The sequence below is a fragment of the Protopterus annectens genome, chromosome 2.part2 (assembly GCF_019279795.1).
Source record: "Protopterus annectens isolate FY-2018-M chromosome 2.part2, PAN1.0, whole genome shotgun sequence".
Classification (NCBI taxonomy): Eukaryota; Metazoa; Chordata; order Ceratodontiformes; family Protopteridae; genus Protopterus; species Protopterus annectens.
In genome coordinates, this window is record NC_056730.1 from 1,023,066,796 (window position 1) to 1,023,138,884 (window position 72,089).

Genomic DNA, 72,089 nt, shown 5'->3' on the forward strand with positions numbered 1-72,089 from the left:
GTGCTATATGTTCCCTCTTTGCCAAGGCATGGGCATACTGGGCATGCCTCCGTCTGCCTACTGGGGCTAGCAGAGGGTGTTCATGGTCTGAGTACCACTGTGCCTGTGGGTCCCTTGGCAATGGTGGTGGGCTGTGAGGGCCTTCACCATTCTGTCCCTGCTGCAGCTGTTTCCACAGGATCCTATGGTGTAGCACTGCACATACTATGAATATGTGGGCACACGTTCCTGGAGAGTACTGCAAGGCTCCACCAGATATGTCCAAGCAACATAATCATGATTTCAGCATCCCAAACACGTGCTCTATGATGATTCTGGTTTCTGCGTGTGCCTCATTATGGCGTTCTTGCATGGCTGTGTGTGCATTTCTGATGGGAGTTATCATCCACAGTTCAAGTGCATAGCCAGCATCCCCAACCAGGTGGCCATATGGGATGCCCCCCCTGGCAAATACCTGATACAGCTGTGAGGCATGCCAGATGTGGGAGTTGTGATAGCTTTCAGGGCTGCCAGCACACACATCTATGATAATGCCCTGGGCATTGCACACAACCTGGCAGTTGATGGAGGGGACTCCCTTGCGGTTTATGTAGCACCTACCCTGCTCACCGGGTGGTGACTTGATGTGTATGTGCATGCAGTCTATTGCACCCAGTACCTCTGGGTAGTCTGCCACACGGTGGAAGAGACGCATATTGCTGGCCAACTCCTCCTGCGTTTGGGGGAAGTATATGTGCTCATTGGCATGTGGTAACATGGCATCCAGGAACTAGTGGAGTACCCTGGATGCTGATGCCTGTGAGATCCCCATGATATCCCTAGTTGGCCTTTGGAAGGTACCTGTGGCTAGTATTCTCAAGCTTACACATACCTTCGTGTCCACTGGGATGGGTCTCCCTCTGTTACTTCTGGCTCTGAGGCGTGGCCGGCACTGCTCAACAAGTTGCTGTATGATGTCCCTGTCCACCCTGTAATGCTCTATCTCCAGATCATGTAGCTCCTGGTAGGTTACGCTGGGTCTGAACAATCGTCTCCTCCTCCGGTGCCTGAGATTGTTGCCAGCATCATCCTCCACACCACCGTCAGTCTCCAACACATGCTGGTGAATCAAAGTTATGGCAGCCCCTAACAAGTACATAGTAAAAGTTCCCCATCTGTATATACGGATGGTGCAGAGTGTCTGGTAATACACAAGTGTGTGTGTGGGGCATTCACACTTTATACTATTGTGCTATGGATGCTGCTGGTGTAATTGGGTGTGTATGTGCAATTCCAGCTGCAGGGTATCTTAATTATGGGTTTTACAGGGGTACAGCTATTGTGGGGCCTTTGGTGTTGACTTACGCTTGTCTGCCATGATTCATCTATTGCCCTTTACTTCTATTTTCAACCCGATTTACCTCCCATTGTCAGGCATGCATCCAGCTGCCGCCTTTCTTGTTTTGTGTTTCCACAACCCAGGATTGTGTTGGGAAATGTGTTATGTAGCTGATCTACTGCAAGTCTGCTTTGTTCTGCTGTGACAGTTCTCTTTTCTTTGCTGTATGGCACCTCCTCTTTCCTTTTCTGCAGGTAGCTGCTAGCAGCCTTGTTAGCTGTTGTCTATGGCCCACTGTGAGTTTCTAGGTATTAATTACTCATTTGTACTCCAATTACCATGCTGCAGCATTTCCTTATTGTCTTCCCGTATCCTTCCTGTTTCAGCTATGGTGCATGCCGTGCACAGCCGTTTACCAGGTTTCATGCACGTTTTCATCCACATTCACATGAACTTTCGGTTACCTTGTGTGCTATCAGCTAAGCAAATCGATGGCTACTTCCACACCCCTATCCTGCGGCTTTGCTTAGCAACATGGATTAGCAATGATCCAATGTGCTTACAGCTACGGTGGCGTGCCTATCTTTTGATGTCATGTTTACCTCCAGGCCACTCCTTAGTGCTGTAACGCTACGCCGTGTGGTACATCCTTATGCTGATGGCTTGTTTGCAATTCAGTATTACTTGACTCATTTGCATGGCATTGACTGCTAATTCCTAGTTACCGCACGGAACACTGTCACAGACCCTTAGCAACCCTTGCGCCATGGTTGTGGTGTAGCATGCGTGTCATTGACTATTATGGGGATATCATGAATTGTGTTACATTACAGTTTTATGACATCTAAATATATTCTCCTTGTGATCCCGTTTGTGCACCAATGTACTGTGGTTTTTACTTTGCGTTGGTGTGGCCATGAAATTAAATGTTATTTTTTATATGTTGTGCATGTTGTTTTCTGCCATTGGCTATATATTTAGCCATTAGCATATATTAACATTATAATACGTAAGTTTGGTCCACTTTTATGGCTCCAATTTTATGTTTGACAAAATGTAAACCATTTTTTTTTGGTTTATATTTCTACATGCTTACGCTACACCTGCACAACTTCATGAATCGCTATATACCTTCATTTGCATGCTACACTGCTGCCTATGGGGTAATTAGCATACATGCGCCAGGAGCTGTGCAGCTCTGGCATAAGCTGGTAGTGCATGTAGAAACAGCTCTTACCTGAATCGCTCGACAGCCATATTTGGCGCTAGATCACCAATGCTACTCCGGTGCATGGCACAAGCTTCATGAATCCCAGGGTATGAATAGTGTGCACAATATATATAAGACATTTTTAAAATAAAAGAAGGTAGTGAAGGCCCAGATATGATAGGGTATGAAATGTATAACAATTTAAGGGATTTGCAAAAAAATTAAAGATTTTGAATGAATGGTTAAATGAAAGTTTTATGTGTAAAGAATTATGCAGCAGACTACTTAAATTTATTTGGAAGAAAGAAGAAGAGAATTAAAAAAACTGGAGACCAATAGTATTGAATAATAATGATTATAAAATTTTTGATGAAAATAATACAAAAGAGATTTGAAACTAAAATGGAAAATATATGGAAGATATTATATATATATATATATATATATATATATATATATATATATATATATATATATATAGATAGATAGTATAAAGGGGAGGGTTGTCAGGAATTATTAATGATAGAGAAATTGTGGGTGATATTATGAACAGAAAAGAAGAAGTGAAAATCATGATAGGAGACCTTAATAATGCAGTTCATGCAATTGGACATGAAATCCTATGGAAAATAATGAAATAATATAGTGTAAGTGTGAAAGCTAGGAAATTATGTATGCCAGTGTATAGTAATAATAAAGTAAAAATACTTGTCAATGGCTGGTTAAGCCAAGTGGTACATATGAAGAATGGTATAAGATAGGGGTGTCCAATGAGCTGTATACACTTTGCATTAGTTATGAATGTGATGGTATGTGAAATAAATTACTAAATTAATATGGTGGGGTACATAACACCTGGAGGGTTAAGAATTTCAGTTCTGTTAACATACGCAGATGACATTATAATAATTACAGGACACAACATTTGGATACAAGAAGTAATATGCACATATGAGTGTCTGGAGATAAGGATGGCTTTAAATAAAGAAAAAAGTAAAGGTTTAGCTGATGTAGTAAAGATTGGGGGTATATATTTTACAATAAATGAAATTTCTATTATTAGGTATAATATTTTGGAATAAAGATACAAGTAGAATTCAATGGGGAAAAAAAACAATAGAAGAAATAAAACAAATGTCTTTTACAGAGAACATATAAATTATCATTCAGAAAAAGGCATATTTGATAAACTCCGTACTGATGGGAAATAGCATATTTAGCAAGTGCATTTATTTTGCCAACAGTATTTGAAAAGGAATTACTGCAGATATGTTTTCATTTTTATGGGGTTCTAGATTAAACCTAGTAAAAAGAGGTGTTTTGTATGTAAATAAAGAGGAAGGAGGTTTAGGGTTAATTAACCCAGTGGTATACACTGCTTCATTAAATTTGTACAAAGTGTTAAAGTGGATAATTGAAAAAGATGAGACATTAGTAGTAAAATTGTATAAATATAATTATGATAAATTCTGGGGTATGATAAAAAAGAGAAAAAGAATGCATAAATTATGAAATAAAATGTTACAAAGAAAAAATATTTTTGTGGAAAATAAAAACTAGTGATATAGTAAAAGATATAAAAGTACATTATAAGAATGAAATGATGTACATTATAAGAATGAAATGATGACACATTACTATGTCAAACCATGGAAAAATCCAACAGTTAAAAAAAAATTAAAGCTATAAAAATGAGCAGCAAACAGTGTAATCAGAAAGTAGAATGTCAAGATTTTTTGTGTTGACTGGTAACAGATAACTTCCAAGTAAAAAGGAAATATGCCATATAAGAAGAAAAGTGATAGAAGTAGTTCACATTGTCATGAAGAAGAAACTACAGAACATGTTTTTAAAATGTAGAAGAAGAAGAAAAGTTATGAGGAAAAGTATGTAATGAAGATTTTTTGAAGATAGAAAAGAAATGGATAAAATAAACATGGATATGATTAAATATGGATATTATAAGAATAGAAGTAAAAAAGGAATAGATAAAATATTATTTTATGTTATTTGGGTTATATGGAATAAAAGAATAAATGAAATTATGTTAAATGGTAAATGGATTTTAGCAACATTACTAAGTAAAATAAGATGGTGGTTATGGAAAAAGGAGAGGTAGTCTAAGCGGATGAAAACTAGTATGATATATTAACAGATCTCTGAACACTTGTAGATATTTGGAAATAGGTAAATAGTTTGTAAATAAAAGTTATTTTATAGATAAAGAAAGGACCCCTACTATTTTTGATAGGTGCCATGTGATCTTTTATATCCACCTGAGTTACAGCAACTCATGCAGAAGGGGCCTCAAGTTTAACATCTCAACCAAAGGATAGCACACTCAGAAGTATAACACTACAGTGTCAACAACTGATCTTGCTGGTCTGGGAATAGAACCCAGAGCCCTCTGCACCAAATATGAATATGCTACCTTTTGCACCACTGACACTGACATGAGATATATTCTTACCACTATTTTCAGTGCTTCAGAAATCAGGTCAGCCATGATTATAAAGCAGGTATGATTTAAAGCAGACAAAAATTCAGGAGATGTGAGCAAATTCAATCTTCCAACTAATAGATGCAGATAATATAGAGTTATTATCTTTAGTATTTAAATTAATATATTTATAAAAGTGTTTCTTTCATACAGTTTGTAAACCTGTTAATCCTGGGGTCAGATATCATGACAAAACATAAGAACTTGGGCACACCACTTACATAGTCACACATCTGAAATTCTGAATTAGCATCTGGGCTAACACTATCATTAATCTTCATCTGTATGTTGATTACTATGCCAGATCTGCAATAGTCAAAGCTGACAAAATTATATATCACTTCCTAGAAAAAAAATAATTAAATCCTGTCACATCTCAAAGTCTGATATGCAATAACTTTTATAAAGAAAACCATTTCCATATTCTGAAAGTTCTATATTTCGGTTACTTTAAGCATATCTGTGGTTTGGGTGAAGGAAAGCCATCTAATGTTTAGTAAAACATAACACTTACATAAACATATATTGTGTTGGGTTTGCCATCACAATGTAACAGCTGCAGTGTGTATCAACGGATATTCGAAATTAAGTCTGCACAGGTTTGTATGTGCGAAAAAAAAAACATGCAGAATGCACAACAGTGGATGGTAGTGTGCATTCGCTGTTGTGAGTTCAGCATGTTGGATGGAGATCACACTATAGTGGGAATTGGGAATTGTACCCTTTCCCGCACTGTAGTGCGATCCTGAAGTTTGTATATATAAGTTGCAGGGGGTGTGGGGAAACATGGGGGCTTGTCCTGCAAAATGTGTGTTGTATGTCACCAGATGTGGTGGTATGCTCAAAAAATGTTGACAATTCGAAATCGAATGTCAAGTAAAGAACACCATGGTTGTGGTGAGGGTGGGAACATCACAAACCCATGGACATCAGGTTGGTTGACAGTGAGAATTGAGTCAGCACCCACTGGACCGTCATCACTGTCACCTCACTGTGCTGATGGCTGCAGTGTCTGATATCTGCTCCTGTGTTATTTAATACAATGGTGGAGAGCAGTGTCTCCATCCAGTGTAGGTGTGCAGCAACCGTGTAGTGCACAATCTTGCACACCAACTGTGGCAGTTCATCTCGGGTGATAAACTCACCACCTTCAACACTGCTCCTGGAGGGAACCACTGGTCTATCCTGTGAGGTAGAACTACCTGAGGGGCCAGGTATTGCAGGGGCAGCAGTGGGGGTGTTACCAGTTTGTGCAGTAGATGTGTTGGGCAGTGATGCTGTAGCTGGTGGAGTGGAGGTAGGAGGATCCCGTGGGACAGGCCTACCCCACTGTGCTGTGAGAAAAATAAAAAATAAAAAAAAAGAGAAAAGGGTTGGATGAAAGGGAAAATGGGAGAACATTAGCAACTTCATATGTGACATATAAAGCATTGACACAATTATTTGACTCTATTCTGTTACCTTTGCTTTTAAGACTACCGACTCCTAGCAAATACCTTGTTTACTGTAAAGCTACTAAGCTCCTAACAGAGGCACAATATATTACAGATTGCAGCAAGCAATCCTTGATGTGTGCATATATTGCACATATGAGTGATCCAATTATACTGATAACAGTTTATAGCAGGCAAGTGGTGGTGCCACTGCTTTAGAGCTCTGACATTGCATTGCAATACTTATGAAAACTTAACAGTGTTGTATATTGGGAAGTGTAGATCTTGAAGGCACAACCTATGACTACTCTGTAATAGTGAACTGTTGTTTTGGCCTCCAGACTAATGCATACATACTTGCCTATTACAGATGAGAAATGAATGCTTAATTTGATACAACTATATAATAAACCAATAAAGGCATCTTTAATTTTAATGCTAAAATAACACTGCTGTTCGGATGAACAAACACCACATGCTTCTCACATCCATGCCAATCTAGTGGCATGGGTTTGCACATTCAGTTCTCGATCTGTGACTGCTGTGGAAAAAAAAAAAAACAGAACAGGACACCATTAACCATACCAGTCCTGACTATTAACTCTTACAAGTAGTCTCTGTAAGTAATAAGTACACATTTGTGGGGTGTCCGCAGTCTTACATTCCTTGATCCAATGGTTGAGGGTATCTATGTTCCTCATCCTGATGTCTCTGTAGTGATTCCTACAATGTTCACCAGTGTGGGGGATACTTGTAGCACTGGTCAGAGCCTGGGCCAGACAATTCCATGCCTCTGCCTTGTACTCCGAGCCATGATAGTCCCTCTGCAAAAGCCTGAACCAATGTTCATTGACTAGGAGTCCAACAAACACTTTGGACTCCTGGACATCCCATCAGAGCACAGAATCTCATAACCTCTCCAGGAACACCTTTCATGCCTACTACAGATAAAGACCAATGTAGAATGATTTTTTCCTGCCAATTGCAGGTATTGTGCTTACCGGGAATGCGCACTTTCTGATTTTGCAACACTTAAAAGTGTTGAGCATCACTTACCATCACGCAAACACATTGTGCGAGAGTGCTCAATGCTGGGAAATGTGTTTGCATGATGGCCAATAGTAGTAATTGAATGTATCCCGTGTATGTTTGTGGCTGTCTGAATGTACACTGATATCAAGGCATGACCTGTTATTTGTATATGTATTCTATTTAATATATTTGGAATTAGAGCACTTAGTGATCACACAACCTTACTTGCAAATATACAGCAATGTTCTACCTTTTTGTGTTTCTTGGCCATTCATCAATTATCTGGCTAGTACTCAGCATGCAGTGTTTAAGCCAGTCTATATCATTTACCTTAAAATGTGTGAGGATACTAACAGGGAATACTAAGATATGCAGTTGCCATCAAAGTAAGGGAAGGTTGGATGGCACAAACAAGCATACACTGCTCTTTTCCGGGGTGGGGAGCAAAGGTGGGTTCCTGTCATAGCACATGAAAGCGTATAATGTTCTTTCCAGGGGGCTGGACCCAGGCTAAGCTGCTATTATAGCATAAACAAGGATATGCTGCTCTTGTTACTAGTCTTGCTTTGCATCTTGCCTGACTGATCTTGTGAAGGTGATGAAGCCATTAACTGCTATGTGTCTCATTACTTTCTAACTTGTCTCTGTTATGATTTCCCATTACAAACATATGGTGCTAAACTGAGGGCATGCAGTGATCATCAGTATTTTGTGAAGGTATCAAAGTGTAAGCCTTTGATGCCTGAGGCCTACTACTTGCCAATGGGCACATACAAGTCAAATAACTCTCTCTGCTGTCACATGTTACATTAATTTTGGTATATATCCCATCTTCTATTTGCTTACTGTACCAAGTGAAGAAATACAAGGACATGCCATAATATTAATATACAATACAGTACACATACAGGACTTACCTTGTAAATGTAGCAGCTGCCATAGTGTTAATTCAGGGCTGACCATGGTGCAAGCAGTACACAGAAAATACATGGGGAGGTAAAGCCTGTGTTTCTGAGTTGAGGTTGGCAGAGGTCACAGAGTTCCTGTATTGTATCCCTGTCTACCCTGTAGCACGCTGCAATGTCCATGTCATGTATGTTGTGATAAATTAAATGTGGCCTGAAAACTCTTCTCCATCTCAGCCTAGGCCTATTGGCAGCAGCAGCAGCATTGCTTGCAGCTTGTAGCACATACAAATGGAGTTAAGCAGCAGCAGATCCTAACATTATGTGGTGTAGACTTTCTGTATCTGTACTCCACTACTTTTGAAATCCACAGGAAAAACTAGCATGGTGTCTACATGGTTGCTTTATAACTTGTTGAATAGCTCTATCAGATTGGTTGATTAGCATGCAATTTAGCTGCTTATGCTGTAATTAGCATCTCTGAAACACACCATAGACAGATGCAATCCATTAATAATCTACTTCATTGTAAAAAGGCGCATGCCTAGCTAGCCAAACTGATGATGAGGTACTTGCTACATGTTCAGAAAAGCAATATATTTCCAACTCTATCTTTACAGAGGAGTATTGAACTCCAGCAGGAATGCTGTCATTTTGTTCCCTACATAATGCATATGCTAGAATATATTGATGAATAATGTGAAGCAAAGCCTTTTACACTGTTATCTGTATGCATTAATTAGAAGTGTACTGATGGTATGGTAGTAAGCTGTGTGATACATATGTACAAATGTCTCAGGGACAGGTCCTTTGAATGCATGTTTAGCATTTCAAATGTATTTTATTAACAAAATGGTTCATGTGCCTGTTCCGCTGTGAGTGAGAGGAGCAAAGAAAAGTTACTGTTATGTCACAAACTAGAATGGACTGTTATTTTGGGGGAAGCACAGTTGAGTTACGGCTATGGCACATGCAAGGATATGTTGCTCTTGTTACTCTCCTTGTTTTGCATCCTGTCTGTTGTTGGTATTTCACATCTGTAGAAAGTTTTATGTTTCTCCAGTGGGTACTACTGACTGCATACCTTAACTGTTTTATCTGGTAACAGTTAATTTGTAGTTATGGGATACTTGTGTATTATCATTCTGTTGTCTTTTAGGACAGAAAATGTCATTGAGGTGCAGACCCCCCTTCAGTGAGGCAGAGAATACTATAATTGTTGATGTGTTCTGTCAACATGGGGCTTATCTTCTTGGAAGGGGTCACCCCAATATGCTAGCGAGGATGAGACTATGGCAACAGATTGTTACCAACATTAATTCTGTGGGTGGCCACAGCTGGACTTATGACTAGGTGCACCACAGCACCACTGACATGGTTACCTCTGCACGGAGGCTTGCAGCGGTAGCTGCTGTTGCCCAAGACCAGAGGGTAACTGGGGGTGGGCCTGCTACAGAACCAGCTCTCACCCCCAATGAAGAATTCCTGGCAAACCTACAACAGGACAACTCACAGCTGTGTGGCCCACAACATGTCATTAATGTGGGACTTGCTCCTTCTCAGTGCCAGGAAGAGCTTCCAGGTAGACTGTTATATTACCAGTCAAACACTGTTGTATAGTAAAACAATTGAAATAAAAGTTAGTTCTGTGTCACATTTATTTATTTTTTGTAAGGGGGGTTTGAAGATTAGTACAATGATAAGCTCAGTTTGGAGTTGTCAGCCATGATCTTGTCGAATGCAAATATCATGCAGATATAGAGGAGTACATGTAGTACCCCATGTTTTACTGTTAAATGTGATGATGTTGCCCTTACCATTTGCTTAAGTTATTTCAGGACCGTCAGGAATCCAGTGATGTATGCCTCCTGCAGATGGTATGCCAAATAAAGTTATTCCAGTACTGCAGATCAGTTTATAGAAATATCATAATGTGTCATTTTAGGCCTATTGTATGTATTGCTGCACTGTCTGTAATAGTGGCAGCACTGTTAGTTGTTTAGCATATATTGCACAATAGTAGTGCAGGTATTAATGTATGCCTCTGTTTCTCCTTTTTTATCACAGGTGATCATAACAGTGGAAGTGTGGGCCCTGTGCCACCTGATGTCAGTTTCTCATCAGACACTGATGATGATGGTGGTGAAACTGAGGCACAGTCAGGAGGTGCAGAGGTTGAATCTGACACAGAGGGTGACATTCAGCCACCCCCTTCTTTTTCTCTGGACATAGCTAGTAGGCCTATGCCTACCCAGTCCACTGAGCCCACAGATATAGGACAGGTGGAGGGCAAGGACATTAAGCAGGAAAGTGTGGCTGTTGTGGCTTCAGTGCCTATTGAGTCTGGCCATAGCCAAAATGTTGGTAAGGTGCCACACCAGAGGGTTGATAGGGGTGATCCAAGGGGGGGCTGCTGCAGATGCCTGTTCCCATGTCACTCAACATATGTTTATCACCATCATGGAGGCACAGGTACATTCAGAAGGTGTTCCAGACAAATGTTCAAGGTTGTGGATGTTGCACATTCTGACATGCATGACTGCCTCCACTGTGTCACCGATTCACTGGATTGGATGAATGACATGTTGGAATGAGGGGTGTCTGTGATGGACCAAGGGGGTGTCTGTCATGGAACGAGCATGGTCTGTGATGGAGCGTCTGCTGGGAGGGGAATGGTGTCCTCCTGGATGTAGGTCAGCCACTATATCTGCCGATAGCCTAGTGGCCATGCCCAATTACAATCATAGTGGCAGTACTTCTAATGGTCCATCGATGAGTGTGCTGTCCACATCCAGACATGGCAGGCCATGGGGTCATGGTCCTTGGCATTCCCATGAAGGGAGCACATCCATGAGACATCAGTCATGCTCAGGTAGCAGCACTGCATCTGACCTTGGGTGTTGATGTGCCAGTGCAGCTGCTGGCAGAGCCAGTTCTCATGGTTAGGGGTGACAACAATGAACTGCTGCATTCTACCATGCATGGCTCACACCTGTCCAGCATACCAACATGTAGAGCTAGCACTGATCTTGGCTGTGTTCATGCAGACTCTTACACAACAGTTTCACATGGAGGACCCCTACAGAAACACACACACAGCCTGGCTGCTTCCCTTTCTCCCTCACACATACTGACTGACCTTTTGTGTTATCCTAGGCCTCCTGCTCCCCCAAGTACCCTGTGCAAGTGATAACTGTGCAATATTCCTGTTTTTTTCTCTTTTGGATTCAGGGATACAAACGCTTTATGTCTGATGCATGGGGAATGTAGCTATATTAGTGCCTACTATATCTGCATTTGTGTTGTTGAACTGATAATTGTACCTGTCACTTATATTTATCTTGCCAAATGATACAGTGGATACTATCATCATGTCAGTACAGTCTAGTGTATTCTCTTGTAAAGGTTGTGAAATCAGGAACTGCAATGTGTATCCTTACTTTATAACTTTTCTCTTTAATGTTTTACAGTACACATGTATGGTGCACATTATAAGACACACCATCACATTCAGATCTCAGGATTATATGACAGCTCTGTAGTCAAACTCATCAGAACAGTAATGCAAGATAATGCTCTCTTTTGCATGAACCTCACCAGACACATGCAGCAGATGGACAGACCACAGGGCTTTTTCATCAGGATACCACAGTGCCTACTAGCCATGACATGCTGTACATTGGTAGATTAAAAGACATGTCACTATCATCTGTCTAGTATTGCATTAAATTGTAACTGTTATTCTAAGCCTCTTACTTTTGGTTTAAGTACTTGGGCTTCAGGACAGTTGTCTAACATTAAGAAGGTTTGTAGTCTACACTCTTGTGGGATGAGATGGTAGCCTCTGTCCTTCTGAGCTGGGAATTGCTGGTTGGATGCTTACTGTGCCTGTTGTTCTAACTGTCTTTGTTATGGTTTAAGCACTTGACCTCCAAACCAGTTATTTTATATTAGGAAGCTTTGTGATGTAGACTCCTGTGGCAGAAGAGGATAGTCTACACCCTTCTACTCTGGGAAATGCTGTTTGAAGGCTTATCGTGTCTGTTATTCTGAAAGTGTCTTAGTTCTGGTTTAAGCACTGTAGTTCCAGACCACTTATTTCACACTAGGAAGGTTTGTTGTCTACACTCTTGTTTGAGTATTCTACTGAATTGCTGCTTTATTTAAACTGTTTTTCTGCTGTTGTGATTGCAATTGTCTGCACTTTGAATTTCTAATATTTCTGCATTTTATAGCGTAGGCTTGATTCATGCTTGATGAATCTAGACTTTGCTATGTTATGAGTACTAAAACCAGCCATCTTACATTAAGAAGGCCCTCTGCACCATTGTGGCAGAAGTTTGCAGCCAAGGACCCATCCAATTTGAGGATTGCTGGAATAAGGCTTAGTCTTGGCCTTTCCCTTTGTTTACTTTTTTTTTAAATTCATTTAACTTCACTTGAATTCCAGCATTGTGTTGGGCCAAGTTTGCACTCAGTTTACTGGAACTGCTCAGAGCTTGCAGTGCTAGCCTGCAAGCAACTCAGTTGTGCATTGTGAAACACTGACATGTTTTTGTACCCCTAGCCCTCAATAGAATAGACACTCTTTATTAGTCTTACAGCAAAACCTGGTCCATCTAGCCTACTCCCCACTAGTTACTACAATATAGACCTTCCATAATGGATGGACAGTTTTCTACCATTTCACCAGGCAGCCTGATTGACATGGGCATCCTGAGGCAATGTAGCAATTGCCTCATGTATACTGAAAACCAGTTACTGCTAAAACTAATACAACATGTGAGAGCTGTATCTGTACTATGAATTTGTAATCAATTATCTCACATTACAACAAACCAGATATCAAACATGTTGTCAGCACACACACTTCACCTCTTGCACATAACATGCTCACAACACATAAACCCACATTTGTGGAGGTACTCACTAGAAACCTACTTAAAGATCAGAGACCTCCCAAGCAGAAACCTACTGCACAGACTGCAGACTCAACAGAATCCACTACACATAATAATATACACAACACTGTCTCAGCCAATAAGCCCCTAAGGCAAAACACCAAAACCAAATGTCTTGGTCATATGTGAATCCATAGTGAGACACACAGATTTCCCACTCACCAGGCTGAACAAGGAGAAGGTCATGTCAGCTGCCTGTCAGGTGCCAGGGTCTGTCAGATCATGCACGTACTCAAGTCTCTCAAAAAGAAGTACCGTTATGACTCTGCCATAGTCTGTGTTGCAGGGAATGACTGGAAACATACCTCACTGTACTATATGAACATGGTGACTATATGAACATGACTAATCTCTCAGATTGTCTGTCCCAGGCAGGTATGTGTCTAGGCCTAAGCAGCATTCCACCTTCACCCAGGGTGATGCCGCAATATAAACAAAACATGACAGACTTCAACAATTGATTTAGCTTCTGTTGTAAATCCAGGGTGATCCAGTGATCCAGTATCTGTCAGTCTGGGAAGATATGGTCGACAGACCATGCTACTTTGCCTCAGATGGTCTACAGTTGTCACTTCTTGGCTTTCGGTTACTGGCAAAGGTACTTGCCTCCCCCATAGTGGCCTTTTTAGGCAATGTCAGAACAACTACAGTGGATATAAAAAGTGTACACACCCCTGTTAAAATGCCAGGTTTATGTGATATAAAAAAATAGACCACAATAAATCATTTCAAAAATGTTCCCACCTTTAGTGTGACCTATAACCTGTAGAATTCAATTAAAAAACAAACAAATCTGTTAGGGAAAAAAATATAAAAAATAAAAACGTACAATAAGCTGGTTGCAGAAGTGTGCACACCCTTAAAATAATACTTTGTTGAAGCACCTTTTGATTTAATTACAGCATTCAGTCTTCCTGGGTACACACCTGCCATCAAATAAAGAGACTCTGATTAACCCCAAATAAAGTTCAGCTGTCCTAGTAGGATTTTCCTGACATTTAATCAGTTGCCTGCTACAGCAAAAGCCACGGTTCACTGAGAGCTTACAAAGCATCAGAGGGATCTCATTGTTCAAAGGTATCAGTCAAAAGAAGTGTACAAAAGAATTCCACAGCATTGGATATACCATGGAACACAGTGAAGACAGTCATCAAAAAGTGGAGAAAATATGGGACAACAGTGACGTTGTAAAGAACTATATGTCCCTCCAAAAGTGATGAAAAGACAAGAAGAAAACTGGTCAGGGAGACTGCCAAGAGAGCTATAGCAACACTGAAGGAGCTACAGGAATTTCTGGCAAGTACTGGTTGTGTACTACATGTGACAACAATCTCCCATATTCTCCATATGTCTGGACTATGGGGTAAAGTTGCAACACAGAAGCCTTTTCTTACATAGAAAAACATCCAGACCCAGCTAAAATTTGCAAAACAATACATCAAGTCTCCCAAAAGCATGTGGGAAAATGTGTTATGGTCTGATGAGACCAAGGTTGAACTTTTGGGCTACAATTCCAAAAAGGTACGATTGGTGCAAAAACAACACTTCGCATCACCAAAACAACACCATTCCCATGGGTGAAGCATGGTAGTGGCAGTATCATGCTTTGGGTTGCTTTTCTTCAGCTGGAACTGGGGCTTTAGTCAAGGTGGAGGGAATTATGAACCATTCCAAATACCAGTCACTTTTGGCCCAAAACCTTCAGGTGTCTGCTAGAAAGCTGAAGATGAAAAGGAATTTCACTTTTCAACACGACAATGACCCCAAGCATACATCCAAATCAACAAAAGAATGGCTTCACCAGAAGAAAATGAAAGTTGTGGAATGCCCCAGCCAGAGCCCAGACCTAAATCCAATAGAAAGTCTGTGGGGTGACCTGAAGAGGGCTGTTCACAAGAGATGCCCTTGCAATCTGACAGATTTGGAGCACTTTTTCAAGAAAGAGTGGGCAAATATTGCCAAGTCAAGATGTGCCATGCTGAGAGGCTTCCACCCAAGAAGACAATGCTGTAATTAAATCAAAAGGTGCTTCAACAAAGTATTAGTTTAAGGGTGTGCACGCTTATGTAATCAGCTTGTTGTACATTTTTTATTTTGTATATTTTTCCCTAACAGATTTGTTTGTTTTTTAATTGAATTGTACAGGTTATAGGTCACATTAAAGGTGGGAAAAATTTTGAAATGATTTACTGTGGTGTCATTTTTTTATATCACAAAAATCTGGCATTTTAACAGAGGTGTGTACAGTTTTTATATCCACTGTAAATTTCCAATGTGTAAAATACACTAGAGACAAACTGAAGGTTATGCTGCTTAATGCAAGAAGTGTAAATCAGAAACTGCACTCACTGAAAGCACTTCTTACCTTGGAGGATGCCTTTGTCTGTGCAGTCACAGAGACATGGTTCAAGCCCCCCCAGCCATGCAAGGCTACAATGCCTTTTGCATGTTAGGACATCAAAATGAGCATGAAAGAATCAAAGGCAGAGGTCATCTTCATTAAAGACGGGTCAAACAGTACGACTTCGTAGAGCTACTCAAAGTCCAATTAGCTGTAGGTAAAACCCCCCTTCCATATCATTGTTAGCTATAGCCCCCACCCCATAAACCATGAGAACCTACTTGAGTTACTTACGATACAGCCAGACACCTTGGTCATGTGTAATTTCAAATATCCTTCCATCAATTGGGAGTCATATGTGATCAAAAACATGCTTGCCCTAAGGATCCTGGACTTTGTTAATACACATGCTCTGTAACAGATAGTCTCTGCACCTGCACAAGGGCCTCAAATGCCAAAGACTTTGTACTCAGCAACATAGGTGGTATCTGCACTAACCCCTGTTTGGTAACCTCCCTGATCAGGTTGGATCAGAATTCAGACTTGTTCAAATTAGTGATCATACCTGAACCCCCCCCCCCCCCTTCAAGAGCAGAAAGGATGAAATATTTCTCCAAAGGAAACTATAGCCTCCTAAGATATGCCATAAATATTTGCAACCCTCCTGCTACCACTGTCAACAATAACTGCTATACAGAGTTGTATACAAAAGGCCTGTATAAACACCTACACAAATGTATAGAGTCGGCTGAACCTGAATGGATCAAAACAAGGTCCTCATAGAAAAACAAGCCACCCTGGTGGTCACCAAGCATAAATAGATTATACAAGTGGAAGAAATTAATGTCTGAAAATAAGAGGGAACTGTCTCAACAGGGGAATGGCACACTCCACAGCTTGAACAAGCAAATTAGTTATCTTGTGTAGTCCTCTAAAGCCAAGTACAAAGCTAAACTAGCATCCCTAGCTGGAGATAATCAGGAGGCATTCCTTAGCTATGTTAGAAATCTAAAAGCGAAGGGCCAGCTTTGTGCTGAACTACTAGTGGATGCTACCAGTCATACTGACCGTGAAGACATTGTCAACCTGCTAGCAGACAGATTTTGGGCAAACTTCATCCCCCCTGTCCCTACCAGACATACACCAAAGTATACCTGTAACCAGTCCGCTACCTGGTATCTCCAAAGAGCAACAAATAACTGCACACTCCATGACCAAAAACACAGCCTCTATGGGACCGATTAACATCCCAAGCCACCTACTAAATGGTGTGAAACATAACCTAGTGGAACCAGTTGTCACTCTCTTCAACCACAATGTAAGTACTGGCTTTGTCCCAGTAGAGTGGAACATAGCAACATTAATTCTCTTACACATAAGGTGTCCGTTAACCAACCCTGGGAACTATAGACCCATAAGCCTAACCAGCCTTATCTGCCAGGCCATGGAGAGAATAGTCATGGACCTTCTCAACAAAGACATAGGTGACCTTCAAACTCTTGACCCAACACAGTGTGGCTTTGCTTATTAAGCCTGGTGGATTTCTGCAAGAAAGTCACCAAAGCCCTGGATGAAGGCAAAACACTACATACAGCCTATCTTGACTTAGTCAAGGCTTTTGACACAGTTCTACACTCAGACATCACTGAGGAATTCACACAGCTGGGAATTAACCAATATGTCACTAGATGGGTAGCCCACTGGATCACTGACAAAACACATACAGTCAAAGTTGGGGAGTCTACCTCTAACAGCAGACCAGTTACCACTGTTGTAACATACGAATCTGTGCTGGGACCCCTACTATTTGGAATATATTTCTCTGAAGTTCAGGGGAAAAGTGATGGCCTGTGGCTTACCATGTCACTGATGACTGCAAACTGTGCGCAATCATTGAGTCCCTCAATGATGTTGACATGCTACCAAAAAGCCTAACACAGACAAATGATTGGTTCCAAAGCTACAGAGTCAACATAAACACAAAATAATGCATTATCGTCCCTTTCATCAAAGGGGAACTCCCTGCATATTACAATATTAACAGTACCTCCCTTAGCTGAAACTCTGTGGTGAGATATTTGGAAATATAGGTTGATACCAGACTTAACTTTGATCACCATATGTCCACAGTGGTAAGGAATGCCTTCTATATTGCACATCTAATAAGTAAGGGCATTACATTCAGAGCTGAGGATGTTACAGCTCCCCTGTACTCATCCCTCATCAGATCACTAAAAGAGTACAATGCTCCATTCTTCATGTACCTCACCAGACACCTGAGAGGTTTCTCACCAAGACAATACGGGGCCTGCAACAGATGACTTCCATGGAAAGACTGAAGACCTTTTCACTGTACTTTGTATCTTATAGGCTGGTGAGAGGTGACTTGTGCCTGGCATACAGAGCAGTCTCAGACCCTGCCATAATGGAAATGCTGCACATCCACACATCACATGGGGCAATACTCACTCACTCTAGGAGTCTTAACCTCGCATGTGACATTAACAGGACATGCTGGAGAGACAGACATGTTTCCCAGAGATTGCCACTTCTCTGGAGCAAACTCCCAATTTATGTAAAACAGAGCTCCTTAATGACCCTATTTAAGTGTAACTTAGACAACCAGATGGGAAGCCATAAATTTACTATGGGTGTCACCCATGTCCCTCTTGGATTAGGGCAGCTGGTGTTGAACATACACTTGTGCTGGAAATATAGACCATGCAAGTTGTTCAATAATGAATAATGATATAACATGGTTAGGCTTATAAAGGCCCTAGGGCCAATAGACTAGTAAACTCCTATGAACCTAAAGTGACATCTGCCTGGGCTCCAGACCAGTGTCTGATCCTGCCCTGGTGGGATAGTTGCATATGCAATAATCTGATATAGCTGATTACACCAGCATTTTCTGTTGAGCATATGATGGTACATCAGCATTGTCTATTGAGCATATGGTGATAACACTGTCCCACATGCTGATGTAAAAGGCTCTCTGTAATGTCAAGTAACAGCTCACTCACACACACACACACACACACCCACACACACCCACACACACCCACACACACCCACACACACCCACACACACACGCACACACACACACACACACACACACACACACACACACACACACACACACACACACACACACACACACACACACACACACACACACACACACACACACACACACACACACACACACACACACACACCTCTGACTGCAGTGAGAATAGACCCCCTACCTATCTAAGTGCACTGACTGCAGAACACAGTACTATATGCAACCACCACAGCACAAGCTTGACTTTATATATCTGCAGGTCAACTTATGGTGAATGACATCAGCAGGTCATATGGGAGACAAGTTGAGAAGTCTGCATGAAATGGATGTGTAAGCTTGTGCAAGTATCAAAAGACTAGCAAGCCATGCCATTGGAGAAGTAACTGCAGGATAGCACATCTATTCTGCTGAGTAGAGATGCACACACAGCCAGTTGAATGCAGTGAGAACAAAACCTCTACATATCTAAGTACACAGGCTATGTAACACAGTACTTTATGCAAGCACCACAGCACAAGTCTGACTTTTACATGTCTGCAGGTCAACGTATAGTTGGTTAACATCAGCAGTGCATGTTGGAGAGAAGAAGGTGGGAGGCCTGCCTGAAATGGATGTATAGGCAGGTGCAAGTATCAAAATACAGTCAGTTTACAGGACTGGGCTAGTAACTGCAGGATACACACTTGCCCTTCTCATTAGCAGACACACACACACACACACATACACAGTTGACTGCTGTGAGAACAGAACCCTTACCTATCTAAGTGCACAGACTATAGAACACAGTACTTTACGCAAGTGTCATGGAACAAGTCTGATTTTTACATAGCTGCAGGTTAACATATGGTAAATGACATCAGCAGGCTATGTGGGGAACAACAGGTTGGGAGGACTGCATAGGCACATAGATTCATATGTTCATATGAGACCAGTAGCTTAACTGTAGAGTGTGTCCTAAGTGTGTAGAAGCCTAGCTGTGTAAAAACACAAGTACCCTTTTTGAGCATAGTAGGATGTTTGAGTTTAGCGGAGCAAGGTTGCCAGAACCACAGACTGGCCCTGTCCATGAGGGAGTACACAACATTATATGTTACACTTTGTAGTGTGGTTGATATATGTGTGTAAAAAATACTGAGCCCCCAGGGTTGTACTGGTTGGGTGGGGGCAACATATGTTTGCATTGTGAATATATGATGTCCACTTAGAATATACCCTGAATTTGTAATGTTTCCACGTTTAGTTTTATGTCATACAAAGGAAAAAAATGGACAATAAATACCAATAAGAAAGCATCATATATACAGTGCACTAGCACAATGAGCAGCAGATTTGCACATTGGTAAACAAAGTGTACATGCATGCAAGTTATGCCTGTTTGCATGTTGGTAAGTGATGTGCAAATGCAAGCCGCATTGCTAACTTAAGTAAAAATAATAATATATGGCATATAGTGTATTCAAACCCAGGACCATGTGTATGCCAATCCTATGCTTACACCTGTTGCCACAAGAATGTTGAGGCAACAATTGTCTATGTTGCACTTCATTGCTGTAAACTGCAATATCACAGTAGTAAAACAATGGCTACACACGCTGTTCTAGAACTCAGTACCATCTGTACTCCAGGCCAGGTTTTCACAATGGCCAGTAGTATTAATTGAATGTATCCAGTTACTATTTTTGGTAGTCTGCTTCATAGGTGGTCTCCCACGCTTTGCACAAACCAGATAAACCTAGCCATTATCCTCTTACGCTATTTGTGCTATGAGGCACATCACACAAAATGTGCAATGAAAAATGAGAGGAATAGGAAAGAAAACCTTATTAATGGACACATATAAGTAAAATAAGTATTTGCTGTCACATATTAAGGTACTTTCTCTACAAATTCACCACAATTTACTTCATTACTGCACCAAGTTAAGATATACAAGGGTATGTCATAATATTATTACAGAATGTATTCTAGGTTTAGGATTTCCCTTGCAAATGCAAAAGTTGAGACAATTTTATTTCAGGGCTAGAATTTCCTTGTGTCTACTCCCATGATATTGATGTATGCAGGGACAAAACAGAATGTAGGCTATATGGATGCTTTATAGCTTGTTGAATAGCTCCACTGTACTGAAAATCATGTGTATGCTGTAATTAGCATCTATGAAAAACATCTGCTACTTTATTAACTATATGAACTTCATTGGTGCCCATTAGTACATGATGCATACCTATGCACCGCTGCATGCACTGACGCTGCATGCACCAACACTGAAATAAGGTGAACACAAGGGATCTTATTACTTTTGTCTGTGCCTGTGATATATGGCAAACATGCAACTCAAAAAGTAAATGAAAAGTTTCAGACCCCGTAGTAGAACCCAGGACCATCTATACTCTAGTCCTACAAATACACATGCTGCCATAGGAATAATTATGTGATAAGCACCAAGAAACCTATCATTCATTGCTCCATTTCCCATGGTCACAGTAAACACTGCACTGCACAAACAAGGGCAAAAATGAGAAAATACATTTTAACTTAAAGCAGACAGATATGATACATTTTAACAAACAATAGAGGATGACACAGAACTTGTGAATTTTGCATTGCTTACATGCACTTTTACATTTCACAGACCTACATGTACACCTCTGTAAGTGTAACCTGATACACCCTCCTGATGTCATCATTTACTGTTGCCATGTATTCAACATGAACACTGTGGAAGTGCCTACAAGACGTGAACATCCCTATATGGTTGCACGTTTTTGGGATTTAGCAATTCTAATGAGTTTTGACCTCATTTGCATCTTCACCATGCTGACAGCCCTGAATCTGCATGGTTGGTAACCACGTACGCAGGGAAACTGAAGGGGAGCCCAATGTTGTACAGTCATGGGAAGGTATTACTCAGGTATATATCTGCACAGAAGAATGCAGGTTTTGGATTCTATGTTTCACTGGGTTTACACTTTTAGCAGTCTACATTAGTTATGAGTACATTGTTCATTTGAGGGTGGGAGTACAAAGCTACATTTATGTCATGGCACTTAAAGAATTGTTGCTATTGTTAATATAATTTTCTAGTCCAACATGTTTGAGAATGTCATAAAGTGTGTGGGGTTACATGTTAGGGTTTGTTCTGTACAAATGTATGGACATTTACTTGCTCTTGTTTCCTTGTAGACTCCTTTGCATAGCTGTATTTGGAAGACTTCAAATACATGGCCAACACGAACATGGAGTCTACATGGTTACTTTACATCTTGTTGAATCTCTCCACCATAATGATTTCCTTCATTAGCATACAATTCAGCTGCTTGTGCTGTAATTTGGATGCCATAGAAGTTTCTGTGTTTGTATGTGAGTGCATGCAGCTACATAGAATTTACTGAAAATAAAACTTTTTGCGGCCATGTATGTATCATGCAGCAGTGCACACAAAGTCAAAATTATCATAAAATTTTTACTGAATCTCTCCAGTTACTTTCTGTACTTCAGATGTTAACATCATAGTACTATATAAGTAATTCTATCTTCCTTGTACTGAAGTAGGAATACATTTACTCGCATCTACAGAATTCATCAGGTCAACTGAAACTTTGGTCAAGCTAAGAAGCCATCAAAATATAACAATGTTTTTCTAGGCATATGGTCTTATGCAATACAAGTTTTCTTTTTTTTTTAATTTCATCATATAGACACCTCTCGTTTCCATAAAAACACATCAGGTATCCTTGCCTAAAATTAAACTCATCATCACAGAATTGCAAAAAATAGTCTCCTCAATTTTTCTGACATCTAATACATTCTTTGTGAAAAACTGGAAATACTAGATGAATTCTTGATTATGGACTATATACTTTATTTAATTTCATCTCATTTAGGAAATATTCCTGTAGCAAATTAATGAAATTTTCAAATTGCCACTTTTATTTGTTACTTCAGTTACTGCCAGCTTATTCATATGAAAATCTAAATAATGTTTATGTAAAATTTTTCATGGACATATTTTATTGTTGTGTTTTCTTGCCAAATGCAGGCAGTTAATTTAGAACATGTTTCACTTCAGTTGTTTATTATGAAAATGTCTTACCTTGTTATGAACAACAAAAGGTGGTTCACTCAGCCTACCTTGATCTCGCCAAGGCTTTTAACGCCATTCCTCACTCGGGTATTACAGAAAAACTCACCAGCCTGAACATAAACCCCTATGTCATGAGATGGGATGCCAACTGGCTTACAGACAGAACTCACACAGTAAGAATAGCGGGCTCCAGGTCCGACTCTAAACCAGTCACAAGTGGTGTCCCACAAGGCTCGGTCCTGGGACCCCTACTGTTAGGCATATACTTCTCAGAAGTACAGGCAAACACAGGAGGACTATGGCTAACCAAGTTCGCCGGTGACTGCAAACTGGGAGCCATAACTGACTCTCTGACTGACATGGACATCCTCCAAAAGGGTCTTACTGAGATGGACACCTGCTGTCAAAGTCATGGCCTCAAGCTAAATGCCAAAAAATGCATAGTCATCCCATTTGGGGAAAAACAAAACACCCACAAATTACCACATAGGTGGCAGCCCCCTTAATACAGAGGAGGTAATAAGTGATCTGGGGACCTAGGTAGATAGTAATTTCTCCTTTGACAATCATATTGCCAAAGTAGTTAGGAAATCCTTCTATGTGGCCAATCTAATTACTAAAGGGTTCACATCTAGAAATAAAGAGGTTATAGTGCCCCTCTACTCGTCACTCATTAGACCCATCATAGAGTACAATGCCCCATTTGGGATGTACCTCACAAGACACTTCCAATAGCTGGAAAGACCACAAAAGTACCTCACCAAGAGGATTACTGGCCTCAGAATATGTCCTATGCAGCCTGACTGAAAAACTCTGGCTGTACTCAGTGGCATATCGCTTACTCAGAGGTGATCTCTGCCTGAATTACAAAGCCATGTCCAACTAAGAATTGATGGACATGCTCCACCTAAAGAAATCCAAGTCACTGCTTATTAATGCTAGGAGCTTGAACAAGAGACTCTACTCCCTACAAGACCTTCTCACCCTGGAAGACATTGATATCTGGGTAGTGACTGAACCATGGTTTACAATAGCAGAGAGCACTCTGGCTGTGCAGGGCTATAACTCCTTTCACACATTTAGACCTGCTACTGTGCAGAATGGGAAAACAGGTTGAGGTGTATCAAACTACAACCAGAACAGACTCACACTGAGGCTGGCAAAATAGCATGATAAACTAGAGCTTCTTCATGTCCAAATAACCATCAGGAAGGTCGTTTACCATATATTGACTAGATATATAACTACCTCTATGACAAATGAAAGCCACAATGCCTATCTACAGGAACTAGAATCACTCAGTATTAAACCCAGTATCATTTTCCTAGGTGATCTAAGCTATCCAACTATAGACTGGGAAATCTACACCACCACTAGTGCACACACACAGAGATTCCTTGACTTTGTTAACACAGATCCCTTATCCCCTGGAACAATTGGAGTACCCACTAGGGGGAATAACATTTGGGTATAAAATGACTAAGTGACAATGGGATAACATTTTGGATCTTGTCCTTACTAATATGGGAGCACTGCACAATTCCTTGTGTATCTTCATCATTTGATAGGCCTGGCCATAAAACAGTCTCATTCAAAATAAAACTGAAACCAGAGATCCCTCCTACCCAAGGTACATTTGGAAATTTTTTGAAGACAAACTACGTACTCTAAAGGAATACACTGGCAAGCTTCAAATCCTCACCAAATTCAGTTAACTTCACTGAATATGCAGAAATGTAGACCAACATGTAAACAGCTGCATAGATGCAGCTGTACCCTGTAGGAGCAAGTGCAGAGCAAACTCTAGAAACAAACCCATGTGGTGGAACCATAATATCAACAAACTTTACAATAAAAGGAAAAGCAAAGGATTTTGACCAAAAGTAAGGAGACTAATTCTAATAATGTAAGAGCTATTGTCACTGAGGTAAACAGACAACTCAAGAGCTTAAAAATTCCACCTAAATCAAATATGAGTCTAAAATAGCTACCCAAGCCAAAGACAATCTCAAGGCATTTTTAGTTATGTTTGTAATTTGAAAATCATAATTCAGCAGTGAGCTGAGCTGATTGTGTACAATGTTCCCCACATTAAGGCTGAAGATACAGTGAACCTACTGGCTGAAAAATTTAGCTCTAACTTTACTCCAGCTGTCCCTCAAGATATACTTGAAACCTGGTCCTAAAAGTTCTATCAAAAGCTAAAATACTGCATTGATAGGTGCTGATAATATCCTTGGATGCATCTTAAATAGCATGAAGCACAATTTAACCACACCCCTAACAACCGTACTAAAAAGATACAAGGCCTAAGCAACATGTTCTACATGGATCAACTCAAAGCCCTGTCACTATACTCAGTATCCTACAGACTGCTAAGAGGTGCACATCTGCAAATCAAATGGCATCAGAAATAATTGGTTTAGGGATCTAAACCTATATTAGAAACTGATACAGGATGGTACGAGTGAAAAATTCAGTACAACAACCACAAAAACTCACTCGTTGAGACCCAAATAAGGGTATGAGTGCAGCAAAACAGAGTTCCAAATGAAATAGTTCCAATAAGGAAATAGTAAATGCGACAAGGCAGAATAACTGTATGAAAAAAACAGAATCAATGATGTAGAATCACAGTGGTTTAATAACGCTTCACAAAGGACATACGTTTTCGAATTTCTTCCTCAGAGATACACACTAGTGCTTGGATAACACTTTTATACACCACCATATAATTGAATAATTGATAAAATTAAGAATTTAATTCAATTAAGTAATCCGTTGTCCTTTTTGTAAAATAAACTTTAAAAACTTCTGTAATATTTATTAAATGCTTAAAAAATTAATAAAACATTAAAAACATTAAGACAGTATAAAATAGAATTGGTTATAATGTATATTAATGCTTGATAAAAATGTTGAATTCATCAAAGAATGAATAAATAAATAAACAATTGATCTCTATCACCACCCAGTGGACAAATATAAATGTTACAATTTAGCAGCTCTCAGTTTTAGTACTGGAGCTAAGGACAACATATCATTCAGACCTGGTTCCCTAGTAACATCCAAAACAATTTGCCAGTACAGTTCTCTGTATTCAAGTTTGGTTTCCCACATGCCACCCCTGATTTCTTTAGGCACTGTTTCGATTACAAAAAAATAAAAAATGGAATCTACACATTTTTGGGAATGTCTAAATAAAGCGTTGTTAATATTTCCCTTTCTCATTTCGTAATAATGTTCATAGATTCTAGATTTCAATTTCCTTTCAGTTTTCCCCACATAAAAGGAGGAACAGGAGTGGCATGTGGCAATATATATAACCCCTTGTGTATTGCAGTTTGCAAAGGTTGAACTGTTGATAGTTTTGTTTCGATCTGAAATGAAAAGATGGGAACCTGTTTGAATGTATTGGCACTGGGAACATGATCCACATTTAAAAGTTCCTTTTTTGTGGTTAATGCTGTTGTCCTTGCCCTGTCCTCCATATTCAAAAATGTTTTTTAAATTTGAATCTCTCCTGTATACAAATTTAATAGGTTTGTTCTTCAGATGTTCTAGATCGGTAATTTGCTGAAACCTATCCCATTCTCTATTTATAACTTTTTTAAGTGGAAATGCATCTCCTGTATATTCCATAATGTAGGCGGTAGAGAAATTATCAGTAGTCATAGATGGACCGTGATCAATAAGAGTACCTGTTGAAACTGATTGGGTAGTATCAGTGGGTTCTGAACACCCTAAAATGGGGGAAAATCTATTATTCCTACCTTCTAAAACTATTTCAAATATTTCATCACACAAAAAAGAAGGATATCCTCTTTCTTTAAACATGTCTAAAATGAATTTACTATCTGACAAAAAATCATCTTCATGTGAGGTCATCCTGCTGGATCTAATAAGTTGTCCTTTTAAGATATTTTTCTTTTGTCCAAATGGGTGACCACTAGAGAAATGAAGGTAAGCGTTGGAGAAGGTGGGTTTCCTATAAACCTTGGAAATGAAATGGTCATCACCCTTCCTTAACAGGACATCCAAATAGCTGCATTCATCATAATTAATACTATATGTGAAATCAAGAAAACTAGTACTGGATTTAATGTATTCTAAAAATTCATAAAACCTCTCTAAGGTGTCCGTCCAAAAAATAATAATATCGTCCAGGAAACGTTTGTAAAATATCCAAGATTTGTTGTAATCACTATGAATAATATATTGGGTCTCCCACCATGTTAGGACAATATTAGCATAAGTTGGTGAGCATTTGGTCCCCATGGCCAACCCCCTCTCCTGTTTATAAAATTCCCCCTGAAAAAACATGAAATTGTGTTTGAGAACAATTTCCATTAAAACCATAACAGTCCTGAAAGTGTTATCAGATAGGTCACCATAGTGCAAAATACATTCCTCAAGCCAAGCCAAACCTATATCGTGAGGTATACTACCAAAAAGATCCACTACATCCAAAGTAATAAATATAATGTCTTTAGAAAAAAGGTTGGCCCTCACCTGTTTTAAAAAATCCCAGGAATCTTTGATTACAGTTGTACCACGATTGGACAAGCTTTTTAATTTCACATCAACATACTTCGCTAAAGGGGTTGTAATGGAACCCTCAGAAGAGACAATAAGCCGTAATGGTGGATCATGTGGGTCCTTGTGGACCTTAGGAATGCCAAAAACTGAGGGAACCCTGGGATGTTGATTGTGAAGAAAATTGTAAGTTTCCAAATCTATGGTACCTTCCAGTAATAAATCATTCAACATTATGTTTATTTTGCTTTTAGAAATATTGATTTCATTTAAGGAAGCTTTTGAATAATTGGAAATATTGTATAAGCACTGTTTCATCTTAGATTCGTAAAGAATAAGGTCCATCACTACAGCCCCACCTCCTTTGTCGGGTTGCATAATTCTGATGTTTCTGTTACCCTTCAAATTAGATAAAAGTTCCTGCTCATTTTTAGATAGATTTGAAACAACATGATGTGAACTAATAGTGTTTCTGATTTCTCTCTCCATAACACGCTCCAAATTCTTCAGTTGGGGATGTAGGGGGGGATTAAATACACTCTTTTTCTTTAGGGGAGCCTCAGTATTGTTAATAGGTGGATTCAATGGATAGCGAGATTTATTACTAAACATAATGTCTAAATTTTGTTTCCTTAAAAACATTTTAAGGTCCACAATAGCTTTGGAAACATTAGTCTTTCTTAAGGGAATAAACTTGAAACCTTTTATGAATAAATCAAAAATTGAAGTAGTGATATCCAGGATACTATAGTTAAAAATCTTGTAATGTTTGTATTCATATATATTTCCATTCTGATGAATAACCTCACCCACCTGCTTCGCTACCTGCGATTCGTCCTCTGTTGGTAATGAGGTTGATTGTAATGTACAGGTGGACGGTCCCGTAACCGGTTCGACCTGCGTAATGGGGGTACATATTCTAAAGGGAAGTCTACCTCATTTGTTTCATCCTCATTGTGAATGGAATTATTGTCACAATTAATATTAGGTAAATTTGTGTTAGCCACCGGGTCACCCTGAAAGGAATTGTGTAATCTAGGTTTAGGGTATGCACTCCCTGATTGGTAAGCCTGTATATCCCTCTCCATTTTGGACGCCTTTCTTTTCATATTTTGAAAGCATTCCTTTTCAATATTCTTAAAAATACTATAATATATTGATCTCTCAGATTCCACATTATATAGTAAATCGCTAGTAATTTTAGTATTAACCTGTATAATTTTGTTGAATAGATGTTCCCTGACCCTATTGTTCTCAGCAATAATAGCTTTAACAATTTCCATACCACAATTATCAAATATCTGAATCAAATCCTTGTGGAATACTGAACCTTCTTCCACCCGGTTAGGGTATTTACACACTCGTAGGCCTTTGGGAACAATGCCCTTAGTAACACATTCCTGTAAGTAAGTTGAATCACAACCAAGTCTCTCATATTTTTCTACATAAAAATATAAAACATCAAGATTTTCTTTATATGAAACTGTAGCTGAAGGTATATATGAGTCTTTGGTACCTTCAAAAATAGAGTATTTCTTGTTTAAAAATGCTTGTAAATCAAAAGTTTTACTAGTAGTGTTAAAGTCACCTTGTTTAGAAATGAAACGCTGCTCACGTTGACTTCTCGGTTCCTGGTTTGCAAAAAATTGTTCACTGTTATCGTGACAACCATCAGATGTTCCAGTTCTTAGAAGCCGGGGAAACTCATCAAAGTCATTGATATCCGGCATAGAAATAGGTGGTGTATGCTGGCCATTATTCACTTGAGCAGATGCAGATGGAACGGTGCGTTCACCATTAACGCTACCTTCCAAACCCGGAAGTGTACTGCCCGTAGATACGGAAACCGGAACCTTTCCCGTAGTGGATTTTGGCAATGAAGAAGTGTTCATACACTCATTTAGCAAAGCTGTTATAGAGGAACAAACTGGTGTTAGTAACTCAACTAGTTGGGACAGTTGTCCGATAACCCTACGTAGTTCCCCTTTCTCGGAAGTAGTGGACTCTTTGCTGATCTCTGCCCTTGGAGTCTCCGCCATCGAACTGAACTAGAAACTGATACAGGATGGTACGAGTGAAAAATTCAGTACAACAACCACAAAAACTCACTCGTTGAGACCCAAATAAGGGTATGAGTGCAGCAAAATAGAGTTCCAAATGAAATAGTTCCAATAAGGAAATAGTAAATGCGACAAGGCAGAATAACTGTATGAAAAAACCAGAATCAATGATGTAGAATCACAGTGGTTTAATAACGCTTCACAAAGGACATACGTTTTCGAATTTCTTCCTCAGAGATACACACTAGTGCTTGGATAACACTTTTATACACCACCATATAATTGAATAATTGATAAAATTAAGAATTTAATTCAATTAAGTAATCCGTTGTCCTTTTTGTAAAATAAACTTTAAAAACTTCTGTAATATTTATTAAATGCTTAAAAAATTAATAAAACATTAAAAACATTAAGACAGTATAAAATATAATTGGTTATAATGTATATTAATGCTTGATAAATATGTTGAATTCATCAAAGAATGAATAAATAAATAAACAATTGATCTCTATCACCACCCAGTGGACAAATATAAATGTTACAATTTAGCAGCTCTCAGTTTTAGTACTGGAGCTAAGGACAACATATCATTCAGACCTGGTTCCCTAGTAACATCCAAAACAATTTGCCAGTACAGTTCTCTGTATTCAAGTTTGGTTTCCCACATGCCACCCCTGATTTCTTTAGGCACTGTTTCGATTACAAAAAAATAAAAAATGGAATCTACACATTTTTGGGAATGTCTAAATAAAGCGTTGTTAATATTTCCCTTTCTCATTTCGTAATAATGTTCATAGATTCTAGATTTCAATTTCCTTTCAGTTTTCCCCACATAAAAGGAGGAACAGGAGTGGCATGTGGCAATATATATAACCCCTTGTGTATTGCAGTTTGCAAAGGTTGAACTGTTGATAGTTTTGTTTCGATCTGAAATGAAAAGATGGGAACCTGTTTGAATGTATTGGCACTGGGAACATGATCCACATTTAAAAGTTCCCTTTTTGTGGTTAATGCTGTTGTCCTTGCCCTGTGAACCAGGTCTGAATGATATGTTGTCCTTAGCTCCAGTACTAAAACTGAGAGCTGCTAAATTGTAACATTTATATTTGTCCACTGGGTGGTGATAGAGATCAATTGTTTATTTATTTATTCATTCTTTGATGAATTCAATTTTTATCAAGCATTAATATACATTACAACCAATTCTATTTTATACTATCTTAATGTTTTTAATGTTTTATTAATTTTTCAAGCATTTAATAAATATTACAGAAGTTTTTAAAGTTTATTTTACAAAAAGGACAACGGATTACTTAATTGAATTAAATTCTTAATTTTATCAATTATTCAATTATATGGTGGTGTGTATCTCTGAGGAAGAAATTCACTGTGATTCTACATCATTGATTCTGTTTTTTTCATACAGTTATTCTGCCTTGTCGCATTTACTATTTCCTTATTGGAACTATTTCATTTGGAACTCTGTTTTGCTGCACTCATACCCTTATTTGGATCTAAACCTATATTACAACATCTAACAAATTGACAGAAAACACCAGGAAGGACCCTGTTGACCAATTTTATATTTTGTGTATTTAACAATATTTTGATATGTAGAATAATATTGTGTAGATGGATTGAGAGTATAGTTTTTTTACTTCGAAGGGTTAATGAAGTTAGATTTAGGATATGCCTGTTAGATTGAGCATTGTCTGATAGGGTAATTGAAGGGGTGGGATGTATTTGTTGCAGTGTATATATATCAATGGAGTGGATAAATGTGTTCATTTTCTGAAGAAGTCTGTACAATAAAGACGAAACCTAGGTCAATTCGTGTATCTGGTCTGTATATTTGCCTCTACCGTCTCTGGTCAACAGGGTCCTTCCTGGTGTTTTCTGTCAATTTATTAGTAGTTTGGATTGGTGTCTTCCTTGTGGTGTGAGAGAAAGATGGAGAACCTGGGCGGTGATTCTGAAACCAAGAGACTGTTGGAGCGCATTAATCAACAGTTATGTGAGCATGCCAATCAGATAAAGCAACTTATGGAGTCACGGCATTCTGGTAATGAAAACAGTGGAAGTTTTAATTTGGGAAGTTTAGGTGTCCCATTAACTCAACCCACCCCTGATGTAGAGACTGCTCCTCAAATGAATTCTGGTAGTGCTAATCTTTGCCAGCGGACGGAGAATGCTAATGCTCATAATGGTGTAGATTGTCCAACTTTCAACAAATCCCGATGGAAGACCAACAATTTTGATTTTCAGCAGGTCAGTTCCAGTAAAAATATTGTCAAAAAAGCCAATCAAACCTTGGTTAGTTGGCTAAAAGACTTTGACAAGAAATTGTTTAACATGAAGAAGTTACAGATCGAAAACAGTTACCTGCATAGGAGCATTGATTTGGGGTTAGTGCCAAGAGGGTTGCGGCTGTGGAGATACCCCAATGGCATTAGCAATAATGCCGAAATGATAGATGAGGTGCATAAGCTGTTTGATCGGACTGGGACTGAGCTCATGAGAATTATGATCAAACACAATGATTCTCTTATTGCCCGGTTTATACAGGAGTTGGAAGAGGAAAATGAGGGTATATTAACCGATTTAAACTTTGAGCATTACCAAACGAACTATAATAATATATTGGCATCTATTGACAACAGTTGTGCCAATATTTATCAAAGAAAGCTTAGCAAAATTAACAGAGATTCTAATGAATATCAAAACCAAAAGGTGTATCCGTTGTCGGTGGGTAACCATAGACATACAACGGCAGCAACCAATGATGAACCGGAGGCGGGACAGGAAATGGAGAGGCAGCAGGAAGTGTATAATAAAGGGAAGTGAGCAGAGTGGATTCCCTTTAGATGCAGGCCCCAGGAGGTCAGAGAGGCTGAGAAACCACCAGCAGGGGAGTCAGCAGCCACCGATGGAAGAGAATCACCAATTTTACAGACAGGGAGCGAGACCGAAGAGACGGAATTATGTGCAGCATTTTTACGAACCCCAACAGGGCGAGTGGCGGTAGACTGTTTAAGCGACCCACTACTGGAAGTAAGTGTTTATTTGGAGCACCAGTGTTATAACACAGAAATAAGTATTGTTAATAACATTTTTGAACATTTTAGTGAAAGTATCAAATTAAGGGTTGACGAAAGACCGACGATATTACAGGGTTTAGGGTGTATGGACTTTATGGACATTAGTAAAAGTGAAGTTAATATTATTGAAAGTGAGTCAACAGCTTTTATGCCAGTTTGTGATGTTGAAATGTATGACATGTTAGATGTTATTGATTTAACCCGGGGAGAAATAGACACTGTTTATTTAGTTAATCCATCCATTATTTTAAATGGCCAAGGTGATTATAAAGTATATAACTATTCCAGTAAAACAATAGGGGAGGAGCATGCTGAATTGTTATCAAAAGGTTTTTCTTTTATACCTTTGAAAAGAGGGAATGTTGCTGAGATGCTGATAGATGTAAAAATGCTTACCAGAAAAATTAATATCAAGATGTTTTTTGACGATTATTGTCAGCAAGAAAATACTGGCCTAAGAAAGCCAAGTAAGTTTATTCCGCCATTTAATGGAACTGTGAGTTTATATGAAAAAGTTTGTGAGATGGAAATCAGAGAACACATGAGGGTAAGTAGAACCTTTGGTAATAGAAGGGCCTTTGATCACATTAATAATCTGAATAGAGAAGAGGAAATACTATTAAGGGATATGATTAATGACCAAACTGTCAGATTTATGAAGCCGGACAAAGGGAATGGCATGGTTATAATGGATAAAAATGATTATATAGATTACATGTTAGCCATGTTAGCTACTGACACCTATGAGGAAAGTAGTATTAACCAGGTACATATTGCATACCAAAAAGTAGATATATCAATTGATGATTTATTAATGCAGGGACAGATTGATGAAACCGAGCATTATTTCCTGACAAATAAATTTCCTAAGGTCAGTAGCATTTTTGGTATACCAAAATTGCATAAAGGTTTGAACAACATTCAATTTAGGCCAATTGCTGATGGGAAGAGGGGAAAAACATTTTTTATCAGTACATTTTTGGATTATCACCTGCAAAGTGTTTAGATACATAACCAAGGACTCCTGGGATTTTTTGAATAAATTAAAGGTAGTTCAAATTAGTGACCACACAGTGTTATTAACGATTGATGTGTGTAATTTATTTTTGGTCATTCCAAATGAAATAGGGTTGCAATGGTTAGAGCAACAATTATATAAAACTGGTGTATATGAACAGGACCGTATAAATACTTTTGTTACCCTAATGGAGGTTGTATTGAAGAACAACTACATTTACCTTGAGGGCCAGTATTATAAACAAAAAACTGGGGTAGCAATGGGAGCTGCATGTGATCCTATTTATGCTAATTATATTATGGCCTACTGGGAGCAAGAGTATGTTTTCACCAGTGAATATATGAAGTATATACAACAATACACCCGTTTTATGGATGACATATTTGTAGTATGGGACGGGCCAATTGAGGTCATGAAGGCCTTTATAGATTATACTAATTGTACAGTACAATTTTTTAGGTTCACCTATGAATATAGTAGTGAGGAAATTTCATATTTAGATGTAAAATTGAAGGTTAATCATGTGGAAAAATGTTTGGTTTCTGGTATATACAGAAAGCCTACCTTTTCCAACTCTTATTTGAGCTACCAGAGCTGGCACCCTAACCATCAGAAAAAAGCGATAGTAAAAGGACAAATGGTTAGGGCAGCCAGAATGGTAAGCGAAAGTCAAGATTTTCTAAAAGAAATGGAGTTCATTAAAGGTATGTTCATTAATCGTGGATATCCTGTTGAATTGTGTGATTCCATTATGGAGGAAGTGAAATATAAGAGGTTTACTGGTGTTTATAAGGCAATTTTAACCCATGATCACCACGATGGGGGGGGGCACAAGTAAATACAGTTATTGGAGAAGTAAAAATAACAAAAAATGAAATTTATGTTAATACCAGTGTGAGCGAAACATTGTATTTTACTACTACCTACAATTATGAAGTGGATCATATAGTGGGAATAATAAATAGGAATTGGAAGTTATTAAAATTGGATAGTAACGTATGGAGAAAATTGAGCAACCCCCCAAAAATTGTATATAGGAAAGGGAAGTCTTTTAAACTATTACTTGAGTCAGCTGCAAACTCCAGTTGGGAGAATGTTAATTCACATAGGAGTAAAGGGAATTTTAGGTGTGGTAGATGTAGTGTTTGTAAATATATTCTTGTTACAGGTGACAAAATTATTATTGAGGGAGAGGTTATTAGTATACATGGCCATTTTGATTGTCATGCTAAAAATGTTGTTTATATGGCTAAATGTGAAGGTTGTCCGGCTTTTTATATAGGGAAAACCTGTAGGACGTTCAGGGACAGAGTTAGCAAACACATCCTGGATATTAGGCACATGAAAAATACTAATGCCCTAGTTAGACACATAGAGCAAAATCCAGAGCACAGATTTAAATTTTGTGTAATACAGCAAATAAAAAAGGATGGTCAGGGTGCAGTATTGGATGTGCATCTTGATATTTGTGAAATGAGATGGCAATTGGCATTAAATGCTACAGTATTTCCAGGAATTAATGATAGCATTAGCATATTGCCCCTATTAAAATTAAAACACATCTTGGGTTGAAAATGTTATTTCTAAAAAGGTTTTAAGAAAGTTTTTTATTCTTTGTTGTTATGGAAAGGTGTTTTTCAGAAAGAATTTACAATTTCTTAACAAAATTCTTGAAAGTTAATTTTATATGATTAATTATTGTTTTTTTAGACATTATGATATTATTTTATTTAATTTATGATATTGGGTGTTATAAACAGTGTTTAGCGACTGTACATGAAAATGTTTATTTTACATTTTATATTTTGTGTATTTAACAATATTTTGATATGTAACATAATATTGTGTAGATGGATTGAGAGTATAGCTTTTTTACTTCGAAGGGTTAATGAAGTTAGATTTAGGATATGCCTGTTAGATTGAGCCTTGTCTGGTAGGGTAACTGAAGGGTGGGATGTATTTGTTGCAGTGTATGTGTGTATATATATCAATGGAGTGGTTAAATGTGTTCATTTTCTGAAGAAGTCTGTACAAGACAAAACCTAGGTCAGTTCGTGTATCTGGTCTATATATTTGCCTCTACCGTCCCTGGTCAACAGGGTCCTTCCTGGTGTTTTCTGTCAATTTGTCTTCCTTATTTTACAACATCAACAGAATGGTTTGGAGGGACATGCATATTTCACAGAGGATACTGCTGCTGTGGAATGGACTCCCCATTCACATAAAACAAAGTTCATCCCTGTCCATTTTCAAGGCAACTTAGATATATGGATGGGAAACAGAAAATTTACCCAAGGACTGCCTCCTGTACTACTAACTGACAGAGGCAGCTCCTAATGCTTTATCCCATGGGTGGTACAATCCTTCTTATTCTTAATAGGGGTAATATATAATTATTAACCATGGGATGGGTAAAGCCAATCTATAACCAGATGGGATAGGTTATTTAGAGCACAAAAAGGAACATTTTCTAGACTTAAACTGGCCCATAATGGCATCTAGCCTAGTACTAACCTATGAACCTATCATACAGAGTTCAATGTCTTCAACATGTTACACAGCCACAGGAGGCAGTACAATGCAGTTAGCAGAACATGTAACCATGTAACCTCCATGGACACAAATCAGGTAAGATCATGAGCTGGGCCACAGCCATCACGCAAACAGAAATGATCAGTATATCATAATCCATTGTGTACATACATATAGGATGGTGTCGATACAACACCCAGTACTGAAAACATCCATAAATAAATAAATAAATACATAACATTGTAGGATAACAAGATTGCCATGTACCACGCATGAAAATGGAAACACATTCCAACATACATCCAGGAACAGAAACCAGAACAGATCCGAAACACAGGACCATAGACATTCACATGCAGTGCGTACTTTGTCCACCATGTAGAGAACCTTTGCACCGACAGAAGTATTACTAAGCATCATGTCATCAGCTACATAGTAGTAGTGTACATCAAAAGGGTATGTGGCAGCCCATGCTAGCAAATGTAAAATGTGTGCTAGGTCAGAGGCCTAGTACTGTTTCCTTGGCACTTAAAAATCACAGTGCAGCAGGTGTATGTTGAGAGTTGATAGGCCAGTGTACTGCATAGTCCAAGTGAAGAACAAATGACATTTGGGCAATACAGTGCCTATGCAATGGACACATAACTTCTGTGTCTCAGGGAGTAGAGACACTTACATAGCTCTGCAGCTCACATGATGTATAACAACAAGACTAGATGAAGGTATGCATCCCGACCATGGAATGAACACTCACAAACATCGATAATATGCATATAGCCACACTGACATACCTGCTGTGCAGACAAATACATCAGATATACAAAACACCAGTCTATTTAAACACTATGTGACACTGAAAACTAGCAAAATGAATAACATGCAAATCAGAAAGATATACATGAAAGAGATAACTTACCGTACACAATGTGTGGCTGAGTTGTTGAGATATTTCATGAATACATAGCACCACAATAACAGCAAATATGGACACATCTAGATGTTATGCAATGCACTGGCCAACCCAAGAAAAATACAGAGACATGCTAGTTAAAAAAAAAACAAGCTGAACTTAACACCAAATCATAGGATGTGCAGTTGCCATGTCATGCAGATGTGCATTGGGATGTTGTGGACGATATAATTCTCAATATCAGGACATGCATTAACTCCTTTTGTTCATCAGCAAACCCTATTTTGGCAAGGGCATTCATGAGTAGTTTAACCCTGCCAGTGCTGATCCCTGCCTACCCCTATAATATTCAGAATAGAGTTTTATCTTGCATGCATTACATGCAAACTAACACTAAGATGAAGAATAAGAGAATGAAGTTCATTTGATTCAGTGCAATATGGAATATATCTACACAAGACCTCAACTAAGATGAAAATGTATCCACAATTCACAACACAAAAGTGGGTTAGGAATACATGCTGCAAATGAATGAGTGAAAGAACCTGAATGATAAAAATACAAGCTAGATGAGAGAAGGAGTAGTTTAGATTAAGATGTAAAAATACAATGTGATTCAGAGCAGCAATCTCGTTTGTTACAAAGTAAAACAAATACAAATCAGCATTCAGTGAACTTAAAATCCTATACTACTAAAAACTTACAAAAATAAACAAAAATAATTTCTGTTTGCATTATTCTCACAAAACGCTATGATAAAATCTTCTTACCAAGTTGCTGAAATAAATTCATAGATATAGCTGATGAATATTTTGAAAAAAATTTTATATTAACATTGTCATTAATGATGCTTTGATGAAATCCATTTTTTATTGTTAAGGATGAAAGCATTCACCCGTGGTGTCTGATTTATTTCTTACAGTACAAGTTGACTTTAAGTGACATTCCAAACTGGATTTCCTTGTTAAGGATTCAACATCTTTTTTCATTTCTTTTTAATAGTTTGACTTGTACATAGGAGCTTTGTTGGAGGTTAACGTTGTCCTTAATTCCTAGAGGCTCATGAGCAAGTAACAACATAGGTTCATAGGTAGGTACTAGGCTATTGGCCCTAGGGCCTATACAAGCCTAGCCAAAAAGGTACCCTGGCTTTTGCCACCCAAGAAAATTATTTTCCTGTGCCCCTGTCAAGCAGAGCCACATAAGTGATCCCCGGAGTGAATTTCCTATTACCCATCTTAACATCTGCCATCTCAACTCCTTAACTTCAATCCACTTGTTGTAATCTCCACCTCTTGGGCTTAGTAAAACATATTCCAAACTAATATATATATATATATATATATATATATATATATATATATATATATATATATATATTTTTTAATGAATACATTCTGCACTATGCTTGTATAAAGCATTGCCGGTATCTTTCTTTTTATGGCATAGGTGTGCTCGTATACCCTCTGTGAGAACCTCCGCATGGTTTTACCCTCTTGGAACCTCTCACAGCTAGTTAACACACCTAGACACAAAGAACACATTAATTGTTTTGCAGGTGAAATAACCATCTCTCCCAAAAAATATTTTCCTTCTATAATGAATTGAAAGAGGGACCTGCATCTATATTATCTTCATGTGTAGGCAACGTGCTGCTTGTTGTGTTTTTCTTGATTTTTTTTCTTGATTTATACCCCTTTGGCCTGTGGTATGGATTTTGGAGTTATTCCCATGGAAAGGGACAGCTGTGTTCATTGGGAGCACCCAGATGAAAAAAATAAATAAGTAAAATACTTACAGTCATCATGGAACAACAGGGAATACAAATGATGGAAAGGGGTTTGAGAAGGAATATTCTGAACTGTAGCAATTATATTGTAGAAAATATCTATATTAAGAAAAGATGATGACTGAGTCTGGAGGGGTAAATATGATACTTATTAAGTAGCTATATTATACAGACCATCAGGATTCAGGAAGACAGCATGATAACCAGTTCACATGCAGCATTATCAGATTAGAAACAGGAAGGGAACTACACTAATGGTGGACTGTGCTCTTCCGAATATGAATTAGAATGTGTCAAGATCCATGGTAATGAGATGTCAGAAAATGCTAAAACTTCTGGGAGACGTTAGAAGAGATTAAGGACCACACGGACAGGAAGGTAGATGTGCTAGAGCTTCAGAGCAGCAGGGGTTACACCCTCTGTGCTGTTCATCATTCCAGGAATGTTGATGGAAATATCATACACAAAGTTTTGTGACTATGCAAGTTTGACAACAGAAACATACGAGACAGTGGAAGGCTGACAAGAGCTAGAGGTAGTTGAATAGCTATTGTGGTGCTTTAGGGAATGATGTAGTTAATTAAATGCAGCAGGACTAGGACAAGAAGAAGGACACAAAAGCATGAGAAAGACATGAATACAACTCTGTCTTCAGACAGAGGTGAGAGAGATAATTGCTGAACAGCGGAAGGAATTTACTAGGATGGACAGTAAGGGCAAGAGAAAAACAATGTTCATAGGACCATGGGATCATAAGATCTGCAGGGCAGACCAGTCCAAGGATTATTAATGTTTGGTAGTTAGCACAGAGAATTAAGCCTCTGAGTTTCGATCATAGGATCTGCAGGGAAGATCAGTCAAAGGACTGAAAGTCTGGTAGTTAGGACAGTAAACTAGGGATTTGATCTTTAAGCTATGCCCTGTAGTTGTGGGTACATGGTTTGATTCTCTCCATCTCTGTTTGCCTACTGTGTGGCTTTGAACAAGTCACTTGACCAGATAGTGTTCCTATGGTGCCCCTGAAAATGGATACAAGTGGGCTTACCTGGTTAACAAATTTAGAAAATAAAATAAGTATTTTGGCAGAAAAAAGACAGCAAGGCTCATCTAGTTGCTCATGACACTGATGGTGAGGGGTGGGATGGCTCAGCAAAGGTAGTTCTTCAGATTTTTTGCTGAATATTGGAGGGACTGGCAGACAGGTAGGCTACCAAAAAAGAAAGAAAGCAAGTAAACCATGGTTTCAGCTCTGTATTTCTATAGTAGCAATGAGACATTGTGTCAGCTTGAGAAGGTAGTTACATGTAAGTATAGAAAAAAAAAATAAGCTCATCAAGTGCAAATGTAATTCTTTAAGCTGATATTTGAGTACTTCTTAGAGAAATCCCAAACACAGACACAGGCTAGTCACTTCTGTAGAAACTATTATCACATCAAGATGGTTTGCAACAGCCATCTACATATTAACTGTGTTAAAAACAGTTACGTGCCATTCAGAGTTTATTATATCACATGCAGATCTTCATGAAGAAGGTATAGCTGCATGTGATTTATCTAACAGGGGAAATGCTCAACATGACAAATACCTAGAAATATAACTTAAACCTCTTCTAATTTTCCAAATTCACACATAATTTCCATACACTTGACTTGACAAGTTATGGCACTCTGCAACATTTGCTGTTTTTTGTCACTCAACATTACATTTGCCACTGTGACATGCACACAGTTCCACAAAGAGAGTTTAACACTCTCTGTCTACCTCAAACATTAATGGCATATAGTACTTCTGACAGACATCTTACAGTTTAGGTTGCCAGCACTACAGGCTAAACTCCATTGCGTTTATCTTCTGAAAGTAGTCTGGTTAGCCAGCCACATCCGGTCACTGCAGCTTTTTCTGTGCCCCTTGCTTTAATAACTATTAGACATGGAACAGTGCCTTACTTTACCTCATATCATCATTTTTCCTTTATTACTCATTCTCTCAAAAAATATTTCTCATGGTAGTAAAGTCCTAAAATCCTTGACACTTTTTGCTGGAATAGGTCACACATCACATTAGAAGTACCCATCCTACTCCATGTTCACACAGAAAAGAAAAACAGTTACTTTGTTAATGGTGCAGAGTTTGTATCTTCTACTCCCCATTAACTTTTTTTTTCAAACTAAGGCAATACATCAGGATTATCACTGCTGTCTAGTGGAGGTAAATAGAACTAAGTCTATGATCAACATCTGTCTGTAAATGTAAAGGGTTTTACTTTTTGTAGGTGTCTTTAAGGCACAATATAAAGATCACATCCCTGCTGTCTAGTTTTCCCTGCTGCATGTCTTTTATGCTGCAAAATATTGTTCTGTTTTATTTGAAGTACCTTTAAGGCACAATGTAAAGAGAGTATCCTTGGTGTCCCACCCCCCACCTCAAGTCTTTCATGCTGTGAAATGTTCTATAATTTTAAAGGTGTGATAGAAAGAGTTATTCCTTGTGTCTAGTGCCCTTTCATTACATTGTTCCAGGGTTTGAAGAGTGCGGAGGTATGGCAGCCCCAGATACAGAGACATACATTCACATATTCCTGCGTACAGAAACATATGGACACACACAGACATACAGACACAGACACACACCACACATACACACAAAAAGTCCCGTCTCAAACAATCGCACACCCCCTGACACACACTCACCTTACACCACTCAAATCTCTACATACATTCATGCATGCAGCCACATGGTTTACTATCAAAAGCTAGAAATGCAGTTGATTGAACGTCAGTTGAAGGAAGGTACCGTTTCAAAGATGCACAATGCCAAATTGGAATACTACAAACCCATAATAACAAAAGTAAAGTGTGATTCATTATTATGGGTTCAGCATTGTGAATGGAGATCCCTGTGTACAGTGAGGATCAGGGAATTTACCCTTTTCCTCACTGTAGTGCGATCTCAGAGTTGGTATATATGATTTGCAGGAGGTGTGGGCTACTGCTGCAAAATGTACACAGACTGACTCTCATACTACTTGTTGCAAATCACGGACTGTTTCAAAAAGCAAAGAAGTGGTGTATGCACTGAAATGGCTTGCTTGCTTTGTTACTAGTGCTGCAATACTACAGTGTTACATAGTTCGGATGAGTGCATGGATTGTGCTATCCCTAACAGAACCAAGATGCTATCCCCCAAAAAAGGAAGCCAATCTGGTGGTCCCCTGTCATAAACAAACTCTACAACAGTAGAAAGAAACTGTTGCAAAAAAAGAGTAAAATCCCATGATTGGAGGAACTCCCTGGTCAACCTGTGTAAGAAGCTGAGATCCCTCATAAAATCCACTAAAGTTAGTTATGAAAACAAAATCGCCACTGTTTCTAAAGACAACCACAAAGCATTCTATAGCTATGTCAAGAATCTCAATGGCAACACTCAGATCTCCTCTGAGTTACAGCACAATGGCACTAAATATACAGACCCAACTGATATTGCCAACATCCTGACAGATAGGTTCAGTGCTAACTTTACCCCCCTCTCACCTCATTTTTACTTTTTACTTGGATTTATTTCTGCACCAAGGTTTTACCCAACACAGTTTCTTTGGTTTTCTGTTTTTGGTTTTATTTGGTGAAGGGACACACAGCTCCATGGAAGATACTACAACTGAGCAGTCCGTGAGTGGACAACATCATCGTTTCCTAAGGATTCTAGATATTTCTGTTAATCCATTGTTGAATACTGTTACACAAGCTGGTATGGATGAAACTTTTTCCAATCAACAACGTTTACCAGAATTTTTTCAGCAATATAAAAATCTAGAAAATATGATGCATAAATACAAGAGACTGCAATGGCAGAGGCGACATCTTCAAGCTTCGTTGGAAGCCAAGATTATTCCATGAGGCTTAAGAATCCTGAATATGCCCACTTATGGTGATACATATCCAGTCCTGCTATGTAAATGGCAAGAATTAAATTTGCAATTTAGTTCTCAATATATGGAACTTTTAATAGACTTTTTTTCACCCATTGAAGCTGACTTAAAAGCACAGATTACTGACCTTGAAACAAAAATCACCGACAATTTTTCTTGTGATATTATATTTAACAGAATGAGTCAACTACAGGACAATATAGTTGCTTATGAGAAGAAACTACAATCTATTAAGTTATCTAAACTTAATAGAGATAAAACCGACTTTGCAAGAAACAATGTCTTTTCCTGGCTGAAAGAAGTTAAAATTACATCTAGTCAGAGTAATGGTCCCTTTAATGCAAATACTGCATCGCAGGGAAGCACGACTGGCTCCTCTGGTCCTGTTTCCGGTTCTACAAATGATCGGGGAGTTATGGCGCCCATATCTACAAATGCTACACAAGTGGAACCAGGCTCGCAAATTCCTGTTACTGCTACTAGCAATGCGGCAGTTCCTACTATTACAGACGATCGGGGAGTTTTGGCGCCCGTATCTACAAACGCTATGCAAGCGGAACCAGGTATGCAACCTTCTTTTACTGCTTTTAGCAGTTCGGAGACTCCTATTACTATTGACAAATTTATAAATGATGTGCGTCCTACATACGCATCGGCAGTAATGCCTTCAACCTCAAATGTATCTATAGTGAATAATACTCAAGGGCAAGAACTAAATAAGGAAACAGTGTTTTTTTAGACAAGGCAAAGAAGGGGGATTACTCTTTCAGAACAGCCCTGCCGTACAGAGCTCGGTCAAAGAGTTTTACACACAATGGCAAGATATTCAAGAGCCAGCACATGGATGTGATAGCTCATCAATCCAAAAAGAGATGTATGTAGTCTCAGACTTAATTATTAATATTTCTTCTTTTGTGTTAAACAGTGAACAGCTTAGTGTTCTTAATAAAGGTTTATCCTTTATTCCTGCAAGGAAGGCTGACCCAGCAGAAATGTTGAAGGACTTGAGACTACTTGGCAGAAGTCTTTCACTAAAGTGTTTGTTTCCTACAGATACTATTTCAGGTAACAAAGGACATAATATATACAGAAAACCTAGTACCTTTGTTCCAGCTTTACCAATAGGTATTTAACGATTCATAGATGTATGTGAAATTGCTTTCAGAGAATTAAATAACTCAACTGATACCAGTATGTCATTTTATAACTTGACAGTAGATGAACATAGAGCCCTGCAAGAATTAAAAAATCTACATTCACTAGTTATTAAGCAGGCAGATAAAGGAGGTGGTATAGTGTTAATGGACAAGGATTTATATGTCACACAAATGGAGAAACTTTTACTTGACACTCATACATATCAATGCATTTCCAAGCCTACTGTTAACGCTATTATAGATAAAGTTTATTTTTTAATTTTTGATTTATTAATCACAAATTTAATAGATGATTCAATTTTCAAGTATTTTAACATGTATAAACCTCTTGTTCCTGGGTATATGGCTTACCAAAAATACATAAAAATGTGTTATCTCCACCCATGCGTCCTATTGTTTCAGGCACTGGGTGGTGTACTGAACCTCTCTCTATTTATGTAGAGGGATGTTTACATGGTTTGTTGGCAAACTGCCATACAATATTGAAGGATACAAAGATGTTTTTACAAAGGCTTTATGATAGAATGGAAAGTGTTGATGTTAATGAGAATTTTGTCCTTGTTACATTAGACATTGAATCCTTATTCACTAATATACCTAACACCTGGGGTGTTGACAGCGTTAGAGATTTTCTTTCTGTGAATAAGTGTTTCACCAACACTAAGATACAGTTGATTTGTAGTCTCTTAGAGATTATTCTAGAGAACAACATTGTTATGTTCCAGGAGCAATTCTTTTTGCAGAAAGTTGGCATGGCCATGGGCACTGCGTGTGCCAACAGCTACGCCAACTTGGCTTTGGTCTGCTGGGAAGAGCAAAATGTGTTGTCAAATAATAATCCATTCTTTGGACAAATACTTTGGTGCGTCCGTTTTGTGGATGATGTGTTTATGCTGCGGAGAGGCTCTGGCATTGATTTGGCTCAGTTTTTGGAATATTTGCATTCAACCACTGATTTTTTAAGGTTTACGTACCATAGTTCTAACACTGACATCAGTTTCCTTGATGTGCAGGTTAGTAAATCTGTTTTAAATAGTCTTTGCAGTAATATTTATTTTAAACCTACTAGAAAAAATACTCTTTTGTACAAATCTAGTATGCACCCTAGACACGTTCTTAGGAACGTGCTCAAGGGTCAGGTTTTTAGAACACTGTGACTACATAGCAGAGATGAAGATGCAGTAGTTACTCTATCCAATCTAAAAACAGAATTCCTGCATAGGGGATACACGCTTGCAGACATTGAACAGACTATCTCTAATGCCTGGAAGCTGAGAAGTACTAGATGTAAACCTTATTTTAATGCTGGTGATGCTGTTGACAATACAAGATATACTAACAGAACTAGTAATGATTTTAGGGTGGTGTTTCAGTTTTCTAGTAACATCAACCAATACGTAGATGTAGTCAAGAAGCATTGGTATTTGCTACAAGAAGTGCCTGGATTGGTAGATAAGGTCGGACATTCTCCTACTTTTAGTTTTAAAAATAATAAATCCCTCAAACAACATCTATGTCAAAGTGAATTATCTAGAACTATCATTAGTTCCAATCGGCATGGTACTTTTCCATGCAGGAATTGTAGTGCTTGTCAGTTTATATATAGTAAAAATAAATATGTACATCCTACTAGGCAATTTTCATTGTATACTAATCAATACACTGATTGTAGCTCTACAGATGTGGTCTATTATTGTTTTTGTGTACAATGTCCTGCCTTTTATGTAGGAAAAACAAATAGAATGCTTAAAGATCATATTTTAGACCACCTAAGAGATATTAGTAATAATAAACCATCAAATGCTCTAGCTAATCATGTTATGTCCAATGGCCGTTCCCTTTCCTTTAAGTTCTTTGTTTTACAACGTATTTATAGAAACCCCAGAGGTGGTGACATTGAGAATATCACAGAGGGACATGAACAGAAGTGGATTCTGAAACTTAATGCTGAAAAGTATCCTGGTTTGAATGCTACTACTTCCTTGGTCCCTTTTTTAAAGGCTAGACATCTTAAGCATTAAGATTAGCTAAGTTCTTTCAAAGTTAGTTTATGTATTTAACTAGCTTTTAGTTTTCAGGTATTCTATTTAACTTTTTTCTTTCAAAGTTAGTTTATGTATTTAACTAGCTTTTAGTTTTCAGGTATTCTATTTAACTTTTTGCTGACTAGTATTTTTCCATGTTTTATCATGATTTTATAAGTTATTTAAGTGCTTTCTTATGTATGGTATTTGAATTTTTCTTGTACAATATTTTTAAGCAATGCTTTTATTAGTTTGAGCATGAGGCTTGTTTTTAACTGCTACTTAATCATTGTGTGATTTTACTGATTAATTGGCATTTTAGAATCTCTATTTAAACCTGTGCATTTTTTACTGTGATGTCTGATGAAGCAACTTCGGTTGTGAAAGCGGTTACCACCTTATACTTTGTTGTAATTAAACGTTTTGCTGTGTGTTATCTTGCTACATTTTTTACTTTTTACTTGGATTTATTTCTGCACCAAGGTTTTACCCAATTACACATGTTTGTTGATTATTTGAATGGAACTATTGATTTCTTAGTGTTTAGTGCCGAATATTAAAAGGAAGAGATACATTATCGGGATATCAATCTAAGTAAGACTGAGAATAGTATTACTGCTTCAATATACAGAAAGCTATTACAGATGAATAGGTATGTTCATTGTAATAGTATGCATGCCCACCATACATTTAAAAGCATAGTAAAAAGTCAATTTGTAGGGCTAGCAGACTTACTGATGACTATGTCTGTAGTAGTAAAACAGATGAAATACGTTCATAGGTAAGTACTAGGCTATCAGCCCAAGGGCCTAAGTAAGCCTAGCCAACAAGGTTCCCTGGCTTACGCCACCCAAGAAAGTTAATTTCCTGTGCCTCTGTTGAGCAGAGCCACAGAAGTGATCTCAGGGGTGTATTTCCTATTTCCCATCCACTCATCAAGATTTTTCTTGAAGAGTGCTAATGAGGAACTTTGCTTGACATAGATGGGTAGCTTGTTCCAGAGTATAGGAAGTCTCTGGGACAGGAATCTATCCATCCAGCATGTCCTGTTTATTGTGGTGACAAGGTTTAGGTCCCTAGAGCATGTAGCTCAGAGGGATTGAGATTTCTTTAGGTGTAGCATGTCCAACAGCTCTGGGTTTAACATAGATTTATATGTTAGGCAGAGATCTCCTCGGAGTAGGAGATATGCTACAGAGTAAAGCTGGAGTTTTTTGAGACGGTCAGTGTAGGGTATCTGTTTGAGGCCAGTAATCCTCGTTGTGAGGTACTTCTGTGGCCTTTCCAGCTGCTGCAGATGTCTTGCAAGGTACATTCCAAAAGGGGCATTGTACTCTGTAATGGGTCTAATGAGTGCCGAGTAGAGGGGAACAATGACATCATTTTTCCTAGATGAGAACCCTTTTGTGATGAGGTGTGCAACATAGAAGGATTCCCTGACTACTGTGGCAATGTGATTATCAAAGGAGAGACTACTGTTCACCTGGGTCCCAAGGTCTCTTATCACACATTCGGCATTAAGTAGACTGCCGTTTATATGGTAGTTCATGGGTACAGAGTTTTTACCAAAGGGGATGACAATGCACTTTTTGGCATTGAGCTTGAGGCCATGCCTCTGACACCAGGCATCTGTCTCAGTGAGGCCCTTCTGTAGGATGTCCGCATCATTTGGAGACTTGGCTATGGCTCCTAGTTTGCAGTCATCTGCAAACTTCATTAGCCAGAGTCCTTCTGTGTTAGCGTGTACTTCAGAGAAGTAGATACCAAATAGGAGAGGTCCCAGGACTGAACCCTGTGGTACTCCACTTGTCACTGGTTTGCAGTCAAATTTGGAGTCTGCAACTTTTACAGTGTGGGTTCTGTCAGTGAGCCAGTTGGCAAACCATCTTGTGAAGTAGGGATTTCTACCTAGTTTAGTGAGTTTAGCTATAATTCCAGAATGGGGGATGGTGTCAAAAGCTTTGGCAAGGTCAAGATAGGCTGTGTGAACCAAGTTATCCTCGTCTATGGCTTTGGTGACTGCCTCAAAGAGGTCGATCAGTTTCAGAAGGCATGATCTGCCTTTCACAAACCTGAACTAGGTGGGGTCCAGAATTTGGAGGTTACCAATGTCTTTGTTTATGAGTTCCATGATGATATGTTCCATGGCCTTACAGACCAGGCTCGTCAGGCTAATAGGGCGATAGTTCCTAAGAACAGTGTTGGCTCCCCCTTTGTGGAGTGGGATAACTGTTGCTGTGCACCATTCAGTGAGCACAAAGCCTGACGTGAGACTATGATTGAATAGGGTGCTTATGTGGGGAGCCAGTTCATTCTGAAGTTTATGTAAAACGCAGCCTGGGATGTTGTCCAGTCTCATGGATGTTGTGTTTTTGGTTTTAGAGAGTGCAGCTTTTACCTGCGTAGATGTGATTACAGGGACTCTGCATTCTTACTGTATAGATATGGACCCTTTAGGGGGTAGGGGCGTAAAGTTAGCACTGAACCTATCTGCCAGGATGTTGGCAATATCAGTTAGCTCTGTAATTTTCATGCCGTTGTGCTGTAACTCAGAACAGATCTGGATGTTGCCATTGAGATTCTTGACATAGCTATAGAATGCTTTGTGGTTGCCCATAGAATCAGTGGCGATTTTGTTTTCGTAGCTAGCTTTGGAGGATCATATAAGGGATCTCAGCTTCTTACTGAGGCTGAACAGGGAGCCTTCTTCTGTTGTAGAGTTTGTTTATGGCAGAGGACCACCTGATTGGCTTCCATTTTTTGGAGGATAGCATCTTGGTTCTGTTTGGGATAGCATGATCCATGCACTCGTGTAAATGGTTAGAGTGCATTTGTGTAGGATTCAGCAGTCATAACTGTATTGTCCATCTGCACGGGTGTCATGAAGTACACCACTTCTGTCTTAAGAAGCATGAAGTTGGCTTTGGAGAAATGTTTTACCATGGTTTCCTTAATGGTGGGTGGGGGCAGGATGCGGATATCTAGGGTGATTAGCTTATGGTCGGATCTGACCAACGAGGAGTTGATTTCAGGTGTGGAACACTGGTCACTCATGTTGGTAATGACTAGGTCTAGGATATGCTTGCCCCTGGTGGGGGTGTGGATAAGTTGATCCAGGGCATTGGAATTTATGAATTCCAGAAAGCGTTGAGCGTAGGAGTTGGTACATGAGTAATTTTCCCAGTTAATGGTGGGGTAGTTGAAATCGCCCATTATTAGGGTGTTTGGTTGAACCCTAATATTTTCCTGTATATCAAGAAAAGAGGAGTGGGAATCCTGGGGCATGGTGTGAGATCTGTAGCAAGCTACAATATGGATTGCAGTTTTGCCCAGAGTTAGGTGCACTTGAATAACCTCGGATGCATTATGCTGCGCAACTAGCCTGGAGGTGTGGATATCCTTAATGAATATGGACACACCTCCGCCTTTGTCAGTAGAGTTTAAGGAAAGAGGCTATGAAGCTAAGCTACTTGAAGAAACTAAGAATGTAGTGCTGGAAAGTAGAAATCTGGATGCTAAATCCTATTTTTCAGCATTAGGAAGAGGCACAGATACTATGAATAGAAATAATAAAAATAATCAAAGCTTATAGTCGTAGGTTTAATGGCATTAAAAATATCATTACAAGGAACTGGGATATATTAAAAACTATGACGGAGATAAGTAGGCTAGTGGGAGAGAGACTCAGTTTTTCATATAAGAAATGCTCTAATTTGAAACAAAGTCTTTGTTATAAAGATATATCTCACAGCAGACAACAAAAAATAAGTAGACTAAATATGAGAGGGACCCACCCCTGTTATAATTGTAAATGTTGTGATGACATAGATAAGAATAAAATATTGCTACATCAAATAACCAAGAGGGAATTTATGTTTAATGTATTTGTAACATGTAATACAGTTAATATAGTATATATGACTTCATGCACAAAATGCCTAGCATTTTATGTAGGAAAAAGTACTAGAAAGCTCAAAGATAGAATCCCAGAGCATAAATCAGATATACGGAGGGAAGTGCTTAGCAATGCTCTGGCAAAGCATATCAAAGAGAAAGAGACTGATTAAAGGTTTGTGTTTAAGGTGATTAGTCAAAAGAATAGAAACATAAGGGGAGGAGAAATAAATAACATACTTGAAGTATGTAAATATGAATGGATTTTACGTTTGGAAGCAGATCATATACCGGGGTTGAATACAGCAGTAAATTTGAAACCAATATTAAGAAGGAAACAAATGTTGTTGAAATAATTGCTAGAAATTTTATTATTTATGGTCTGCATATGTTATATATATATATATATATATATATATATATATATATTACAAAATATTGTATTTTATTGTACTGTTTTATGGATGAGACTATTTAAGCTTTTTTATATATAATTGAATTATTAGGTAATTGATTGGCTGTGTCACATGATTTTACTGTTTAAATATGGTTTGAATTTTTACTATTGTATGAACACACTGAGGAAGGGTTTTGCCCGAAAGCTGCTTTGTGAGCTGAATAAAAGTTATTTTATGTTCAACGTGTCTGCATTTTGAGTTTTTTGTTTTAACTCACTTTATGTAATTCCCAGGTCCTACAGCATTCACACACTCACTCTATGTGCTCATCAGACCCATATACATCTACACACAGTCACTGTAAGTGTTCAACAACTCCAGGTTAATGTGTATACCTGTTGCTTGTGTTCAGCAGACCCTGCTACATATATGCAAATTCACTGTACATGTCCACTTGACCTTTTTAATTATAATGAGATCATAAGTATGTGCTCACCAAACGTTTGATATATTTACACAGAAAATAATGGTACATTTACATGCTCACTGAATAACTCAATACACCCTTGCTTCTCTACACATGCACTTAGCAATTCCTTCATCTACAAAAACACATTCACAATATGTGAAAACCTTTACAGCCAACATCTACACATGCTCATTGTAGTTTCTCATCAAATGATACTATATATACATACATACACTTACTATATGTGCTCACTAGGCCTTGCTACATTCATATGCTCAATATATGTCCTCTCAAATCCCAGCCGCATTGCCATATTATCACTGCATATACACATTGGTTTACACACACACACACACACACACACACACACACACACACACACACACACACACACACACACACACACACACACACACTCAATTTATGTGTTCATCACATACTACTACATTCACACACATGATGCATGTGTGCATTAGGCACTGATTCATTTATACTCAGTCACTGTGCATGCTCATCAGACCGGGCTTCATTGATATGCCCATTGTTTGTGCTCAGCAGACCCTGCTACATCTACACAATCTTACTGTATGTGTTAATTAGATACTGTTACATTCATACTCATTGTATGTGCTCAACAGACCTCACTGCATCTATACACAGTCACTGTATGCAATAGCCAGACCCTGCTGCATTTAACTACTCCCTCTACAACTGGTCATCATATTGCCCTACAACTAAATATACTCATTGTGTGTGCTTTCTAGATCTTGGTACATTCATACACACACACTATGTTCTCAAAAGATAAAGATTCATCTACATTCACTCAATGTATGCACTCACCAGACCTTGTTACATTCACATTCTCACTTAATGTGCTCATGAGTGCCTGCTACATGATGACCATGCAATTCTAGATTATTACATGCTCACTATATGGGCTTATCAGTCCCTGCTATATTTTCACACTCACCACGTATTCTTAAAAAAATCCCTCTACATCTGCACACTCTCACTGCATGTTTTCATGAGGCCTAGATATACCTATACAACTCACTGTATATGCTCACAAAACCCTGCTGTGTCTAGACACACTGACCACAAGTGGTCTACAACCCTGCTACCTCTACACCAATCTTTACTATGTCTACAAACAATCACTATGTGTGCTCTCAGCCTTTTGGCATTAAGTGTAGTGTTTATACAGTCCCTGCACCATCTACACACTCTCAGTTTATGTGTTCAGCAATCTCTGCTACATTGGCACACACTTATTGCATGAGGTCACCAATTCCCACTACATCGGCACACACTCACTGCATGCACTCACCCATCCTTGCTATATTATTACACACTCACTACATGTATTCACCAATTCCTGCTACATTGGCACATACTCACTGCATGCACTCACCAATCTCTGCTACATTGGCACACACTCACTACATGTACTCACCAATTCCTGCTACATTGGCACATGCTCAGTGCATGCACTCACCAATCTCTGCTACATTGGCACACATTCACTGCATGCACTCAACCATCCCTGCTATATCATTACACATTCACTACATGTACTCATTAATTTCTGCTACATTGGCACACACTCACTGCATGCACTCAATCATCCCTGCTATATCATTGCACATTCACTACATGTACTCACCAATTTCTGCTACATTATCACACATTCACTGCATGTACTCTACTAGATCTTTGCCAGCTGGTATTGCAATTGGCTCTTACCAAAACATGCAAAATGATTTGTGCTACTTTTGAGTGGATTCCTGGTAGAATTTTTGAGAAGAATTGTTTTGCAACTTGGGTTCTGTATTCAGGAATTGCTGTCTGTCACACTCCACTGTGTGAGCTGAGTGAAAGGAAGAATACTTCATCAAGCCCTTGCAAGCAACTGAGATCTGAATGAAGAGCTCACTGACATTTCTTGGACCTGCTTCTGTATTGTTTGTCTGTGAGGACTTGTCTATTGCCTCTCATGAGAGGACAGGCAACTACTAACAATCTAAAACTAGTAACCACAAAACAGGACATGGCTGAGAAGTGAATAGACAATAAATCACTACAGATATTTGTAGTGATTAGTGTGTCTTTTCACTTCTCAACCGTTTCCTGTTTTGTACTTACTAGTTTTAGAGTTTTTTTCTTTTTTCTTTGTTTCACTACTAACAATCTCCCAGATAGTCTTTAGTCTGCCATTATTGGGAAATTTGAACTGATTGGCTTTTGTTATTTTTTGGTGCAATCTATGTACCTAATTTAGAGAGAACAGTTTCCCAGCTTGCTATTCTGTTCTACTGAGCTATCACCTGCTGTGCTTTGTTGTGCTTCTTGAACAAGAGGAAAATACTTAAGTACAGTCCTTACAAGAACTGGGACATGAAAAAAAAAACTACAGATTCTCATTTTATTTTATTTATTTTACGTTTGTTGACCAGGATAGTCCAACTGGACACAGGTCCATTTTTGGCAGAGGCTCAGGGAGAAAAGCTCCAGATTACAAATATACATAGCAGTTAGTATGTAATACAGAGGATATAATGCATTGCATAGCACTCATAACACACAGTAACAGAGTAAAGAACAACTCACACAACATAGTTAAACAGCCATTTCAACATATACAGCATAAATGGCAGTGCATGGCACTCGCAGAGCAAAATAACATAGTAAGGAATAAATACAGTAACAAATTTAAAAAGATGAGACTGATCGGAACAGCTTATAGTAGTGTATGGTACACTGTACGAAAGGGTAAGACTGTAGGAATGACAGACATTAGTTTGTACATTAGTTGTTCACCCTGGGGAGTCACTGGGGCATGACCAGTTGTCCATATAGTATGTTTTCAAGAGTTTTTTAAATTGTATGGCAGAGCTGTTAGAAGTCAGGTAGCTAGGTAAAGTATTCCAAGCTTTAGAAATAGAACAGCTAAAGAGGGATTTACCAGAGTCATTATTAAATTTACTGACATTTAGGAGGTTCTGATTACTAGATCTTAGGGTTCTAGTAGTAGTATAGGGTTGGATTAGATGCTGTAGTACTGGGATTTTTATCAGGGTAGTAGTACAATTTATGTACAAGTGACAGTTATTGATTTTAAGAAGCTGAGGCAGTTCTGGCCAGTTTAGTTGTTTGACTGGGACACAGTGATGAGTCTTGTGTAAGGACCCTGAGACAAACCTGGTAATCTTGTTGTAGGAAGATTCTAATTTGTTTAGGTTAGCCTTCCATCCTTCCATAGATTAGTTAGAATAGGGGAAGCATATAGGAGGGTAGATAACAGGTGTGTTCTGGCAATTGTAGTTTTAGTATGTTTAGTGAGCAATTCTTTGTTACGATAGAGGAGGCCTAGTTTTTTTGTGGACTTTCTTGATAGTTTGGGATATATAGACGTCAAATCTCAGGTTATTATCTATTTCTACACCTAATAGTTTTGTGTGGGTGGTTGGGGTGATCTTGGTTTTGTCATTGGACATTAAGATAAATTTGTCACTTGAGGGGGGGGGATCTACATGGGCTGAAAAGAAGAAGCTTTGTTTTGTTTGAGTTGAGAGTTAGGTGGGAGTTAGAGAACCAGGTTTCAGCAACTGCAAAACAGTTTTGGGTTAGGGAGTGGAGGTCATTTAGTGTGGGGGGAGCACATATAAGGGTGGTATTATCTGTGTATTGCACTATGGAGGCATTAGGGGTGGAGGAGGACAGGTGGTTGGTGAATATTGAGAAGAGCAATGGGCCAAGGATAGATCCCTGAGGGACTCTTAAGGATACTGGTAGATAGGCAGACAGTTGGTTTTGCCATTGAACTGCTTGCTGCTGTCCTGATAGGTAGCTTTTAAACCATGAGATCGAGGAGGGACTGGTACCAAGAGAGTGGATAGTGTATTAAGAAGCATATTGTGATTGACCAAATCAAAAGCCTTAGATAGATCCAAAAATACTGTAGAAACATATTGCCCACTGTTTCTGTACTGGTTAACTGTGTTTGTAAAGGACACTAATGCTGTGGTGGTTCTGTGGGAGGGTCTGAAGCTGTGCTGAGAGTTAGATAACGTATTGTTAATGAGGAGGTAGTGCATCAGTTGGATGCAAACAACTCTTTCTAATATTTTTGATAATGGTGATAGAATAGCAATGGAACTGTAGTTATTGAGCTCTACGGAGTTACCTCCTTTGTGCAGTGGAATTATGCGGGAGGTTTTCCAGATAGAGGGCACTTTACCCTCTGATATTGATCTGTTAATGAGGGTGGCAACAGGATAGGCAATAGCCTCTGCAGCTATCTGAAGGAAGTCTGCTGGTAGATTGTCAGCAACTATGGTGGTAGGTTTAAGTTTATGGAGGAGTTTTGAAATAGCTTTGATAGACACTGGGTGCAAGTTAAAGCGGGATGTATTATCCTGTTTGTTAGTGTGAATTTGGGAGGGTGCCGGGATAAGGAAGTTGGCAACATTGTGGGTACCTGCAAGGGTCTGAACTGTTTTGGTGAAATATGTATTAAATTGAGTGGAGATGTTATCCTGGTTGTTTGTAGTTACTTGTGTTGGTGAAGTGGTTTTCCCTGGTTTAAGTATAGAGGTTACTGTGGCCCAGAATTTTTGAGGGTTTTGAGCATATTTCTCTTGGATGTTTTGGTAGTATTTAATTTTGACTAGTTTGGTTACTTTCTTGGCTTTATTCTGGAGTTCTAGGTACTTTTGTTTTGAAGTTTGGGTTTTGTTTTTATGGAATTGTATCCAAGCTTTGTCCCTTTCTTTGAGAATGGATTTGGTTTCTTTAGTTAGCCACTGGGCATAGTTGGTTTTTATTCTAATGGTTCTGGTGGATGCATGCAGGTTTAATATTTGTAAGAAGGTAGAGTTAAGTAGTGGACTGCTTCATCGAGAGTTAGTTGTGTCAATGGTTTCCAGTTACAACATTTTAGAGAGGAGATACAATCATCAAGTTTAAAGATCTTTTTGTTCCTAATAACTCTAAAGGATGTTTGACTTATAAGGTGAGTTCTGGATCTTATCATTTAGGTTAGTTGATGGTCACTCAGACTGAAAGAAAGGCAGCCTGATTGGGATGAAAGGGATGGCCTGGATGTAAGAATCCAATCCAGTATGGACTGGTGCTTGGATGTTTTGTCTGTTCTAGTGGAGGATAAGATCAGTTGCGTATCCCCATGGAGGTTAATGTGGGTAGAAGGATTGCTGCCAGAGCAGTTGAGACAGTCTATGTTAAAGTCATCCACTACCACAGTTTCGTGAGGTAGGGAGTTAGAAATGCATTCTAAAAGGTTTTCCATGGTGGTGATGTTGTGACCTGGAGGGATATACCCGCCTATGATGCATTTGTTTGAGTTTAGTTTTAATTGTGTGAGGATGAACACTGCATTTTCAGTGTCAGGAATATTAATATCAAGTTGTTTAAGTGTGAGGTGATTTTTGAACAGTATTGCAACCCCCCTCCTTTTTGCTCACCCTATCGTTTCATATGATATTGTACCCAGGTGCTGTAATCTCATCATTTTTGTTCTCTGCTTTCAGCCATGTTTCTGCAAGTACTACAATCTCAGGTTTATATAGGGCTAGAAGAACATGGAGGTCATGAACGTTGTTTAGGATGTTTCTAACATTCACGTTAAGAAAAAGGAGAGAGGAATTGTGTCTATGGAGTAGATGTTAGACAAGCTAGATTAGGATTGATTGGGGTGTTAGGGCCAGGATTGGGGTGAATGTCACCACAGCTTACTAGTTGTTTCAGTAAATGTGGGTAGAGTTTGGTAAGCTTATGTATTAGTTTGGAATATCGTGGGGCTATATGGGATTTACATTTAAGTGGTAACCAGTGGTGGGGTGAGAGTCAGTATGGGAGGGGGTAGAAAGGCAGAGAGCTATGTGAATGTGTAGAGGATTTATGCGACAGCTAGTTGTACCTGTTTGCCATGGGGGGAAGTGATGTTATGAAAGTGGGTGGTAAGAGCTGAAAAAAAGACAGAAAGTAGTTATTGTGATGGTGTAGGTCAGGGATTTTAGTATGTGGGTGAGTAGAGTATATTTCATTGTCCTTGTAGTTGGGGTAAATTATATTGAGTAGTTACCATACTGTAAGTAAAGAAGTGATAAGGATTGATGTAGTAAGTTTTTTTGTGCAATAGGGTAACTGGATATGTGGGAGGTGTTGCGAGGTAATTGAGGGGTGGGGTCTATACCTACAAATATAGTTGAGTCAGGGGCAGGTGGGAATGGGGCAGGGAAGGGGAGCAGAGTTTGCACGAGTGTAGCGAGTGCGAATGGTGCGGGTTGAGCCAAGAGGCAGGAAAGTCCGTATGTCCTAGAAAAACAATCAGGAAATACTGCAAGCCCAGGTCAGTTTCAGAATGCCCTGTTAAGTTATTATCACCTTTTATGTTTGCATGCAGGAGGACAGTAAAAGAGCATTAAAAGCCCTGATGTAGCTAAGAGACTGAACACCTGTTTTTTGGTTAAGAAAAGTAGTTATAGCTACTGGGGGGGGGGGGGGGGGGGCTAAAGGTGTCCCAGGAGTGTGCATGCCTTTGCAAGTTACAGTAAACAAAATACACAAAGTACAGCTAGTGTACCGAGCAGGACATACACTATAGGTTCTTTAAAATGTGGCATTTGCCGAGTCCAGTTATGGAATCTGCATCAGGAGGGTGACGTAGCTTTTAATGCCAGTCAGCAGTTGCCTTACAGGGGACATACTGAAAACTGTGTTTGGGACGATAGGTTCTTTAAAATGTGACATTTGCAGAGTCCGGTTCTGGAATCTAGGTCAGGAGGGTGAGGTAGCTTTTACTGCCAGTCAGCAGTTGCCTTACAGGGGACCACCTAAAAACTGCATTTGGGACGATAGGTTCTTTAAAATGTGGCATTTGCAGAGTCCGGTTCTGGAATCTAGGTCAGGAGGGTGAGGTAGCTTTTAATGCCAGTCAGCAGTTGCCTTACAGAGGACCGATGGAAAACTATGTTTGGGCTGAGTAAAACTTGAGTAAAACATGCTTGGCGCACACACTGCTAGGGACGCCAATGGGAGAGTTGGCCCTGTTTGTGATGATCATGTTATCTTTTTATGTGTTGTTTGGCTGAGAAGACCTATATTGCTATTTCTTGTTAGATGGCATACAGACAGTAGCTCTTTTTCTGCTGTTACTGCAGGTGATCTTTACCATAAGATTTGAACTGACTGACTGTTGCAATTTTTGGCAGACCCTTGATAACATACTTACAGAGAGCATGCAGTTCAGCTCTCTGTGCTTCAGTATCTGTCAGCCTGGGATGACATGGTTGACAGACCTCAATGCTTTGCCAGAGATGGTCTTCATCTGTCACCCCTGGGATTTGAGTTACTGGCTAAGGCTCTTGACATCCCCATAGTGCCTTTTTTAGGCAATGTCAAAAGAACAAAATTCCCAACATAAAAATACCCTCTAAAAACAACCTCAAGGTTATGTTGCTAAATGCTAGGAGTCTAAACCAGAAACTGCATTCACTGGAAGTACTGCCCACTCTGGAAGATACTGACATTTGTGCAGTCACCAAGACTTGGTTTAAGGCTGCGGAGAGCACCCTATCTATACCAGGCTATATTTCCTTCCACACATTCAGACCACAAACTGAAGGCATGAGAACTAAAGGAGGCAGCGTATCAATATTCATTAAAGATAAATACACCTCTAAATAAACCTTGACAAAGTCGCAGGAACACAGCGGCTTAACACATCAGATACGTTCGTGATAGAAATGATCCGCTCATCCAAAAAGAACAATAGCTCCACACAATATAAAAAGGAACGTTCTTTATTCTAAGATCAGTTAAGATCAGTAAGCGCTTTCACCCATGGAGGGCTTCATCAGACTGTACAGTGTTCCTGCGACTTTGTCAAGGTTTACTTATCTATCTGAATACTTTCAGCAGGAACACTTTTTCTCTTGGCTGGGACATTGAAGTTGTCTGACTATAAATACACCTCTAGATTGGTTAAAAAGCACAGTTACCTTGAATTACTTCAGGTGCAATTGACTGTAGGTAAGACCCCTCTTCAGGTCATTGCCAGCTACAGGACCCCCTCCATGAATCAGGAAATCCACTCAGCCCATACCTCTCAACCTCTTACAGCAAGAAATCTGGACAAAGCCATAAATAATGGGGGTACAAAGGCACAAAAATAGGGAAAGTTTTTAAATATTGCTCTTACAAACTTCAAAAGTTGATGGAATAACAGGTTTTGCATTAGCATGAATTTTCTTAAGGGTATGAAGTCTGGAACTCAAATGTCCATTTTTTTCTGACATTAGTCTTTAATTATTAGCTAGTAATTTGCTAGAAAACCACAATTTCATGAAAAATGGACAAAAAATATGAGGCAAAAAATCTGGGCAGTCTGCAAAAATTTGTAGATCTACTTGAGTCAGTCAAGATACAAACAAACACCCTGGTATTTGGGTGACTTTAATTACCCATCTATAGACTGGGTAAATTATATGTGTTCTAACTTACTTGCTAAAAGGTTCCTGGACTTCGTTAACTCCAATGCCCTGGACCAGCTGGTTGATACACCCACAAGGGGCTCAAACATCCTGGAACTGATGCTCACCAACATGGGAGACCGCTGCACCACCCCCAGTGTGGCCATCGCTGGTGAGAGCTGGCCACAAATCAGCCTTGCCCCTTAGCAACAACTAGACTAAAAATCTTCTCCAAGGCCAATTACAACCTTTTACATGATGGCATAAATAGCTTCATAGCCCCTCCACCCAATGTTGAAACAAATACCTATGCTGAGTTATACACCAGTGCTTTATACAAGCACCTGTACAATTGTATTGCCTCTGCCATATCTGATAGAACCAAAGCAAGATCTTCAAGGAAAAACAAAACTGTCTGGTGGACAACTGCCATTAATACACTACACAATAAGAAAAAGAAATTGCTGTCAAAGACCAGGAAGGAATGGTCTCAAAACTGGAAACACTCCGTCCTCAACTTAAGCAAATAAGACTCCTAGGGAAGTCCTCCAAAGCTAACTATGAATCAAAATTAGCCTCCCTAACTAACCGCAAGACATTCTTTAGTTACATCCATACTCTCAAAGGTAAGGCCCAGATTTGCATTGAATTCATAGTTAATGGTACTACTTGTATAGAACCTGTGGATATAGCAAACCTGTTGGCTGACAGGTTCAGTGAAAACTTAACTCCCCTGTCCCAGCCACATATACCCCAAAGCATCCCAAATATCTGTCCCCTGCCTAGTATCCCTGAGGTCTTAAATGCCCTCTCCAAGGCCAAAAACACAGCTTGTATGGGACCAGACAACAACCCGGGCTATGGTCTACATGGGTTAATACAGGAATTAGCATCACTATTGAGCATGCCTTTCAGTCACAGAGTAAGCATTGGCTTCATCTCAGTGGAATGAAAAACAGCTACCATCATCCCTTTGCACAAAGGGAGTGCTTCCATGGATCCTGGGAACTATAGACCCATTAGCCTAACCAGCCTTATCTGCAAGGCCATGGAACAAATCATCATGGATCTTATTAACAAAGATATAGGAAATCACCAAATTCTCGACCCCACCCAGTTTGGCTTTGTCAAGGGAAAATCATGCCTGTTAAACTTGGTGGACTTTTTCAGGACAGTCACCAAAGCCTTAGATGAGGGCAAATCTGTGCATACGGCCTACCCAGACTTAGCCAAGGCCTTTGACACAATCCCCCACTCAGGCATCATTGATAAACTCACCCAGCTGGGTATCAACCTATATATTGTCAGGTTGGTTACAAACTGGCTCTCTGATAGAACTCATATGGTCAAAATAGTGGACTCCACCTCCTACAGCAGATCTGTAACCAGTGGTGTTTCACAGGGATCAGTTCTAGGACCCCTACTGTTCAGAATCTACTTTTCTGAAGTGCAGTCTAAAACTTAAGGACTGTGGCTAACAAAGTTTTCTGATGACTGTAAATTGGGAGCAATCATTGAAACCCCTAGTGATGTCACCATCCTGCAAGAAGGCCTTACGCAGAGTAATGACTGGTGCCAAAGTCATGCTCTTAAACAATGCAAAAAATGCATTATGATCCCCTTCAGCAAGGATGATGTTCCTGCAAAATACCACATCAATAGCAATACCCTAAGCACAGTGGTGAGAGATCTGGCCACACAGGTTGACAGCAACCTTAACTTCAATCACCATGTCTACACAGTGGTAAAAAGGGCATTTTATATTCTCATCTCATAAGTAAGGGCATTGCTGCCAGAAAAAAAGAGGTTATAACCCCCCTGTACTCTTCCCTCATCATGTCAATAATTGATTACAACACTCCCTTTCATATGTTCCTTTCCAAACACCTGCAGCAATTGGAGAGACTACAAAGGTTCCTTATGAAGAAAATTCAGGGTTTTCAAGATCTGTCTTACGCAGACAGACTGAAATCATTGTCACTTTACTCTGTGTCATACAGACTGCTCAGAGGTGACATGTGCCTTGCATATAGAGCAATCTCTGACCCAGCTTTGATGGAAATGTTGCAAATTCACAAATCAAATGGCACACGGGGTCACTCACTCAAAAGACATTAACCTGGTATGTGACATCAACAGAACTTGCTGGAGAGACAGATTTGTCTCACAGAGGTTGCCCTACCTTTGGAACAAGCCTCCTATTTATGTTAAACAAAGCCCATTGTTGGCCCTATTTAAGCACAATTTGGACGACTGGATGGGTAACCAGAACTTCACCCCAGGGGTTCCACCTGTGCCCCTGTTGGGCAGGGGCAATAGGTGCTGATTTTATTGTCTACTTGGCTAGGTTTGTAAGGGTACTAGGGCCATTAGCCTAGTAAACTCCCATGATCCTATGATCCTATGATAATGTGCTGCATGATGCATTTCTTTGCACTATTTGAATATGAGGGAAAAGACCTCATTCAACTCTTTGCAAGAACTGGGACCTGACTATCTGCAGTATACAAAGCATTATCAATGCAATATGCAAGGTCATCCTTAACCCTAATAAAAAAAGCTGTTACTCTTCCTACCTAAAAAGTTCAACAATATTAAACCCTCCTTCTCCATAGATTCCCTTAATAACACTCCCATTCAGGTAGAATCTAGCACTAAGCTCTTAGGAGTAACCATCGCCAATCAGCTTAAATTTGACTTGCATGTTGATAACTGTATCAAAAAGACTCATTCAAAACTAGGGATCCTTTACCATAACAAGAAATTCCTTACCTCTGAAGCCAAGATTACTTTCTCTCTCTCTTACCTACCTTCTACCCAGTCTAATGTACAACTCTCAAATTCTCACAAAGCTTAACTCAACACTCCTGATCAAAGTTGAATCTACCTACAACAAGGTAGCTAGATTTGCTGCCCAGCAAACCTACAAATCCCATCACGGTCTCTCTCTAAAACACCTAAACTGGCTTGAATAACCCCACCAGCTTCTTCTCTTTCAACTTTACATCATCTATTCTATCCTATACCAGCCTTCCTACTGCCCAGCACTATCCCCTCTAAATGTGGACGTAACATGTACAGCTATCACCCCACTATTGCCTGGAATAGGCTCCCACTAGAAATCAGGACCCTTACATACCCTAAACAATTTAAGACAGCCACCAAATAGCACTTTAAAAGTCACTGGTCCTGCCACTGCACTCTCCCTTCTTAAACATCCCCTACTTCTCATACCTTAATCTATGTTCTGCCCTTAACTCACTCTTCTCACTAGCTCTCTCTAATCTTCGTTGACTACTTTCTGCTGTCTTCAAAAACCTATTATACCATGACCCCCCATTAATATTCCAAAACGTGCATGCTGATTGGCCAGCGTGCACGTTGTAAATCGACTTATACTAATGGAAAAAGGTCCGTTCGCCCGGACTTTTTCCATTAGTATAGTTCTCTTTTAAAACACTGTCTCGCTATGTTAAAAGAGTTTAACATAGCGACACAGGTTTAAAAAAAGCAACAGAGATCTCCGTTGCTTTTTAAAACTGTCTCGCTATGTTAAACTCCTTTAACATAGCGACACAGTGTAAAAAGCAACGGAGATCTTGCTTTCTCCGTTGCTTTTTTTTAAACCTGTCTCGCTATGTTAAATGGGTTTAACATAGCGAGACAGCTTTAAAATAAGCAACGGCTCCGTTGCTTATTTTAAAGCTGTCTCGCTATGTTAAACCCATTTAACATAGCGAGACAGGTTTAAAAAAAAAAGCAACGGAGAAAGCAAGATCTCCGTTGCTTTTTACACACTGTGTCGCTATGTAAATTGGGTTTAACATAGTGAGACAGCTTTAAAATAAGCAACGGACATCTCCGTTGCTTATTTTAAAGCTGTCTCGCTATGTTAAACCCATTTAACATAGCGAAACAGTAAAAAGCAACGGAGATCTTGCTTTCTCCGTTGCTTTTGGCCACAGCTCTGATGTACTGTGTAGGCATGCGCAGTACATCAGAACTGCCGTGGATACCAGACAGCTGCGGAAGGGCAGCAAAGAGGCATTATACAATGCCATTATTTAAGAAAAGTAATTATTTCTTTTCTTAAATAATGTCATAGTATAATAGCAGTAACCCACTTCTGGGTGTGGGTAATGCGGGATTTACCCACGGTTGTCTTTGTTTGGTCCCTCGGGACCAAACCACGCCAGCCGTGGGTAAATCCCGCATTACCCACACCCAGGCGTGGGTTATTGCTATATTAAGCAAATCGCCTCAGAAAAACATTCTGTTGTAATTGTCTTGCCTTCATGCAACTACATTATGATAAAACTGTTTTTTGTAACCACTTACTCCAAAAACTATATTCATCTTAATGACATATTTATTTTTATACATCTTGAAAGAACTTTGCTATACTTCTGATTATTGACACTGTATAACATTCTATTGCTACTTAATACCTTGTAATAATCCTGTAACATTGCTGTTTAATGCTAATTTATAATGAAAGTGGTATAATATGTTGGAGCTTTTCTGCCCGGGCCTCCGCTGAAAAAGGGCTCTTCAGCTCAAACGGACAAACCCGGTCAACAAATGTTAAATAAATAATAAATAAAAAAATATGAAGCTAGTGATATATTAACCAAATGTTCTGCACAGCTAAATACAACTCCATATCTACAGGTGAAACCTAAATCAGAACAACAGGGAGGGAATATGTTAGCATAAGTAAGAGATAGTCCCCATTTTACATTACAACTGCTGTAATTAGTTCAATAACTGTTACACTGTTTCTCAATTCTGATAATATTTATGTTAATGTTATTGCACATTGCTGATGCTGTTTAAGGTAAATCTTGCACCATTGTTGATGTTTTTAAAGGAATATTGTAGTATTATGCCATGTTTTGTTGCCTTGTTGTTCATTACTGATATCAGGTAAGATAAGGTTGTTCTGTCACTAAATCTATTTAAGGTAATTTTGCACTATTGCTCATTATGGATATCAGTCAGATATTAGAACAAATAATTTGTGTTGTTGCATTGCTGCTTGTTTCAGATTGTTTTTTTCTTGCTGCACTGTAAGCTATTGCTTTACAGTATGCACAGTTGAGACTATATGGTTACACTATACAGCTACACAATACAGGGTTATCATGTAAGACCCTGCTTGATTTGGGAGATAAGCAGTATTAAGTGCTTAACAAGGATGGCAAGAGCTTTTAGTTTGCCTTCTTAAAGGTGTATTGATTATGTATCTTATGGTCCCCATGATCATTTTCCTAGTATTATCCCTATGTTCCTATATTTCAATACTGCTAGTTGTTAACTACTCTACTGTAGTATCACTTTACAATTACTGTACTTGGAGACATTGAATGAGACTATCTGTTGCTCATTGTTGGTATTAGTTAGGGAGAAACCAATTAACTTAGTAATTCAATTACTGACTGCACTTTTTGACACGGATGTTGCAGTGCCTTTTGTTCTTGTTCAAATGTTACTGCATTTGGTTGTATTGTTCTGCAGTTACTGTACTTGAAACCATTGAGTCAGGCATTCTGTTATAGTTCTGCTAAGAGTTACTGATTGACGTACTATTGCCAGTTACTGCTGTTACCATTTAAACTTTTGTAATATCACTAGTTAGTTGTGTTCAGAGACAGCATTAGTGATGTCCCATATTGTTATGTGATTGTCTTGTACTTGCATCCCATATTATCACTGTTTTCTAGTCCAATCTAGTATTTTGTTCTCTATTATACTAAGAGCAATTTATTATGCTAACCTTTTTTCTCATATACATTTGACTGCATTGTCTGATATGGAATCTTAGTCAGGTCTCGATCTTTTTGCAACCAACCTGATAGCACTTGGTATTTTGAGGCAGTGTAAGAACTGTTTCGTGCTTACCAAAAATCCTTTACTGTTACCTCAGAATGCTTCAGTGAGTGAGATGTACAAGTGTTTATTGAACTTGGAGAAATAAATCATCTTAAAACAGTTATCAGCAGCTATTTGTTTTGGTTGTCTGCTGGCAACTTTTTATTGAACTTGGAGGCTACAGTCTCACCTCAGAACCCTTAAGCACCCCCCCCCCCACACACACACACTAACCTACAGTGCAGAGTACTTCCACTACACTAGCATATGCTGAGATTAAGAAAACACTGCCTAAGCCTTCCAGATAGAATAAGATACCTCACTCATTAGTTCACACTGCAACACCCCTGCTTTCACCCTGCACTCTCAAAGATAATACAGATACCTCTAAGATGATACACATACATTTAAGTGGTGTAGATTCCAAGCCCTTGATGCCCACTGATTTTGCACCCACACATGCCAAGGTTTTAATAATAGATGACTCTACTCTTAGGCTTAATAACACCGCCCTTACCATGCTGGTTAAAATAGGGTAGTAGCTAACTGTCTTTCTAAAGCCAGGATCCAGGATGTAACAATAGCTTATAAATCCTTCCATTCTGGCAACTACAATTATGACTTAACAGTATCCTATATGCAAGTGAGTGACTTTTGGTGTACTATCCACAGAGGCATGTTAACAAATATGACTGATCTTGCTATGTACATGTCTAAGGCAGGAAAAGAGTCATATTTTAAGTAGGATTTTGCCATTTTATTTTATTTATTTATTTATTTATTCTTTGCTAACTAGGCTAGTGGCCCCTTGTGACACCAGGGAAATACTGCCAGTCCAGCTATCTGGAATTCTGTAAATAATTATATGTCACTTGAAAATATTAATATGATTTATATATAAATGTGACACTGCCAGCCCAACTATCTGTAAATAATCATATGTCATTTGTGAATATTAATATGATTCATATGCTTGTCTTACAAATGTAAGAGAACTATATGTTATGTCTATAGCAAACTACTGGTGCAGAAGTGTGTGTTGAACTGTATGTTATGTACTGAGCTTCAAGACTATAACCACAGTGTACCCTATGGAAAAGAACAGAATAATTTACAATTGTGTTTATCTCTCAGTTTCACTGAAGGAGACAGGATGCCTAGAGCTGGAAGTTTCTTTCTATTGTCTTGAAACAGAAATAATTATTAGATTTAAAATGTAAAGTGTTTTTATTGCTCTGTGACTTCCTAGCAGCTGCACTTCTGAGAGATATGTACTTCTCACACAAAGATGCTAAAAATTCTTATTCTTGGAGCTGGAGGTAGGTGACAAAGAGTGATGTCATCCAGCTGACCGAGCAGTAATGTTTTGATATTAATTTGGGAACTCTCTCAGAGACTGTGCATTTTGTATTTGTTTTTGGACCTAGAAATCTCCTCTCATCAGCACTTGCCTTGCTAATAGAAAGTAATCAGGGTACAGTAATCTCTCTTAGATATACATAGGAATATAGTAAAGATTAGTTTAGATGTTTTCTGTATTTATTTGATGCTGTCCTGCAATGTTGTTTTAAAATATTCCCGTGATTCTGAACTCTGTAATCACTGTGTTGAGTTATTGAGTATTGTCTTGTTCTTTTATTATTAAATATATTTAAACCTTTTAATTGTGGCTGGTTTGTTTAGAGATATGTAAGCTCTTAGAGTACTTGCATATGTATTTGGTGACACTGTATAGGCCACTCCAACAGCCTTGCTGATGTTTACACTTACCATTTGGATAATAGTAACATCAAACAGTAGGACTGGTCACCCTTTGGGAAGGGCCTTATAGTAGCTGATAAAGAGCTGGTTGATGGCAGTGATAACTACCTCTTAGTCTGGGCAGAAGGTGGCATAGCTAGTAAACCTGTGCCAGCCTTTCTCAGGAGTGTGTGTGTGTGTTTGTATATAAATCAAATCTCAAAGTGTGTGTGTCAGCTACTTGGGCAGGGACACAAAGCACTGGTTAGACAGAGAGGGTGCTAGAGGCTTTGGCATGACTGCACAGCTGAGATCTTAATCCTATAGCTGTGCCAGTGGGGAGTCTTATTGAGGATCTGGAGAGAGAGGGAGGGAGAAACCATCCCCAGACTGACTGTGATGTCTGTGTGCTCTTAAGGGAAATTGTACTTTACTGTGTGTGTACTTGTAATCCTCTCAATGTGTAGATCCCTGACTGGTGCTAGTGGTGAGGATTCAGGCTCCCTGATTACTGGGCCAATGCAGGGGCATCACACCCTTTTTTAGAGGAGATCTAAGGAAATATTCATACCACTAGGGGAAATTTTGTCAGGAGAATGGAGAACTTTCTTACTCCTTTCTCTTTGGAGCTGCTAGATAGTCCCAGAGGGCTGCTATAGCAGCAAGGAAGAAGTCTAAGGGAAACAGCAGCATGGAGGAATGGGAGAGAAAAATCTGTGGAGAGTTTGGCGGTGAATGAGAATTTGGAGAAAATTTTGTTTGATATGGAGAATCTGAATGCAGGTAAAGATTCCTGTTTGGTAGGTAATACAAATGAGTGGTGTTTAACTGTCTCAGTGGAAAAGGAAGTAAGCAAGTCCATTGGAGTGGTACAGATAAAAGAACTCACATCAGGAGGGCTTGTGGATGATGCTCTGTTGAAAATAATCAAATATGATGATCCAGGGGGACAGGTCTGCTGTTTCATGGGTTTGAGATGGCAGTTCCAAATTTTTGGAAGTGCCAAGAATGGAAATGTGGAGAAGGAATCAAGTGATGTGGCTGCAAAGAATGCAGCAGTTAAAACTTTTGATGCAGTGACAAAGAAAAAGAGAGAAGCCACAAGAAACTGACAAGGAGTCTGGTTTTGTGGCAGCAGAGAATGCAGTAGTTGAAACATATGCAGCAGTAACAGGTAGAAAAGGAGAGCACTAGAAATCTGGTAAGTAAAACTGTTTTTAAAAAAATAAGAGAAGGCCAGCTGTTCGAATAAGAACATAAAACAAGACTATAATAGGGAGGTGTGATGTATGGGACAACTTGGTAACTGTTCTGGGATGTTTCATTTAACTTTTACTATCCAAAAAATATTTCATGTAATGTTTCATACATTTCTTAGTCCAAAGCATACTGATTGAAAAGCTCTAACTGGTGCATGACAGACTTATGTCAATGTTTTTTTTTCAGTTGTGACTATGTTACAATTATAGGTTCATAGGTAGATACTAGGCTATCTGCCCTAGGGCATTTATAAGCCTAGCCAGAGTGTATTTGGCTTCCGCCTCCCTATTAGATTAGCCTACTATGCCTCTGTATAGTAGGTCACAGAAGGTATCCCTTTAAGATTAGTTTATTGTGCCTCTGTCTAGCAGGGAAACAGAAGAGATCCCAGGGGTGAATTTGCTATTTCCCATCCACACGTCCAGATTTCGCTTGAAGAGGCTCAGCGAGGGGCTATGTCTAACATGAATTGGGATTCTATTCCAGAGTGAGGGGAGCCTCTGGGAAATTAATCTGTCTCTCCAGCATGTCCTATTTATTTTTGTGCTGAGGTTTAGGTCCCTAGAGCATGTAGCTCTAAGGGACTTGGATTTTTTGAGGTGGAGCATGTCCATTAATTCTGGGTTTGACATGGCTTTGTATGTCAGGCATAGATCGCCTTTGAGTAGGCGGTAAGCAACTGAGTAGAGCTGGAGTTTCTTTAGTCGAGCTGCATAGGACATCTGTTTGTAGCTCATGATCCTCTTGTTGAGGTACTTTTGGGGTCTCTCCAGTTGCTGCAGGTGTCGGGTAAGGTACATCCCAAAAGGGGCATTGTATTAATTTATGGGCCTGATGAGTGACGAGGAGAGGGGCACAATGACCTCTCTTGATCTAGATGCGAAGCCTTTTGTGATAAGGTGGGCTATATAGAAGGTCTTTCTAACCACTTTGGCAATGTGATTATCAAAGGAGAGATTACTGTCTATATTGGTCCCCAAATCTCTAATTACTTCTTCTGTACTTAATGGATTACCACCTATGTGGTAATTTGTGGGCACCTTGTTTTTCCCAAAGGGGATGACTATGCTCTTTTTAGCATTTAGCTTGAAGCCGTGGCTCTGGCACCAAGCATCCGTCTCTGTGAGACCCTTTTGGAGGATGCTTGTGTCAGCTGGAGATTCGATTATGGCCCCCAGTTTGCAGTCATCTGCGAACTTTGTCAGCCATAATTCCCCCGTGTTAGCCTGAACCTCAGAGAAGTATATACCGAACAAGAGAGGTCCCAGAACTGAGCCCTGTGGGACGCCACTTGTAACTGGTTTGTATTTGGACATGGCACCTGCGATTCTGACCATGTGGGTTCTATCTCTGAGCCAGTTTGCAACCCATCTTGTGATATAGGGGTGATATTTAAGCTGGTAAGCTTATTTATGATGCCCGAGTGGGGTATTGTGTCGAAGGCTTTTGCGAGGTCCAGGTAGGCTGTGTGGACTACCTTGCCTTCATCTATGGCTTTGGTAACTGTTTCAAAGAAATCAACTAGGTTTAAGAGGCAAGATCTGCCCTTAAAGCCGAATTGGGTAGGGTCCAGTGTCTGGAGGCTCCCAATGTCTTTGTTTATGAGTTCCATGATAATACGCTCCACAGCTTTACAGACCAGACTAGTCAGGCTTATGGGGCGATAGTTTCTAGGGTCCGTTATGGCACCACCTTTGTGGAGTGGGACCACTGTAGCTGTACACCATTCTTTGGGTACATATCCTGTAGTAAGGCTAAGTTTGAACAGTGACTTAATGTGAGGGTTCAGTTCTTCTTGGAGCTCATGTAAGACACAGCCTGGGACACCGTCTGGTCCCATAGATGCTGTGTTTTTTGCTTTGGAGAGGGCAGCTTTCACCTGTACATCTGTGATGTCAGGGAGGTTACATTCAGTTGGGATAGGCATTTGCTCCTTTGGGGGGGAAGGGGGGGAGAAGTTTGTGCTGAATCTGTCTGCCAGGATGTTGGCTATGTCTGTAGGTTCGGTATATTTTAGGTTCGGTATATTTTGTACCGTTAATCAACAATTCAGAGCATATCTGGAAGTTTCCGCCCATGTTCCTGACATAACTAAAGAAGGCCTTGTGATTATCTTTAGTGTCTAGGGCAATTTTTCTTTCGAAGCTGGCGTTTGATGATTTTATGAGGGATCGAAGTTTCTTGCTAATACTGATCAGAGATGCCTTCCCTTTTTGGGATTTTGCTCTGTCATGTAGTAGCTTCCTCCTTCTGTTGTATAGCTTATTTATGGCCGGGGTCCACCAGACCAGTCTCCTGTTTTTGGAGGAGTGAGTCTTGGTTTTATTTGGGATAGCACGATCCATGCATTCCTGCAGGTGCTCATAGAATGCATTTGTAAAGGATTCTGTGGATTGGGCTGTATTATCCTCTGGCCCAGGGGCTTTGAAGGATTCCACCTCAGTCTTGAGAAGTGCAAAGCTGGCTTTTGAGAAATTCTTTACAGTGATTTCCTTGGCTGGGGGTGGGGACGGGATATGGATGTCCAGAGAAATTTGTTTGTGGTCTGATCTTACCAATGAGGGGTTTACCTCTGGTGTGGAACATAGAGTCTCCATTTTGGTGATGACCAGGTCCAATATGTTTTTCCCTTTTGTGGGAGTGGTGACCAGTTGTTTCATTGCGTTAGAGTTTATAAATTCAAGGAACCATTGGGTGAGGGTGTTTGGGCTTGAGTAGTTTTCCCAGTCAATGCTTGGGTAGTTGAAGTCACCCAATAACATAGTGTTTGGAGAGACCTTCATATTCTCCAGTGTTCTCAGGAATGCCAGGTGGGGTTCCTGTAATAGCGAGGGTGTTCTGTAGCAGGCTACAAACTGAAAGGCAGTTTTGCCTGCTGTTAGTTGCACATGGATGGTTTCCGATGCTTCGTGCAGTGCCACTAACCTGGAGGTGTAGGTATCTTTGATGAATATAGATACTCCCCCTCCTTTTGTGCTTCGGTCCGAGTTTTGGGGCCGAAACGCATGGTATGAGTTATAACCTGGTAGTGCTTGGGTGCTCTCAGGAGCCTTGAACCAGGTTTCTGTTACTGCACAGACATCGATTTTCTCCATATTGAGGAGAGCCTCGAGTGCATGCATCTTGAGGTTTAGATTTCAAGCATTGAGTAGCATTACCTTTAGTTTTTTTATCCTTGGGTTGTCTATGGAGGTGGGTTTGTCCTTTGAGCCTTGCCTAAAAAAGGCACTATGGGGGTGGCAAGAGCCTTGGCCAGTATACGAAAGCCTAAGGGTGGCAAGTGCAAGCCATCCCTAGTGAAGCAACGTGGCTTGTCGAGCATGTCATCCCAGGCTGACAGACACTGGATCCCCTTTGAATGACACCAATACTTTAGCCAATTGTTGAAACTGATCATTTTGTCTTTATACTGTGGCATCATTCTTGGTGAGGGCAAGATGCTACTCAAGATCAGGGTCATATCAGCCTGGGCTACATGGTCAGAGAGCTCCTCTATGTCTCTTTTCATGTAGTCCAGGGAGGTACGTCTCAGGTCATTCACACCAGCATGGACAATGACGGAGTCATACTTGTACTTGCTTTGGAGTGACCTGAGTGCTTGCGTTATGTGGCGGATCCTGGCACCCGACAGGCAGCTTACAGTGACATTCTCCTTGTTCAGTCTGGTGAGCGGGACGTCAGTGTTCCAGACAATAGAGTCCCCTATAACAAGTGTATTTGGTGTGTTGTTTGGCCTTAAGGGCTGTGACTGTGAGGCACACTGATTTTGTGAGATAATGATGTCTGAATCCAAAATTTAAGAATGTCAACAATTGTTTAGACTGTGTCACAATTAATAATGTCAGATTCTAAAATTTAAGAATGTTGACAATTGTTTGGAGCTTTTTACTGGTTATTTATTTATTTATTTTCTTTTTTTTTGCTTGTAATACATTTTTAATGTATAAACTGAACAATAAAATTGTCTGTAATTGTGGAACTTTAATCCCTGGGCCTCCACTGAAAATGGGACTTTTTGGCCTAGTGAACTTTTCCGGTCAACAAATGTCAATAAATAAATAAA